This window comes from Pecten maximus, chromosome 6 (genome assembly GCF_902652985.1).
Source record: "Pecten maximus chromosome 6, xPecMax1.1, whole genome shotgun sequence".
Taxonomy (NCBI): domain Eukaryota; kingdom Metazoa; phylum Mollusca; class Bivalvia; order Pectinida; family Pectinidae; genus Pecten; species Pecten maximus.
Genome location: NC_047020.1, coordinates 32,605,460 through 32,677,548, shown reverse-complemented (window position 1 = coordinate 32,677,548; position 72,089 = coordinate 32,605,460). Strand labels below are relative to the sequence as shown.

General features: G+C 39.6%; 2 protein-coding genes and 1 long non-coding RNA gene across 3 annotated transcripts; all 3 read right to left on the bottom strand.

The window, feature by feature from the left end:
• Positions 1–23,242: 23,242 nt before the first annotated feature.
• LOC117329562 lies at positions 23,243–24,795 on the bottom strand. Its single transcript, XR_004533233.1, has 2 exons — positions 23,794–24,795; positions 23,243–23,601 (listed from the first exon to the last, which is right to left on the bottom strand). It is a non-coding gene; the product is annotated as an uncharacterized LOC117329562 (long non-coding RNA).
• A 4-nt stretch (positions 24,796–24,799) lies between these two features.
• On the bottom strand, positions 24,800–55,860 carry LOC117329561. Its single transcript, XM_033887559.1, has 16 exons — positions 55,746–55,860; positions 54,849–55,035; positions 53,080–53,213; positions 52,301–52,451; positions 41,726–41,923; positions 39,420–39,554; positions 38,336–38,427; positions 37,125–37,324; positions 35,008–35,127; positions 32,987–33,175; positions 32,240–32,385; positions 31,151–31,291; positions 30,348–30,521; positions 29,538–29,708; positions 28,444–28,520; positions 24,800–26,565 (listed from the first exon to the last, which is right to left on the bottom strand). Exons 1-16 carry the CDS (start codon positions 55,843–55,845, stop codon positions 26,306–26,308), a joined length of 2,475 nt encoding a protein of 824 aa, XP_033743450.1. The 5' UTR covers positions 55,846–55,860; the 3' UTR covers positions 24,800–26,305.
• A 795-nt stretch (positions 55,861–56,655) lies between these two features.
• LOC117330145 lies at positions 56,656–58,960 on the bottom strand. The gene is made up of 3 exons (XM_033888364.1): positions 58,910–58,960; positions 57,253–58,321; positions 56,656–56,807 (listed from the first exon to the last, which is right to left on the bottom strand). Exons 2-3 carry the CDS (start codon positions 58,277–58,279, stop codon positions 56,656–56,658), a joined length of 1,179 nt encoding a protein of 392 aa, XP_033744255.1. The 5' UTR covers positions 58,280–58,321; positions 58,910–58,960.
• Between the last annotated feature and the right edge of the window lie 13,129 nt (positions 58,961–72,089).

Genomic DNA, 72,089 nt, shown 5'->3' with positions numbered 1-72,089 from the left:
ATATCTAACAGTATCTTCAGTAATACCAAATATATTTCACTCGTGGGGCTAATGTTTTGATGTTTTTCAATCGTGCTGCGCACTCGTGAAAAATCCGTTCTGCGCACTCGTGAAAATATCAAAATATTAGCCCCACGAGTGAAATATATTTGGTATTACTGAATACACTGTTAGACATCCTATATGTAGTGTGTTTGGGTAAAAGTAAAAGCGCATACCTATGGTTAGAGACATACAGACAGCCTCAGTCAGCTAACCTATATATTGGTGTTGGCAAGTGTCTGTACGTTCTATAGAACTTTCTCATATGAGGTCTAGAGAAATGCTAACGGAAGAAAACTTAAAATAGAAAAGAAGGAGCAATCAGAAAAGAAATGAATAGATAACAATTGAAATTTGCGTGAAGTAGAAAGTACATTTTGTATGTGTGGTAGAAAGCATGTGTGGTAGAAAGCATGTGTAGTAGAAAGCATGTATGGTAGAAAGTATGTATGGTAGAAAGTATGTATGGTAGAAAGTATGTGTGTTAGAAAGTATGTGTGTTAGAAAGCATGTATGGTAGAAAGGATGTGTGTTAGAAAGTATGTGTGTTAGAAAGTATGTGTGTTAGAAAGCATGTATGGTAGAAAGTATGTGCGTTAGAAAGTATGTGTGTTAGAAAGCATGTGTGATCTACAGAAATCTCCACGACTCTGTAGAGGGTACATATACGTAATATTAATCGTCTCCCACGAACGTATGTAACGTGGCATAATAGGCATTAGTCTTGGTTTTTCCAAATATCCCATAATTATATAATATTGGATTAAAAACAAACCACCCAAGGTTCTTTCCTCGTTCTTACACTGTTCGTATATAGATCCATTATTTACTAGTACCAATACGTATCACTAGTGAAAAATATCCCTTTTATAGAATGAATAAATTTCGATATTTCACTGGTAAAAATTGTAATGGAAAACATTTCGTAATTTCTTTTCTGAAACATTGTTCTGAAATTATCATGACATTTCAAAGCCACTTAATATATCTCCATTTAATATGGTTTAAATTTGTTATTCATTACTGATCATATAAGTATAAAGGTCTATATATAGATCAATGCCTTTAGGGCCTGCTGACTTCCTCACCCTTGCTGGTGTATACAGGCATAAACAGACATATACCGACTCCCCTATTAAACAGAAAATTAATCTGTATTAATTAATATCCGGATACTTAAACACTTAATGACGTAAAGACATAAAAGATGTATCGAAGCTTAATCTAATGCCGTCTTTCATATCGTATTACATCCCAGTTAATGTAATCAAGAGCTCTCAATCTATATCGTGTATTTATGTAATTTATGTAAACCCAAGAGAATATTTGATTAAGAATTTTCTTTGAATTAAGAAGTTTCCTTAAACTGGGCCCCGTTTTCCCCTTCAATCAACGTCATTTGTTCATATCTAGCCTTGACTGCTTATCTGTGTTTATTTGTATGTAACAAAATCGACTGTTTGTTTTCTGCCACAATAATAGCTTTATTGTTGAGTATGTAGGATGGAACATTTATTAAGATGTTATGACATATTGTAGAGAAAACTGGTGTAGGGTTCTCACCAGCCTTCTCTAGAAGACTAATGAATGCTCCCGTATCCCAAAACCCATACAATACAGTGACGAGTACTCACGTTTAGTGGCTGTATGTGTGCATTGCAGGGTTCAGGATCAAAGAGACCGCTCTCTGACACCCCGCGGGATTTTATACTAGCTCACGTGCGGAATGAGCTCCAACCAAGGGAGATAACTCCCCCGATTTTCACTACACTCCTCCCTGTTTTATGAAGGCCCCCTCCTGGACTCTGTACACTCCCTGGGAAGAATTGGTGGGTGTCCTAGCATTCATGGATCCAATGGCATGGAGGGCTCCAGATTCTAGGGTTGATGATCTTCCGAGGGACGACGAGGGTGTGGGCCTCCTTAAGCTAGATCTAATCCTATGTCTGTTGTCTAACTCCCATGACTGGAAACGGTGCACTTTGGAACCGTTACTCACATGGGAGATTCTTTCAGAATAGCCGAGATCCTAATTTCTGAAATTCTATTTTTGTTTTACTAATAGCAGCTATGTATATAACTGCTGTGTTAGACGACGGTCAGAGGGTTTTTATCCTCAGACTTCCTAACTAACATTTAACTCTGAGTATATATTTAAATACCCAAACTTAAGGGAGTTGGGGTTGTTCCGAAGGCCCCAGCCTGAGAAAACCCAGGGGTTCCTTGAACAACCATTTACTGTTTTATGTGGAGGGATTTTATTGAGGGTTAATGCAACTTACTTCATGAAATTATAGGAGGGTCTCTCAGGTAAGCTATATACCTGTCTCCACAGATTCCTCCCTCTCCACCTGAATACTCAAGGGGGGAGCCTGCGGTGACCTTGAGAACTTGTGCTGGAGGTATAGAACCTCACACCTTATCAATCTGTTGGTGTTGTGGCAGCGTGCACACCCTCAGAGGCTCTCGGACTCACAAATTGAGGAGAGATCTCTGTGTGACTGCACGCCCCCCTTGAGGGACTTAAAGTTCCATCAGCACCAGAGTGCCTTGAACTCTAAACCCTCCTTCCGAGAATTAGAAAATTCCGATATTTCATCAAGTATATAAATATCAATTGGGATGCTGCCTGCTGAGGTTCCACTGGAACCCCGCGGTGCACATTACTGGTTACATAGACTTTTAAGACTTGCCCCCTTGAGGTTCTACAAATAATTTGGAACCCTAGGAGGCATTTCTCTATTTTGGATATTTAGGGGCTCCACCGTCACCTCCAGCTCCTATAAAGCGGTGGCAAGGTGGATATCGGGTTTGGTGTTTTAGTGGGGCCCCGGGTTGGTGAAGGGGCATCCCCCCCCCCCCCCCCCCCCCCCCCCCGGACGTTTCAGGGGGAATGTTGTCGCCCTCAAAGTCTGTCTTCTCCGGCTCTGCCAGGGGAGCACGGACGGGCCCTGGGGGCGAGGAAGTCTCCGACTCCAATTGAGGAGTCGGATTTGCATACGTTTTGGACTCCTCCGTCCCTGTGGACGGTGGAGTCCCTGAGGGAGAAGTCCCACCCACCAGCCCATCTTCCCGGTGGTGCAATTCCAGGATGTCCATTTATAATCCTGCAACGGAATGGACTGAGAGTTGCATTGTATGGATCGGAATAGTAGCATTTCCTATCTATATACTCCTATTCACCACCTGCATTTGTGCCTACACACACCACCTGTATTCGCTTGCCTAACTTACCTTCCCCCCTCCCGTAGTGTAACCTAGGGTAGGAAGTAGTTGTCAAATCTACGGGGTTGTCTGGTTTGTCTCCCCGTACGCGTTACTGGTTTATTCTGGTCCCCCCCTCAAAGTGCTATCGGGAGAGCCAACGGTATTCGAGCGGTTCGAGACTCCGGGGCCTGTTGATGGTTTATTCGGGGACACCACACTTGGCGGTGTGTTACTACCGCTTCCGGGGTGTTCCCCCCCACGACTCGCCATCGGAGCGTCACTGTCCTCCCCTGAACTCGCGTCACATGGGTCTATGTCCTCCTTGTCCGAGGGTACTTCGGTCCGCGAGGAATCATCGTACGCGGCCCCCGGTAGGAGGTTGTGTCTTAGGCGACGTAGCCATATGGGAAATGTATCCCCCGCGTAGAGCTTTAAGCGATCGTGGTGACAATACTTGGCCCCTAGTCCTGTATCAGCCCCTTCCCAATGGACCTTAATGTCCAACTTATGGGGAGTTTTTGTCTCCCTGTATAGGAGAGTGATATAGGGTCCCCATTCTTCCCCTAGACTGCATGAGTAGGTTCCCCCGGGGTCAATCTTCCATGGTTTGACAGACATACTCAGCGGACCCTGGTTCTGTTGGCGCGAAATCCCACGACACTGCGGATAGCGGCCCTTCAGCGCGTTCTCGGGTACTACCGACATGTTTGTAAGAAGCTCTGATCCACCTCCTGGGTTCGGATCATTCTGGGTCTTCCATGACACGTCTCTGTTGGAATGGGCTTCTCCTGGCGGCTCAGTGTGTGGTTCCCTGACAGGAAGGGGTATCTGGGGCTCCACTGTCTCTATTCTCATGACGTTCTTCCCCCTTGCAATTTTGAAGTCACTGACCACCTTCATAATGGCATGATCCACCCCAGAGGATACCGATGTGTTGCCAAATAATGGCCCCACTGCACTGGAGTTGGGCTGGACCATGACCGGCTGCCGGGTGGTCTCGTTCCAGCTGACATCACAAAATCCTATGGAGTTTGGAGGGATAGTGGTGGTCTGAGTCGCCGACACCTTAGTGGTATTCTGTTTGTTCTCCCTATACGGGGTGAAGGGAATTATCTGGTCCGCCATCAGGAGCCTCCCGGAGTTCATATCCAGAACGCAGTTATTTTTGGCTAAGAAGTCTACCCCCAGCAACATGTCGTCGGTAATCGGTGCTTCACATACCGTCCAGGGGGTTACTATGTCTCCCACGCCGATGAGTAGATCTTTTATTTCCCACACATTCTCCACGTAGCCGGTGAACCCTCGGAGCTGTACGCGCTTTCCAAGTATTAACGGCCCGTTCAGGTGGTCCAACAATCCTCTCCGGACTAACGTCATGGTGGCGGCTGTATCTACGACTGCTCTTATGGACGTTCCATTCAAAGTTACTGGTATAGTGAGGCTGCTGCCTTCAGAGACCACCGACTTTATTTCCCTATGGGGGGATGGATCCCGGAACCCATTGTTTGATGGTGACGGAGAGCGGGACCGCGTAGGAAAGCTTTTCTGGCGGTCTGGGGACATGGAATTGTTTACCGGGACGCGGCTGTCCTCCGTGTTGCCCTGGCTCCTACCATTACTCCATCCTGGTGGCGTAGAGTTACGTCCTCGGTCCCACGTCTTCCGGTCAGCATGAGGGGAACGATCCCGGTCCCTAGGCAGAAATTGACGACTGTCATTATCCGTTGACCGTTGGAAGCGCCGCGGGGAACTGTCGTACCCGGGAGATCGAGGTCTTCGGTCGGGATTTCGATTCCCTTCGCGATACGGAGGATACCAACGTGGATCCCCCGCCGGCGGGTAATACGGAGATGCCACCTCACCTCCACCCTGATTATGGTATGGAGGTGGGGGCCGATGCTGGTAGTACGGTGAGTTAGCTGTCCCACCACGCGTAAGCGACCGTTTGAGATCATTTACCTCATCGCGTAGCATTTTAATAATCTCCTGCTGTGTCTCACCGTCCCCGGGTTTGGTGCCTTCAGCGAACTCCACCTGTCTACTCGGAAAATGTGATGAGCGTGTGCCAAATAACGCGCGCTGGTTCGCTACCGAGGCCTTTATATATTTAAGGGCCTTATGAACCGTCTTGGGATTCTTTTCCATTGCTTTTTGAGCCGCCACCTTCTCCCGGCATCCTTTTAAGAAGGATTCTGTCGCGATTTGATCTTGGGTGGTCTCATCAGCATAAGCATACCCATCATTGGTAAGCGTTTGGATACGCTGAGCGTACTCAGCAAGGGTCTCCGTTTCTTCCTGCTTGGCATACTGGAGCTCGCGCCTAGCTACTACAGGTACATCCTTGTCACTGAATCTCTCCTTCATCTTCTTTTTTAGCCGATGAAAGGAGAGCGCGCCGGGTAGTTTATCTGCATATTCTAGCGCGTCCCCGCTTAGACAATCAAAGAACCGGTTAATTGTCTTACGCTCTGACCATGCGTTGTCGGCTACTATGCGGTCAAATTTTAGGATGAAGGGTTCCCATCTATCCTTACCAGTAAATGTTGGCATCTTGTGGCGCTGCGGGCTTTTACTGCGATGTCGGTGGTGGCGGTGTCCATCTCTCCGATGTCGGTTGAAGTTGTCACTGGATGACTCCACATTAGGCTCCTCCTGACTCGAGAGATCTAAGTCAGATGGTTCACTGTCCGATGAGTCGGCACGGCGGTTTTCCACTCGGGCACGACGCGGATTGCGGGCACGCCTATTGTCAGCGGCCCCTCGATCGGTTGAGCCGCGCCGAGAACCGTGGTCGTCCCGATTATGCCTATCATATGTGTGCCTCCCCCCCCCCCCCCCCCCCCCCCTGGGTCTCTATGGTATATTGACCGACTGTCTACTGAACCTCTACGGGTATACTTAACAGCTGTATTCCCCACGTGGGTCTCTGTTCCCATATTGGGAGGAGGTTTACTATCCCCTGAGTTATCCGGTTTAACACGGTTTGGTATACTGAGGCCATCTATGTACCCTAATAAGGGAGTTTCTACATTGGGCCTACATTCAGGGGCTGTGGGCAAGTCATGTATCTGTGGGTGTGGTATGGGTGTAGACCCCCCATAATTATTTGGTGGTAAATTGGTAGTAATGTTACCACCATAACCACCCAGGTCCCTGGAACATAAAGGGTCTAAGTCAGCAAATGTCTGGACTCCAGCAGATACTGGGTGCCGGCCTGTTACCTGGGGACCTGGTTGAAATCCATAACCTTGACATGGTAGATTGTCCCCAACATAGGATCTGGTAATGCCCATAGATACCGGTGGCTGATCCACAGAACTGTTCATGTTGTTCTGAGGTTCTGGAAAACCCCAAGATGTTTTAATTTCTTGTTGTTGAGGCGATATCTGTATCCCCCATGTATTGGCTTTAGATTGGGGAGGGTATGAGGTAACTTGATCCCTTATGTATCGACCATTCCTAGGTAGTACATTTATGATGCTGTCCAGATAAGGGTTACCTTGTGGAAGGGTCCCCGACATGACCAACCCCCCTGGTGCCTCCCGTTGTTGGGTGGGTTCCCCCCATACTGGCGGAAAGTCAGGAACTGTGGGTTCTAAGGGCTGGGGGTCCAGTGGTACCTGGTCATGGGTGTACTGCGCCCCACTAGGGGTGGTTAGCTGAATTGTTCCCGGTTGTACCACCTTACCAGGAATTGACCTGGTAACAGCGGACTCCTCCTTCAAGAGTTCCGCTGTCCCCCTGTCTACCATAAATTTATCTAATTTTCCCCATAATTCTGTAAACTTGAGGTTGATGTCCCTCATTGTATCGTCCTGTTTATCCAGGCGACTTTCTAAGTTTTTACTAGGGGAGTGTGACCCTCTGGAGGGCGTGGGTGAATGGGGGGGGGGGGGGGGGGGGGGGGGGGGTGAAGTTGGCCTCAGGTTCATACCTGTAATCCTTCCCTGGCATACCCAATCTAGCCAAGTGTCTTTACTAATTCTTAATTCCTTTAGGGAAGAAAATGTTAATTCTTCCCTCCCCCTGATTTCTATTATTTTCCCTGCATAGACTTCCCCTATACCTGGAAGGGAACAGAGTTCCTCCTCTGTTGCTTCCCTTAAATTAATACAAGGCATGGTTATCACAGGAAAAATAAAGAAGGCAACACAGATGGTGTAAATAAAGAACACAACACAGTTTTTGTATGCAAAAGGGGTGGTGTAAATAAAGAACACAACACAGTTTTTACATGTGTTTGTAAGCTACTGTTGTGTGGTGCTATGTAAAATAACACCAATAATACATGTAATTATATCTAATCTACGCTATCCTAATACTAACTTAACACTAATTTCCTATAACTAAAAATAAGTTTCCTAACACTAACTACTCTAACCTAAAATACGTGCGATTATAACACACCTCCTCCGTACGCCGCCAAAATATAATGGGCGGCCCACAGCACAGGTGCGTAGCCGTATAAAAATAACTACTTAAACTAATTTCTAATTAAAAAAAACCTATGTTACTGTATAATTGTACACTCGGCCTTTGTATGCCGCCGATATGGGCGGCCCACACGATCAAGTGTACCAGCAAAAACACGAAAAAAAAACAAAAATGTTTGTTGGAACGACAATTAAATCGTTCCAACCTACCCTAACCTACAAATAGTTAGCGAAAAAAAACCCTAATAGTCCGACAGAGTGTCGTTCTGCTCCGTAGGCAACATGTGCAGGTCAAAACAAAATGGCGCTGACACGTGCTGTCCGGAACAGGACGACACTAAGTTGACCAAACATGTAGAAAAAAATAGAATTTGGCGTGAAATTCTCACACACTCTGACACCAGTGTAGAGAAAACTGGTGTAGGGTTCTCACCAGCCTTCTCTAGAAGACTAATGAATGCTCCCGTATCCCAAAACCCATACAATACAGTGACGAGTACTCACGTTTAGTGGCTGTATGTGTGCATTGCAGGGTTCAGGATCAAAGAGACCGCTCTCTGACACCCCGCGGGATTTTATACTAGCTCACGTGCGGAATGAGCTCCAACCAAGGGAGATAACTCCCCCGATTTTCACTACAATATCCTAATGACTTTCTCAGAGTGCCAACTAGTCTAGGTCTTTCTGTAGGCACTCCGAATCTGACTTAGAACTTATAATTACTGTTAGATACATAATGGTATCGTCAACAAAAAGCTGAACAGTAGATCTAAAGTTGGTGTTATTGGGGATGTCATTTATATAGAGAAAGAAAAGGCATGGGGCGATGACAGAGCCTTGAGGCACCCCAAATATTAGTTTGAAGGGTTTAGATTTTTGGCCACTCACAAGTACACACTGTTCTCTGTCTTTCTATCCAGGTGTTGACTATCGTTTACTCCGTAGTATCTAAGCTCGTGACAAAGGAGAGATATGATACTCCTTCGCTGATTGGTCAATAACTTCTAAATAGAATATGAAAAAATGGCGGCCGAGAAGGCCATCTCCTGTGAATCGCGACTTTAACCTCGAAGTATTTGCATGACACATAACTGTGAACGTCCCACTTTAAGGTTGGATAACAGGTTTTTATATTTGTGACGGAGCTGTGAAGCCGTTTTTACTACCAGCCATGTGAATAAAGGTGTGCCATTAGCGTGGTAGCATATAAACGTACGGACCAGAAAATATCTACCTAGCATTTTTCAGGCAAAACTTGACATTCTTGACATCGTACTACACAATTGTGGAGTTTCAGTACCATGTATTTGGTATCGACGGATAGATAAAGGTTTCATATTTGAAACGACCACACATGATTAAAATCCGAGGGTATTTAGTGGAGAAAATGAACTCTGACGGAAAATAGGTTCATTCCCTTGTCAATGATATGTAGTCGTGGGACGGGTCATACTCGGGAGAGGCTATTTTATGTCTGACAATTATTTTTTTGTGAAGTACAATGTAGGTCCGCGCCTACCCCCTGTGGGCGGCATGTGCCTATCTTAACACCCCTGTTTCTCAAGACAATGTCTAATATAGAGGGTATAAAGATCACCTATGAATCACGTATATCATGGATTTGAAAGGGACAATAACTATTTACGATGTGAATGCATAAAATACTGCAAAGTTCCTGCTCTATCTTCTTAGTACCAATTTCCGGTGTATGGATATTATTTACTATATTTAGGCTATTCCGTCTAATGTGATTACATATGTGTATAAATAACAACCAATCATTGTCGTGCCTCAAAATGGTGACGCATGCGCAAACGAAGACTAGTTGCTATAGTCGGACCAAGTGGTTGAGCAAAGTCGACTAAACATGCGCATTGTAACTTGTTCTTTCTCTACACATGCGCATTACATGTACACGTGCAACCAAAGTGAATTCGCTTCTACAATAGTTAGATGACGGTATGGTTGCGGTCGATGTTTCCAACTTTTCAGTGGTACATTATTCCTTAGCTTTATGTTGTAGATCCCATCTGATATGTTGGATTTCCACACCCGAATCAGTTAATATGAAAACGGCGGGAAATGCCAGGATTGATTCGATTATGAAGCCCTCTACATATCCTATAAATCGAGGGGCGTTATTCTAAAGAATGCTAATCAAGCTCCCCAAAGATCCCTGTGGCGCATGTACATAATAGCAATATGTTTTAGACTTCTCGATGCCACAGGAAGTTGGCACGAATTTTTAACCCACGATCGATATATACATGCGTGATACGGTAATACATGTATATATGGACCTAAGTTAGGATTTCGTGCCAAAACCATGTGCTCGATGCCAGGCTCATTAGACGCAGTTATGCCGAAAGTTAAAAAAAATAACCCAAGATGTCAATTATTCTTAACTGGCTATCGGCGCTTACTTTTGCAAAGATTTTTTATGTTGCATTCTTAAGCTAGTCTTCTCTGGTATACAGATTCAAGCACCGCGTATTGTGATATCTGTTTGGAAATTTTCTTCTGCTTGTATTGGCCGTGTCAAAGAGGAAGTAATGGGTTATGGATTCTCCTCGGTTTATTATCGGCAGTTGCCGCATTCCAAATATTCCCCAAGATATCTATATACAACATTTATCAAAAACTATACCCAAAGGGTACACGTGTATATTGTATATGTAATTGTGCCTGTCAGAGGGTCTTGGAACAAAGGTTATTTTCCCTGTCAGGCGCGCTTGAAACAAATTATCATTCTCATTATGTAGACCGTGAGTTTGTGAATTAATGCCAAAGCCCCATGACTCCTCCTGTTTAGACTCCAAACTACAGGGGTTTATTGGTACGAGATATTTCTAATCACAATTAAGAAAATTAGTGCAACTGTAACACATAGAAAGCTATACTATAACGAAGAATTCCGGACTTGAGCAAGTTTACTACATATATAATTATGCAATAGCGAATCCCGGACATGAATAAGAACTTACCTGATTTATTTCAGTATCATTCAGGTAAAATAGAACTCTGTGTGTATACATATTATATATGTCCATCTGAATTTGGTTAGATTTTATTTATATATTCATTTTCAAATCTTGTGTTGTGTTACTATCTAGATCTGTGATGAATCACGATCCGTACTGATTGTATGTAATACTTTGTAGTGTGTACAGGTACATGTTGTACCTGTGTATATTGTATATGTGCCTGCACTTCCGTATGTAAATCTACCCAGATTCTGCGTAATGAATCGTGATTGGATACCACGAAACCCGGATATTGTAACAATGTCCAACATTACATTTTCACCAATTACGTCACACACAGAAAGTCTGCCACAATGCCGTAGTCAGCCAGTCTTTTACGTAGTTTGAAAATTACTGAAGTTGATTCGTTCTTTGTATGTACCACTGAGCGAGAACCGGCCAATGAATCACTTTTTATGTAGAGTAAGTACTGTAACAGAGACACTATAATAGATTACATTCCTAATATGTTATGAAAACAAAGTCAAATGTTCGACGAATTGTGATGGATTTGAAAAAAAAATAGAAATGCATGTAGCACCCTAAATAATACACGCTCCCATATTACAAAACGACGCCATCATTGGATATGTTACAAGCTGTGTGTATTTGGAACTATATTGGTGTAATTAGCTGATAGCGCTTTTCCGGACGTTTAAGGGGAAACGAAACGGTCAGGAAATAATGAACCGATTGTCATGAAAATTTACATGAGTGATCTTTTCGCCACCATTTGCTTTGTTGAAAAAAAAATCTATACATCTAAATGCTAATTTTCTCAATATCTAGACTTTTTGGAGTAAACATACAATTTTTCAAAATTGTGATTATTTCAAACTAAGGATGAAAAAATGCCACAGTTCTCTGTAAATGTTTAGTACTTACAGGGGTTATAATAATGCAGTCAGAGTTTAAGTAGGAATTTCATTTTTGGGACATTTTTTATTCCACCAAAATATGGATATTCGAACATTTTTTCTGTAAGACTATTTAGTAATGAATTGAATCATATTCTTGCAGTGATAGATTATGATAAATATTATATTACGGAAGAGTAAAAACACGACCTTATCATGAAAATAAAAATAAAAATACATATTATTATTTTTTTTTCATCTCATCACCTGAAGATGAGCTATCCCCTTTATATTCTATCACGTCACTCTTTCAAGGTGTCGCAGACCAACACATGACTCCTGACTATATATTATTCAGTGCTCAAAGGGGGATAACTCTTACTTACAAACCTGGTACTTGATGTATGCAAGTTAGAAACGTTGTTACATGATACAGGCCCCTGTGGTAGTAAAATATACCGTCGGAGGCATAAATCATGTTGTAGCCCCACAGTCACAGATCGTGTTTTATACACAGGCAATATTCCTTCACGTGAAATTTTTTGCATGTGAAATTCACGTGATTTTTTTCACATGAAATTCACATGATTTTTTTCATGTGAATTCACGTGAAAATTAACGTGAAAAATGTTCACGTGAAATTCATGTGAATTTCATGTGAATTTCACGTGAAGGAATATTGCCTGTGTATGTTGACAAGTACAGTACATGGCAAGTGAGCATATTCATATACAGCGTCTAGTTGGTTAATTATCTTAAATGTGCTTGTCTTGAACGGCTACATTTTATTCGTAAAGCTTAACACAAGAGCATTTAAAACAAAGTTTGTGATATATTTGATGTCTATAAATGTAGCGGATTTCAAACTACGGACGTAAAAGTGTATCAATTTATGATCAGGACATAGGAACTCCAATAACACTATAACATCATGGCCACCCACAATTTACAGGTCCATTTCTACTTACATTTAATGGTCGCTGACCATACTAAGGTCAAATCTTCCCGCTTTCAAATGTCTTGATATCAATCATATTCAAATCAAAACATATATGCTACCATGTCATTTATATGATTTTTCATTTTTCTTCTTCCTAAATTACCTGTCCGTCTTTTGTTCATATATTAGTATGTCGCATGGTAATCTATGTCTATAGAATATATGTCCATTGATTGTCCAATCGATTTTGTTGGTGTGGAACACGTAATGTATGAATTATGGGGTTTTCAGTATTTTGTTACTTGTATTTAATAGATAAATCAGTTTAGTATAATTCATGGTAAGATACATGACCGTCAGTTCGTCATACGTAATCAATCATTACTCGTTGCTATTTATAGCCCCGCAGTAACACAGGCCTGGTAGTGGGCGGAGTTTGTAGACGGATATTGCGTGTACACGCGTAGCTAATATTATAGTGATGTATTTGCCACTACGGAGGTTGTGTTGGCTCAGCCGTGTGGTTACTTCGCTTGTAACTTTCAAAGTTTGATCAACGTTCAAATCCGTGAGGAGTGATTCTCATAATAACCACCGGCGCAATCCAACTTTTGCCTTCACCGCCGCTTTATTTTATTAACTATATATATCTGTGATCGCTGGGCGATAGTGTTGTAATTTACAAATGCACACTTGTTTTCACCGAATGGGTTCGAATCCAGTCTGGGGCATCATGTTTTTTTTAATCGTTTAAAACATATTTGTTATTTCTATAAAAAAAACCTTCTACCTGACCACAATATAAATATAGTTTCCAGCTGTACAGTCCCCTAGCTGTGGTTGTATATTTTATGGGAGTGGTCATGTTGTACAGTCCCCTGTGGTTGTATAGTTTATGGGAGTGGTCATGTTGTACAGTCCCCTGTGGTTGTATAGTTTATGGGAGTGGTCATGTTGTACAGTCCCCTGTGGTTGTATAGTTTATGGGAGTGGTCATGTCATACAGTCCCCCGTGGTTGTATAGTTTACGGGAGTGGTCATGTTGTACAATCCCCTGTGGTTGTATAGTTTATGGGAGTGGTCATGTTGTACAGTCTCCTGTGGTTGTATAGTTTATGGGAGTGGTCATGTTGTACAGTCTCCTGTGGTTGTATAGTTTATGGGAGTGGTCATGTTGTACAGTCTCCTGTGGTTGTATAGTTTATGGGAGTGGTCATGTTGTACAGTCCCCTGTGGTTGTACAGACCCCTGTGGTTGTACAGTTTATGGGAGTGGTCATGTCATACAGTCCCCTGTGGTTGTATAGTTTATGGGAGTGGTCATGTTGTACAGTCCCCTGTGGTTGTATAGTTTATGGGAGTGGTCATGTCATACAGTCCCCTGTGGTTGTATAGTTTATGGGAGTGGTCATGTTGTACAGTCCCCTGTGGTTGTATAGTTTATGGGAGTGGTCATGTTGTACAGTCCCCTGTGGTTGTATAGTTTATGGGAGTGGTCATGTTGTACAGTCCCCTGTGGTTGTATAGTTTATGGGAGTGGTCATGTTGTACAGTCCCCTGTGGTTGTACAGACTCCTGTGGTTGTATAGTTTATGGGAGTGGTCATGTCATACAGTCCCCTGTGGTTGTATAGTTTATGGGAGTGGTCATGTTGTACAGTCCCCTGTGGTTGTATAGTTTATGGGAGTGGTCATGTTGTACAGTCCCCTGTGGTTGTATAGTTTATGGGAGTGGTCATGTTGTACAGTCCCCTGTGGTTGTATAGTTTATGGGAGTGGTCATGTTGTACAGTCCCCTGTGGTTGTACAGACTCCTGTGGTTGTATAGTTTATGGGAGTGGTCATGTTGTACAGTCCCCTGTGGTTGTATAGTTTATGGGAGTGGTCATGTTATACAGTCCCCTGTGGTTGTATAGTTTATGGGAGTGGTCATATTGTACAGTCCCCTGTGGTTGTATAGTTTATGGGAGTGGTCATGTTGTATAGTCTCCTGTGATTGTATAGTTTATGGGAGTGGTCATGTTGTACAGTCCTCTGTGGTTGTATAGTTTATGGGAGTGGTCATGTTGTACAGTCCCCTGTGGTTGTATAGTTTATGGGAGTGGTCATGTTGTACAGTCCCCTGTGGTTGTACAGTCCCCTGTGGTTGTATAGTTTATGGGAGTGGTCATGTTGTACAGTCCCCTGTGGTTGTATAGTTTATGGGAGTGGTCATGTTGTACAGTCCCCTGTGGTTGTATAGTTTATGGGAGTGGTCATGTTGTACAGACCCCTGTGGTTATAAACTTGTAAAATTGTGCTGTGTACACTAGGGTGTTTTGAAATTACAGATTTAACTAAAACTCATTTCCCTGTGGCAGTAACATGTTCTACACCTCTCGATGACATAGGGACTTGGCATGATCTTTAACCCATGATCTATATATATGCATTACACTACATAAATATACATGCTTAAATATGTTTATAAGTTCACATGTTGTTCACAAGACAAATCGGATTAGGTTGTTGATTTCTTGATAAAGACTGACTTCTCTAATAAAAACATTATACGTGTTTATGAACCGTGGGTTGAGGATCCTTGCGAAGTCCTCGTGCTGCTGCTGCCAGGCATACTCATTACAGACACAGTTATGAGGAAACTTTAGAAATATTAAAAAAAATGTTATTCCTCGATTGGCTACCGGCACTTTTTCCTGCAAAGAATTCTGTAGTTGAATTCCCTCACTAGCTTAAATCTTCTCTGAAAAGAGTATCATTTGAGTTAATTACTACCAGATATAGGTATACTGTCTAGATTTGAGTATCATTACTACCAGATATAGGTATACTGTCTAGATTTGAGTATCACCAGTAACTACCAGATATAGGTATACTGTCTAGATTTGAGTATCATTACTACCAGATATAGGTATAATGTCTAGATTTGAGTATCATTTCTACCAGATATAGGTACAGTTGAGTGTAGACTAAAGGTTACACAAAGTGCACTCCGTTTGGACTCGGAGTGCACTCCGTTTGGACTCCAGGTAAACTTGGAGTGCACTCGGAGTGCACTCCAAGTTTACCTGGAGTCCTATCAGGCCCCAATCCCACCTGGGTCCACATGTATCACATGTACCTGTAACCAAGTACATATATACATAATGTTTATAGATAGATGTATACTCTTATACATTTTGACTCCTTAAACATGTAACAATAAGATACGTGTTACTGTTTTATCTTTGTATATATCATCTTATTATTTTGTTGGTTCATTTTTCGTTGGTTAGCTAACAGCATCTAATATAATTGATTTTTTTCAATTAGTTAATCCTATATAAAATGAATAGATCTGGCACTTCGTTGAAAAATGTATGATAGCATTCCTTTGATTTGAAAAGTTTTAAAAAGCCACATCAATTAGTAGAAAATTGACAATATATAAACAAAAATGTATTTGGCAAGTTGTTTGTGGTCTCTCAAAATGTAGAGTTTGATTGTGTACTGGACATAACTTGTACTCGAAGTACTAAGGACTGTTTTTAAATGAACATTAATGTTCGGTTATTAATATATTTCAAATACTTTTCTTACAACAGTTTATATTTATCTTAACATACAACAAATTAGAGTTTTTTTATCACCTTGGTAGCATATTCCGGATCTAATGTCTAATTTTGATTTACAGTTTAACATCAAACTTACGTTTCTATTTGGTTAACCAACTTTTTTTTAGTTATATTGCCTGCCTCATTAAATCCAGGTCATACATGGAGTTCTTTTAACAGATATATCAGATACATCCTCCCCCCCCCCCCCCCCCCCCCCCCCATAACTTTATGATTTTATAACTGGCTTGAACAACCATTGAACATTCATGACCTGTATCTGTTACATAAAATGTATGAGTGACACATATCATGATAGATATTGACTGAATGGGAATAGAAAAGATGTAGTTCCAACAGGTCAGTTTTACAGGTAAATGGTATATAGGTTGCCGTGTCCAACTGCCCTGAGGCAAATTTTACCTCAGGCTCTATAATCTTATTTCCTGGATGAGAACAATGTGTACTAATTACGGGTATAAGGCTATAGGTTGGTTTTGGGAAATGGTGAATTTACATTCATTATACCATTTTGAATTACACTGATTTTTTTTTTATTTTGATCTCTTTCTTTTCAATCAATTTTTTAAAGCAATGTCTTTATATTTTTAATATAATAAGATAAGAACTGCATCATTTCTTAATTTGATTTGCATTAAACATTGTACCTCTACATACCGGACACCTGCATAAACCAGCCAATACGTTTGGTCTCAATGAATTACGGTTTAGACAGGTTACAATGTAATAAGAAACAGCTTATTTTTACTTTCTAATTTCAGCAGAGACTTGTATATCACAGACTTGTGATATACAAGTCTCTGATTTCAGTAAAGAATGACTTCATTTCAATAGAGTTTGTCTTCTTAAACCTGTTGACCAATTTGTAAATGGTTTTACAACTTATCTTGACATTTCCACCTTAATTACACTGGTATTTCGTTTATACATGTAATTTTGGTCTGATTAAGGCCTCTCAAATGGAGAGCTACAATCCTTTCCTTCAAGTCAGGAGATAATATTACTGTTCTGTTAATTGGCCTGAAGTTATAACACTGTGACCCTGCTTTGCACAGCTTCATCATTTGAAGCCATACAGTGACAGTATTGACACAGGTATTTCTGTGAACCCAAGACAGTACCTGTAGCTGGCTCCAAAAACTCACCTGGCACAGTATCAGGGGTGTCATGCCAGAGTCAGTCATGCATGGCCAATAATAATAGCAATTAGACAGATACTGTCATTTATTATGGGTAGTCCAGAACTACATACTTGTGTGTACGTTATGTCAGAATATTAATTTTAACTAGTTAATGCTCATACATATGTACAGTTGTAAATGTATATTTTTCTAATGATACATTTAAATATATAACCTATATAAACTAAAATGATTGTTTATTTTATAATTACTTGCATATAGGTCTCTGCCTGAATTGAGTACATATATGTAGAGAATGTCTTATATAAAAAACAAATTTAATTCATTAAATACTGTAAACTTTCAATATTTTGAATAATCAATAACATAATATATACACATTATCTAAACTTCCTTTACAGTCATGATATAAGTACAGTAATAAATATTCTAATTGAAATAATTTTCAATTCCTTAATAAAATGAAATACAATTTACTTACATCTTAATGAAATATGAAATAATAAGCAATTTACTTTCATAGAAACTTGATTATAGCATAAATTGTATAACTGTCTTTTATGGATCTTAATGGATATAAATTTAACATGTAGGCATTATTACCATGTCTTAACAAGAAAATAAATATTCCTAGTAGACTAAGCAAATGTTAATAGTAATATTCACAGAACAAAAGTAATTTATAAATATCTATTTATTTATATGTAAATTATATTAAAAGCATCAAAGTATTAATACATGTATATATGATATAGTCTGATTATAGAACTGGGGTAGGCATGGTGTCTTATAGGACTCCAGGTAGACTTGGAGTCCACTTGGAGTGCACTCCAAGTTTACCTGGAGTCCAAACGGAGTGCACTCCAAGTCAAAATGGAGTGCACTCCGAGTGCACTTGGGTGTAACCTTTAGTCTATATACACTCAACTGTATACTGTCTAGATTTGAGTATCATCAGTAACTACCAGATACAGGTATACTGTCTAGATTTGAGTATCATCAGTAACTACCAGATACAGGTATACTGTCTAGATTTGAGTATCATTACTACCAGATATAGGTATACTGTCTAGATTTGAGTATCATTTACTACCAGATATAGGTATACTGTCTAGATTTGAGTATCATTACTACCAGATATAGGTATACTGTCTAGATTTGAGTATCATCATTTACTACCAGATATAGGTATACTGTCTAGATTTGAGTATCATTTACTACCAGATATAGGTATACTGTCTAGATTTGAGTATCATTACTACCAGATATAGGTATACTGTTTAGATTTGAGTATCATTTACTACCAGATATAGGTATACTGTCTAGATTTGAGTATCATTACTACCAGATATAGGTATACTGTCTAGATTTGAGTATCATCAGTAACTACCAGATATAGGTATACTGTCTAGATTTGAGTATCATCAGTTACTACCAGATATAGGTATACTGTCTAGATTTGAGTATCATCAGTAACTACCAGATACAGGTATACTGTCTAGATTTGAGTATCATTACTACCAGATATAGGTATACTGTCTAGATTTGAGTATCATTACTACCAGATATAGGTATACTGTCTAGATTTGAGTATCATTACTACCAGATATAGGTATACTGTCTAGATTTGAGTATCATTACTACCAGATATAGGTATACTGTCTAGATTTGAGTATCATTACTACCAGATATAGGTATACTGTCTAGATTTGATTATCATTACTACCAGATATATATATATATATAGGTATACTGTCTAGATTTGATTATCATTACTACCAGATATAGGTATACTGTCTAGATTTGATTATCATTACTACCAGATATAGGTATACTGTCTAGATTTGAATATCATTACTACCAGATATAGGCATGTACTGTGTAGATTTGAATATCATTAGCAAAACATAAACTATGAAATAAAAACAATTGGTGTTTTCCCTGAATTACAATTTTTAATGAAATAAAAATATAGAGTAATTGCATAATACTAATAGTGTATACAGTTAAACACATATAAATACATATCATTTTGTTCTACAAGTATATATATATAAGATAACTGAAGTCAATCCTTGCAGAGGATAATAGCAAAAATAATGATGTCATCAATAATAACACACACGACCATCAACAAATAGTCATAATTAGACACATAAACATCGTACATTTAACATTGATACAAATGATTTATATGTTCAAACTAGGTTTTAAGATTTTTATAAACATCTGCTCTATTGACTCTCTTTAAGTGATGAAATCCTCTGTTTGCAGTTTGTAGAATGGGAGTACATTTGTATTTGAAATTCATCTTTGAACATTGGTGTTTATGTTTGGTCACATTCTGGAAACGAAATTCATCGTTTTTTTATATGTAACGTTACTTACATTTATGTGTATTTTCAGTTCGCATCATGTTTGTCCTACATAAAAATTACATCATGAGTATTAACGCATAGATTACAATCTTTGAATGGCATGTTATATTTGATCCATTAGCAAAGTAAAACGAAAGTTGGGAAAAATAAAAACTGGCAACAACCAAACAACCTTCTCCTGACTGACCAATACAACTGCTTTAAGCAATCAACAACAATTTTGAGGCCAACACAAGGCAATGACAAACAACCTATAGGCCAGCTCTAGGCTGGCCAACAACCTACATGTAGCTCATTTGGCACTTTGACCCAAAACATAGGCCACTCTAGGCTTTGACAACAACATATAGGCCAGATCTAGGTTACTGTCTAATAACATATAGCCAGCTCTAGGAATGCCTAAACTATAGGCCAGCTCTAGGCTACTGACCAATAATATAGGCATGTCTAGGCAATGACCAAAACATATAGGTCCAGCTGAGTAGCATACTACCAATATAGGCCAGCTTGGCAATGACACACAACTATAGCCAGCTCTAGCATTGACCAATAACATATAGGCCAGCTCTAGGCACTGACCAATAACTATAGGCACTCTAGGCAATGACCAATCTGATATGCACTCTAGCAATGATAACACTATATAGGCCAGCTTTAGGTCACTGTCTAATAACCTATAGGCACTCTAGGATCTGACCAACATACTACAATATAGTAAATCTAGATGGTCATTCTCACTACCATATATGACATCTAACACATCCATAAGGGGTACGTCAGGGTGACTTAACATATAGGCCAGCTCTAGGCAATGACCAACAACCTATAGGCCAGCTCTAGGCAATGACCAATAACATATAGGCCAGCTCTAGGCAATGACTAACAACCTATAGGCCAGCTCTAGGCACTGACCAATAACCTATAGGCCAGCTCTAGGCAATGACCAACAACATATAGGCCAGCTCTAGGCAATGACCAACAACATATAGGCCAGCTCTAGGCAATGACCAATAAGATATAGGTCAGTTCTAGGCAATGACCAACAACATATAGGCCAGCTCTAGGCAATGACCAACAACCTATAGGCCAGCTCTAGGCACCTATAGGCCAGCTCTAGGCGACACAACCTATACCAGCTCTAGGCACTGACCAATAACATAAGCCAGCTCTAGGCACTGACCAACATAGCCCTTAGACGACCTACATAGGCCACCTAGCAACCAACAACTATAGGCCAGCTCTAGCACTACCAAACATATAGGCCAGCTCTAGGCATGACCAAAACATATAGGCCAGCTCTAGTATGACCATAACATATAGGCCAGCTCTAGCGACCAATACAACATCTAGGCCCATCTAGATAGGACCAGTCAAGCATAGGCCACACTTAGGCACTGCAACCAACACTATAGGCCAGCTCTAGGCACTGACCAATAACATATAGGCCAGCTCTAGGCAATGACCAACAGCATATAGGCCAGCTCTAGGCACTGACCAATAACATATAGGCCAGCTCTAGGCAATGACCAATAACATATAGGCCAGCTCTAGGCACTGACCAACAACATATAGGCCAGCTCTAGGCAATGACCAACAACCTATAGGCCAGCTCTAGGCAATGACCAACAACATATAGGCCAGCTCTAGGCACTGACCAATAACATATAGGCCAGCTCTAGGCAATGACCAACAACATATAGGCCAGCTCTAGGCAATGACTAACACTATATAGGCCAGCTTTAGGCACTGTCTAATAACCTATAGGCCAGCTCTAGGCATGCACTGACCAACAACATATCAATCTAATTAAAATCTAGATGGTCATTCTCACTACATTACATGAACATCTAACAACATCCCATAAGGGGTCACGTCAGGGTGACCTTTTGGATTAGCCAATCAAATGGCTACTTCCAGAATCTTGGAAGTGAATTTTATATGTCAGAATTAGCATGACTTAGAGTGTGTAGTCTGTCAATTTGTTTCAAGTCATTTCGTCCCAAAAAGCATACAGCTATATACTGTGCCGAAATGGTTTGCTTCAGATGCATGCTGTGACGAAATGTTTTGCTTCAATGACATCGAAAAAATGCCAATTCGTCCTGAAAGTGATATACACACATCCCAAAGGTCATCAGAACGTGACCCCATATTGGATGTTGTTAGATGTTCATGCAACGTAGTGAGAATGACCATCTAGATTTTAATTAGATTGACAACATATAGGCCAGCTCTAGGCACTGAACAACAACATATAGACCAGCTCTAGGCAATGACCAACAACATGTAGGCCAGTGCTAGGCACTGACTAACAAATTGTAGGCCAGCGCTAGGCGCTGACCAACAACATATATAGGCCAGCTCTAGGCACTGACCAACAACATCTAGGCCAGCACTAGGCACTGACCAACAACATATCAGCCAGTTCTAGGCAATGACCAATAAGATATAGGTCAGTTCTAGGCAATGACCAACAACATATAGGCCAGCTCTAGGCAATGACCAACAACCTATAGGCCAGCTCTAGGCACTGACCAATAACATATAGGCCAGCTCTAGGCAATGACCAATAACATATAGGCCAGCTCTAGGCACTGACCAATAACATATAGGCCAGCTCTAGGCACTGACCAACAACCTATAGGCCAGCTCTAGGCACTGACCAATAACATATAGGCCAGCTCTAGGCACTGACCAACAACCTATAGGCCAGCTCTAGGCACTGACCAATAACATATAGGCCAGCTCTAGGTACTAACCAATAACATATAGGCCAGCTCTAGGCACTGACCAATAACATATAGGCCAGCTCTAGGCACTGACCAATAACATAAAGGCCAGCTCTAGGCAATGACCAACAACATATAGGCCAGCTCTAGGTACTGACCAATAACATATAGGCCAGCTCTAGGCACTGACCAATAACATATAGGCCAGCTCTAGGTACTGACCAATAACATATAGGCCAGCTCTAGGCAATGACCAAAAACATATAGGCCAGCTCTAGGCAATGACCAACAACATATAGGCCAGCTCTAGGCAATGACCAACAACCTATAGGCCAGCTCTAGGCACTGACCAATAACATATAGGCCAGCTCTAGGCAATGACCAACAACCTATAGGCCAGTTCTAGGCAATGACCAATAACATATAGGCCAGCTCTAGGCAATGACTAACACTATATAGGCCAGCTTTAGGCACTGTCTAATAACCTATAGGCCAGCTCTAGGCACTGGCCAACAACATATCAATCTAATTAAAATCTAGATGGTCATTCTCACTACATTACATGAACATCTAACAACATCCCATAAGGGGTCACGTCAGGGTGACCTTTTGGATTAGCCAATCAAATGGCTACTTCCAGAATCTTGGAAGTGAATTTTATATGTCAGAATTAGCATGACTTAGAGTGTGTAGTCTGTCAATTTGTTTCAAGTCATTTCGTCCCAAAAAGCATACAGCTATATACTGTGCCGAAATGGTTTGCTTCAGATGCATGCTGTGACGAAATGTTTTGCTTCAATGACATCGAAAAAATGCCAATTCGTCCTGAAAGTGATATACACACATCCCAAAGGTCATCAGAACGTGACCCCATATTGGATGTTGTTAGATGTTCATGCAACGTAGTGAGAATGACCATCTAGATTTTAATTAGATTGACAACATATAGGCCAGCTCTAGGCACTGAACAACAACATATAGACCAGCTCTAGGCAATGACCAACAACATGTAGGCCAGTGCTAGGCACTGACTAACAAATTGTAGGCCAGCGCTAGGCACTGAACAATAACATATATACAGTAGGCCAGCACTAGGCACTGACGTACAACATCTAGGCCAGCACTAGGCACTGACCAACAACATATCAGCCAGTTCTAGGCAATGACCAATAAGATATAGGTCAGTTCTAGGCAATGACCAACAACATATAGGCCAGCTCTAGGCAATGACCAACAACCTATAGGCCAGCTCTAGGCACTGACCAATAACATATAGGCCAGCTCTAGGTACTGACCAACAACCTATAGGCCAGCTCTAGGCACTGACCAATAACATATAGGCCAGCTCTAGGCACTGACCAATAACATATAGGCCAGCTCTAGGCACTGACCAATAACATATAGGCCAGCTCTAGGTACTAACCAATAACATATAGGCCAGCTCTAGGCACTGACCAATAACATATAGGCCAGCTCTAGGCACTGACCAATAACATATAGGCCAGCTCTAGGTACTGACCAATAACATATAGGCCAGCTCTAGGCAATGACCAACAACATATAGGCCAGCTCTAGGTACTGACCAATAACATATAGGCCAGCTCTAGGCGCTGACCAATAACCTATAGGCCAGCTCTAGGTACTGACCAATAACATATAGGCCAGCTCTAGGCAATGACCAACAACATATAGGCCAGCTCTAGGCAATGACCAACAACATATAGGCCAGCTCTAGGTACTGACCAATAACATATAGGCCAGCTCTAGGCACTGACCAATAACATATAGGCCAGCTCTAGGTACTGACCAATAACATATAGGCCAGCTCTAGGCAATGACCAACAACCTATAGGCCAGCTCTAGGCACTGACCAATAACATATAGGCCAGCTCTAGGCAATGACCAACAACCTATAGGCCAGCTCTAGGCACTGACCAATAACATATAGGCCAGCTCTAGGCAATGACCAACAACATATAGGCCAGCTCTAGGCAATGACTAACACTATATAGGCCAGCTTTAGGCACTGTCTAATAACCTATAGGCCAGCTCTAGGCACTGGCCAACAACATATCAATCTAATTAAAATCTAGATGGTCATTCTCACTACATTACATGAACATCTAACAACATCCCATAAGGGGTCACGTCAGGGTGACCTTTTGGATTAGCCAATCAAATGGCTACTTCCAGAATCTTGGAAGTGAATTTTATATGTCAGAATTAGCATGACTTAGAGTGTGTAGTCTGTCAATTTGTTTCAAGTCATTTCGTCCCAAAAAGCATACAGCTATATACTGTGCCGAAATGGTTTGCTTCAGATGCATGCTGTGACGAAATGTTTTGCTTCAATGACATCGAAAAAATGCCAATTCGTCCTGAAAGTGATATACACACATCCCAAAGGTCATCAGAACGTGACCCCTTATTGGATGTTGTTAGATGTTCATGCAACGTAGTGAGAATGACCATCTAGATTTTAATTAGATTGACAACATATAGGCCAGCTCTAGGCACTGAACAACAACATATAGACCAGCTCTAGGCAATGACCAACAACATGTAGGCCAGTGCTAGGCACTGACTAACAAATTGTAGGCCAGCGCTAGGCACTGAACAATAACATATAGGCCAGCTCTAGGCACTGAACAATAACATATATACAGTAGGCCAGCACTAGGCACTGACCAACAACATCTAGGCCAGCACTAGGCACTGACCAACAACATATCAGCCAGTTCTAGGCAATGACCAATAAGATATAGGTCAGTTCTAGGCAATGACCAACAACCTGCAGGCTAGTTCTTAGCTAAAATAATAGCCTAAATACATTTTCAAGTTAACATATAGGCTTGCTCTAGACAATTCCCAACAACATTTAGACCCGCTTTTGGCAACAAACAACTTATAATCCCATGTTAGGCCATAGATGACCACCTTTAGGACCATGTGGGGATTATAGTAGAAGCTCGCAGATTCTCTCTGTATTGCACATGTAATTATCACTTCTGCCTTTTACATTGTTTGTTCTTCTTTCACTCCATCATTGTATATATAATGTACAGTTCTAAATAATTTTTATTCCAACATAAATTAAGCTATATGTATAGCAACAATATAACTTAAGCATAAGTTACAATTTTTAAGGAATTCACATATCAAGAATGTGTTATGTAGCAAAAACATAATAATTCAAGAATACAATACAAGATATTATCAATCTATTGAAATAACATACATGTAAAGCCTATGGCTTGATTATCACTTAAAAAAACCTGGCCCAGCCTCAACAAATATCTCTTTCCTGGTTCTGGTTCAACATTTATGTACTTTAATTCAATTTGGCTAAAACTTTCAAGTTGTTTTTAATAGATCTAATATCTTGTATGTCTTTTGTACAATCTTTTGAGATTTCAGATCCGTGCGATTTCCTGTGCGTCGCTGTCACCACCATATTGTTTTGCATGGCTGAGCTCTGTTCGATTACTCTTGGATCTTATCATGACTATTCATACTCTCACAAGGAATATCTAAGTGCTGGACAGATTTTGCCAGTGGCAATGCGATTGGCTAATCGAAAGGCTGACCGGACATGTTCAGATGTTCAGGCGTAGTACGTAGTAAACGTAGCAAAGCAACATCTGATTTTAATCAGATTGCTTCATATTCTTTTAAAATCCAATATGAAAAATTATGATATTTATTTGATAATGGATCTTAGCATCACTGACAAGTCCCAGATGGACAAAACAGCAGTATGGTGCAATCCAATTCATTTTGGCTCTGCTGTATCTAACTCAATATAATATACCTTTACTGTAAGGCTGTAGTGTAATGTTGTTTCCTCATCTTGTGTTCCACGATGTGACCAAGGTTACTTTGCAGGAATCTCTTTGATTTGTGAAACATCTACTTTACACTAGAGAGATATGAGTCAGTCCTCTAACAAGTGGGAAGTTTCACAGCGATGATCCCATCATGTCCATCCCTCATGTACACATACCAACCAGGTAAACCATAGCCAGGGTAGTCTTTCTGTGTGTCTGAATCTCCGGGCAAATGCAATGGAAAGAATGATCTTGGACCTTTGCCAAGACATGGTAGAACACAGAGGAGTTCCGAGTCTTTACTGAAGTAGAATAAATTCTCTTTGTACTCCTTAGCCCCTTCGTACTGCTGTGTCCATGATACCAAGTATCCACCTGTAGAAAATACACATTGTACTACAACTGTTTAAACTTGAAACAGGAGAATGGGCTTTAAATCAACCTCTTTCTCTTCATGTGGTTTTCTGAACAAGAATACCTTTTTAATGTAAGATGTCAACTTTATTCATTTTATAATCACTCCATAACAAGTTATTTCTGATTTTATTCACTTTGGTTGGCCTAAATAGCAGACAAGAAGTTTTACAGTGAAAGAGTACTGTGGTTTATGGTTTATTTTGTTTAACGCCCTATTAACAGCCAAGGTCATTTAAGGATGTGCCAGGTTTGGAGGTGGAGGAAAGCCGGAGTACCCGGAGAAAAGCCACCGGCCTACGGTCAGTACCTGGCAACTACCCCACATAGGTTTCGAACTTAGAGGTGGAGGGCTAGTGTTAAAGTGTCCGGACACCTTAGCTACTCGGCCACCGCAGCCCCATGAAAGAGTACTCAGAGAAAATAAACCCCATATGGCAGGGAAGGTGACCCTTCATCTAATTGTCTAGATATACAACTGTACCAATCAAAATCTGATGTCTGTCTGATGTCTGTCCGATGTTTCATTGATTTGAGGTCATCATCCGTCTGCCATTACAGAAGTACAGACCAGATTTATGTGAAAATTTACTGTTTAAGTTAAATGCTTAATTTTTTGGGTATTTTTTTCTGTCTGTGTTGGAGAAAATGTCATATCCCCCTTGAGGAACACAGGCGCTTGCATAGAAAATGAGAATGTGGAGATGACCCCCAAATGTGTACCTGGTGACAGTCGATTATATAAAAGCATGAACTTTCAACTCCGTATGTGAATGAGGAATCTGGACAGGCTGAGGGAGCAGTTTGAAAAATGGGGTCCTGAGGGATGAATTTTTCAATTTCATGAATCATTGTGTTTTTAATGTAACAATTTGTATTGAGTGACACGGCAGGTGAAAGAAAAATGTTTCTAGATGATGGTAGTATATAGTATGTGCCTTGTCAGTTTGAATAAATGTGTTTATTTAGTCGATTGAAGTGTGATGAGGTGCTGTTTCGCTCGTGTCGGAGTTGCTAACCTTGTACTTTACAGACTACACATACCACTTTCAAATAAAAAAAAATCACATTTTCTATACAAGCACCTGTGTTGAGGAACTGTTGTGAACAGTCTTTATACAGTGCATGTAGTTGTTTCATGCCTTAAAAATCCGTCAACAGTCAAAACTCTTCCTGGAGTTCAATGCAATTAACTGTTTCCTAGGGCTGCATGACAGACTGATAATCAAGGCAGAAAACAACAGTTTTATTACCCTAAATAACCTAAAGATATAGAGGATATTGAATGGTTTCCCGTTGATTATAACATATATTTCACAAGTATGACAGAATATTGATATTTTCACGCATGTGAAGTATAGTGAATGCTAGCAGACGTTGTAAATATAGACACTTCATGCTGGGGCACATTCAAATGTTCAATATGTCAGCCAACATATTTGACAGTTGGCCAGCTTATCATGATTTTCTAGTTATTATCCCGGCAAACAGGTGAGGTCAGGTAACAATAGAAAATACTGGCTTATGTTTTTCTATAATTTTTGTTTTCAATTGAATTACTGATAAAGTGATGGTAGTGACAACAAAATGCATAGGTTCAAAACATTAGACTTACTCTAATAAAAAAAGCAGATCAAGACATTTTAATTAAATATTCATTTTTAGCAGAGCTAATATACAACCTAATTATACAATTCCAATTTAACATTTTCTTTCATGTATATATACTAGGCCTTGAGAATGACTAAATGTTTGGCCTCTGCATATAACACATCAGAATATCCTGGTAGAAATCTATGTTAAAGACAAATTTTGTTAAATTTCACTGAAAATACTTACCTCTCTTCCCTATAAAACAGTGTTCTATTGGTAATCCTGGGATTGGTAAGACTTCTGTGATAACAACCTCTGTGGATCTGGAGTTTCAACAAAGTCAAAGTTTTTGAATATGCAAAATTTTGAAATAGAATGATATGGCTACTGTTGAAATATATATACTTCATGTCAGTTCTACTTCCTGTGTCAGATCTACTTGCCATGTCTATTAACTGTCTTTTTTTACTTCCTGTGTCTATCTACTCCCTGTCTATCTATTTCCAATGTTTAATTTCTTCCTACATCTAGCTACTTCCTGTCTATCTTCTTCCTGTGTCTATTTACTTCCTGTTTCTGATCAACTTCCTGTGTCTGATCTACTTCCTGTGTCTGATCTACTTCCTGTTTCTGATCAACTTCCTGTGTCTGATCTACTTCCTGTTTCTGATCTACTTCCTGTGTCAGATCTACAATGTCCTTCCTGTTTCTGATCAACCTTCTGTGTCTGATCTACTTCCTGTGTCTGATCTACTTCCTGTTTCTGATCAACTTCCTGTGTCTGATCTACTTCCTTTGTCTGATCTCCTTCTTGTGTCTGATCTACTTCCTGTTTCTGATCTACTTCCTGTGTCAGATCTACAATGTCCTTCCTGTTTCTGATCAACCTTCTGTGTCTGATCTACTTCCTGTGTCTGATCTACTTCCTGTTTCTGATCAACTTCCTGTGTCCGATCTACTTCCTTTGTCTGATCTCCTTCTTGTGTCTGATTTACTTCCTGTTTCTGATATACTTCTTTTGTCTGATCTTCTTCCTGTGTCTGATCTACTTCCTGTGTCTGATCTACTTCCTGTGTCTGATCTACTTCCTGAACTTATCTACTTCCTGTGTCTGATCTCCTTCTTGTGTCTGATCTACTTTCCATGTATATCTTTTTCAAGTGTCTCTCTACTTCCTGTGTTTATTTACTATTTGTGTCTGATCTACTTCCTGTCTACATGTATCTACTTCCTGTCCCTAGATACTTCCTGTCCTGTATATATTAAGCTTTGAACTTAAAACTTGTCAGCTTTCATTTTTCCTTGCAGATAGATGTACACACTTTCAATGAAACACATACCTCTTATCATTCTGTAGTATATGCAAGGTTACTAAGTTGACGTCCAGCCCAAGGACGACCTCTTGGAAGGAGTGACCATTTTCTGTCCTGGCACGAGTGGTCAAAACTTTTAAGTTCGCTTTGGTAGCTTTGATCTCGAAGCCATCCTCTGTGATCTTTAGTCTTTCCATCCTGTCAGCAAAAAATAACACTCATTAAATAAACGTTTCAGAGTAGGCCAAAGGCTAATGAGGGAGATGCATGTAAAACATTATAAGGATGTGAAAATCAGACATGTACATTTGCCATAAAGTAGTGATGATACAATAAATAGAGAATACATGGAGAGTGTCTTAAAATATAAGCTATATTTTGACGAGAGTTAAGAAAGACAAAAGTGGCGAGCCTTGGCGATGCGAGTTTGAATATTACATATGCCACTCTTTTTCTAAATTACAAGGTTTTCCCGGGGTTTCTTTGCTGTTTTTCTATTAGGAAGACGTAGATCTTATAACTAAACAGTACAAGGTAGAATAGAAATAATCAACTTTGACTCGTGTACTGTTGCAGGATATACAACTCAGATGCAGATATTTTGCAATTTTAATTAATAACTCAGGCCTGCGGCCTTTGTTATTAATTTGATTGCAAAATATCGGAGTCAGAGTTGTATATCCAGCAGCAATACACGAATCATTGTTATTTATTTCTTAAATATACAATCAAACCTGCTCTACAACTGCCTGTATATAACGACCGCCTGTCTATAATGACCAATGTATTAAAATCAACATGCAATCCTTGCTTGTAGCACAATAAACATTAGCTCACATATCACAGCTAGCTCTGACTGGTACACTCTCAAGGGATGGAGTATTGACAAATCTAACAGCATCTCTGTCTCTCAGGGTCACCATGACAACAGAAGACTCTGTGGATATGATGTTTTGCAGCTCAGGAAGAGTTTCATCGACCTTGATTTTACTGTCATTCCAACACCACAACCTGTAGTAGCAAAGCATAAATTAATCTCAGCAAAATTGAAAGAGAAATTATAGTAGAATAGTACGAATGGACTGAAATGTGTGCGTTTCTCGGCTCATCTCCTGTAAGTTTGATAGACTGGTTATCTCCCTTAGTTCTCTGCTCTCCACCAGGGCTGTGCTTAGCTTGGAGGGGGGCAGTAATTTAGTGGAAATGCGAGCGCCAGCCAAATTATTTTTGGGCGAGGGGTCTGTGGGCCAAAATTTCGAAAAATGAAATGAAATGAAATGGGTTATACTCTATAACCAGTGACATATGATAGCAAATTTAAAATGCAGATCACCCCGATACACACGGAAAAAAAGGGTTTCAGCTTCCAGAGTAAATATTCCATGTGGTCGATAAACTTTTTAAAATGACAGAAAACAGTGTCCAATGTTATCATAACAATGACACAATGTCAAAATAACATGAATGATAAAATATGTATGTTCTATGTATTTTATGTACTCATATTATGCAAAAGGATGAATAAAAAGATTTCAAAACTGAAAAAAAACCACCTTTTACCTCATTAAATGAGAGAAAAAAAACCCAGAAAAATCCAACTTTCTTCTACAATAGTGTGATGTCAATAGAGTAATATATACCTGCTCCGGTTGGTGATGATCAACAGGCTACTGCCAATGACGTAAGGAACACGATCCCCCATTCCATCGCCTTCCATTTGGATCTCCTCCAAAACTTTGCCTTTCTGTCCACATATTCTTACACATCGACTATCATTATGACTGTAAAAGTCAATACAGTTAACATATACCATGCAGATTTATACATCTGTTAAAGCCCAATAATTGCTTTGGTTGAGTTTTAGTTCAGAAATGTCCAAAGCAGTGATATCAAGTATGAAGTAATGTTTAACATAAATGTATGTTTGTATATCAATGGTTTATTTACAGATATAACAAAGAACTTCAGAGATACATGAAATCCATGACGTCTGGTTATGAAGTACATGGTATGTTGGTGTTGAGACTTAATGTTTATTGACACTGTCACTCTTAAGACTAAGACACGTTCTCAACAATCATTGCATCATCAGCACAACTGAGATATCCCGGCAGTTGGATGTGCTATGTCAGGCTGATGACTATCGTAGGAAAGGTACCAGAAAACAGATGTGGGCACAACGGCCTACCACTCTGGCACCAGCCTTACTTTGTTTGGTTTGTTTTTGTTTAACGTCCTATTAACAGTCAGGGGTCATTTAAGGACGTGCCAGGTTTTGGAGGTGGAGGAAAGCCGGAATACCCGAAGAAAAACCACCGGCCTACAGTCAGTACCTGGCAACTGCCCCACGTAGGTTTCAAACTCGTAACTCAGTAGTGGAGGGCTAGTGTTAAAGTGTCGGGATACCTTAGCCACTCGGCCACCGCGGCCCCGTCCTACACCAGCCTTACACTGACAATGCCAACCTGATATCGGAGTCCATACTGAAGAATATGCAATCCACTGAATGTAACATTAGGAGCAACATGTCGAGAACTGATTTCAAACTTAATAATCTGTTGGAAAGGTTTAAAGATATACGTCATATATTTGGAATGGGACTGGACTGATGAACATTGGTACGACTATAACTCATAACCCAAAAAATGGCTGGGGCATAAAAAGTCAAATTAGCATTGGGCAACACAGTTGTCCTCCTTTCCATATCTTATACAGTACAACACACTTACTAATCACGTGACCCATAGTAGTAAAATATTTCGGCCCCGACCAGTTTGTGGTTTTTGTTGTTTGGAATATTTGGAAATCGTGTATCTCTGGAATCGATCCTGATCTCTGGTTGTAGGAAAGTCTCTCTACTGCTACAGTCGACGAACTGCAAGTAATTTATAATGTTACAGATAACATATCAGATCAAATCTGTGTTTTTCAACATAAAACATCAATCATGATTTAATTAAAATTCAAAATCTGAGGTGTCATTTTGTATCAATTTAAAACTCATCAAATCTCATATCTCACCTCTAGGATAGATTTTATCAATAATTAGTAGTCACCACATACCCGGTACATTAAATCAGCACGCAACATCAACATGTGATTTATTTAGTATGTGATGTAAAATAATGTACAAAACATAGGTAGGTCTGTCGCTAGGTTACTGATATACAAACTTGTACAAAGACTTGACTAGTTTCATGAAATTTGGATGTGTGAAAGATGTCATTGTGGTTACATATCATCATGTAGGGATGGATCCTTATGCACCACTTATTGCAAAGGGAGATAATCAACCTCTACAACTTATTGCAAAGCGAGATAATCAACCTCTTCCACTTATTGCAAAGGGAGATAATCAAAACAAAAAAGTTGAAATAAAATCAAGATAGCATCGACAGGTAAAAGCCAATTGGGGAAAACCCTGTAAAGATACTTGTTAATAATTTTTTTCCAGAAGTGTTGAATCTGTTCCTTACCACTGAAATAGTCTCCTCGCAGAATGAAAAACTCAAAGCCAGTGTCTTTCCATATGAAATGTTTTTGTTGTCCCAATATAGTTCTGGTGAAATATCATTCTTTCTTGACAGCAGAATTTTCATCAGTAAAGCTTTGGCATTCTTTTTTCGTTCCTCAGGAAGGTCCAACTCCACTCTATCAATAATCCACTGTGAAAACAAAAGTAAAAAAGGATATCATATTTTTTTCATCAACTGTTGAAGTCAAAGGAGACAACTTCAGTCAACAAAACATCAAAAAGTACAGAGGATTCCGCAGTTCAGGTTCCGACATTAGTGAGGATTCCGCAGTTCAGGTTCCGAGATTAGTTTATCATATCTTACGGTTTATAAGGCCATTCAAGCTATAATTCATGGTCTCACCCTCAACTGTTGTTAGAGGGAAATTATGAACCTATAATGGCTTTTCAATTTGTGTTAATTAGAAACTAATGACCCATGAAATCTTTACATACATGTACAAGTATTAGGGAACCTGACAGGGCTTATTTGTGAACTACTTTCAGCTTATTAATTACTTTCTTGAAATTGACGATTCTGTAAAACAAGAGGCCAAGAGGGCCTATATCACTCACCTGGATTTCATGAGATATAAAGGGGGTTGTCAGTTCCTTCCTTTATAAAATTTTGAATCCCTATCCAAAAGGATGCTACCAAGCAAATATGAGTGATATCCCTTGCTTAGTTTCAGAGAAGTTGTTTATATCAACTCAGCCAAATTGACCCCTTTTGGCCCCACCCCTCAGCCCCCAGCGAGGTCGGCCCCACTATTTGCACAATTTTGATTCCAAATCCCAAAAGGATGCTCAGAGTCAAATATGAGCAATATTTATTGCTTGGTTTCATTTGAGAAGTTGTTCATATCAATTTAGCCAAATTGATCCCTCTTGGCCCCGCCTCTCAGGCCCCCTATGAGCGATATCCAATGCTCGGTTTCAGAGAAGAAGTCGTTTATATCAATATAGCCCAATTGACCACATTTTGCCCCGCCCCTCAGGCCCCAGGGAGGTCGGCCCCACAATTTGTACAATTTTCAATCCCAAACTTAAAGGGATACTCACAGTCAAATATGAGCAATATTGATTGCTTTATTTCGGCGGAGAAGTTGTTCATATCAATTTAGCCAAATTGACCCCTCTTGGCCTCGCCCCTCAGGCCCCTGGTGGGGGTTCAGCCGACCCATTTGTACAATTTTGAATCCCCATCTCAATAGTGATGCTACCAGGCAAATATGAGCAATATCCATTGCTTGGTTTCAGAGAAGAAGTCCTTTATATCAATATAGCCAATTGACCACATTTGGCCCTGCCCCTCAGTCCCCTGGGGGGTCAGCTCCATCATATGTACAATTTTTAATCCCCACCCAATAGTGATACTACCAGGCAAATATGAGTGATATCCATTGCTCGGTTTCAGAGAAGAAGTCCTTTATATCAATATAGTCCAATTGACCACATTTGGTCCCGCCCCTCAGGCCCCTGGGGGGTCAACCCCACCATTTGTACAATTTTGAATCTCCACCCCATATTCATGCTACCAGGCAAATAGGAGCAATATCCTTTGCTTGGTTTCAGAGAAGAAGTCGTTTATATCAATATTGCCAAATTGACCCCTTTTGGCCCCACCTCTCAGACCCCTTGGATGGCAGCCTCATCATTTGTACAATTTTGAGTCCCCACCCCATAGGGATGCTTCTGACAAAATTTTATCAAATTTTGACGTATGGCTATGAAGAAGAAGTCAATTGTTGATGGACAGACGGACAACGGACGCAACGATACGGCATAAGCTCACCTTGGTCCTTTGGACCAGGTGAGCTAAGCAGGATTGGGGCTTACATTTGTATTTGTGGGCAGGGGGCTTAATTGTGGGCAAGTCCTTATTTGTTTATATGGGCTTATTTGTGGATAAATATGGTACAAATAATAGTCCCTAACGGTACCTCCCTTGTAATTTGTGACTGACTACACAATAACACTTACATTATATTCTATCTTTGTCTTTGTATCCAGACAATGCTTCAACACTTTCAGACAGTCTTTCTGCCATTGTTCTGACTTCTTGCACTTGAGTGCATTCCTCTTGATTGTTAGGATCATTTTCTATATATAAAAGATACCATTATATTATGAATTCACTCACTGACAGGTAAATACAGTATTATATAAAAGGTTATCTGACACAACCAATAAAGATATTGCTGGTGATATTTTGATAACAGCCCTGTGTTTTCTTCCTCAGAATTAAATGTCCAGTGTAGCATGTATACACTATGATGTCAAGTACATGTATATACAAGATGGTAACAATAAGTTCAGATTGGCTAATTTAGAGACCAGGGAAGACACCTTCGAGATTGACTGATCTAGAGACCAGGGAAGACACCTTCCAGGTTGACTAATTAAGAAACGAGGGAAGACACCTTCAAGATTGACTGATTTAGAGACCAGGGAAGACACCTTCAAGATTGACTGATTTAGAGACCAGGGAAGACACCTTCGAGGTTGACAGATCTAGAGACTAGGAAAGACACCTTCGAGGTTGACAGATCTAGAGACCTGGAAAGACACCTTCGAGGTTGACTGATTTAGAGACCAGGGAAGACACCTTTGAGATTGACTTATTTAGAGACCAGGGAAGACACCTTCAAGATTGACTGATTTAGAGACCAGGGAAGACACCTTCGAGGTTGACAGATCTAGAGACTAGGAAAGACACCTTCGAGGTTGACAGATCTAGAGACCTGGAAAGACACCTTCGAGGTTGACTGATTTAGAGACCAGGGAAGACACCTTTGAGATTGACTTATTTAGAGACCAGGAAAGACACCTTCGAGGTTGACAGATTAAGAGACCTGGAAAGACACCTACGAGATTGACTGATTTAGAGACCAGGGAAGAAACCTTTGAGATTGACTGATTTAGAGACCTGGGAAGACACCTTCGAGATTGACTGATTTAGGGACCAGGGAAGACACCATCGAGATTGACTGATCTAGAGACCTGGAAAGAAACATTCGAGATTGGCTAATTTAGAGACCAGGGAAGACACCTTTGAGATTGACTTATTTAGAGACCAGGGAAGACACATTCGAGATTGACTGATTTAGAGACCAGGGAAGACACCTTCGAGATTGACTGAATTAGAGACCAGGGAAGACACCTTCGAGATTGACTGAATTAGAGACCAGGGAAGACACCTTCGAGATTGACTGTTTAGAGACCAGGGAGGACACCTTCGAGATTGACTGATTTAGAGACCTTTGGAGACACCTTCAAGATTGACTGACCTAGAGACCAGGAAAGAAACATTCGAGATTGACTGATTTAGAGACCAGGGAAGACACCTTCGAGATTGACTGATTTAGAGACCTTTGAAGACACATTCGAGGTGGACTGATTTAGAGACCAGGGAAGACACCTTTAAGATTGACTGATTTAGAGACCTGGGAAGACATCTCACTCTACCCATCTTGAAAGCAAATGATGATGGAGACTCATAAAAAAACATGTGAGAGACTTGAGGACTGCTCTTGATGACATGTGACAAGTCGTATGTTGATCAGTGAGACAGCCACAAGTTACTGGGTTACACACAAGCTTATGCACGAGAAATCTGCATCAAAATGACCTCACTGTTCTTGGTGCAATTAAACGACCATTGAGCCCCACCACAGGCCGGAGATTTTCATTATTCCTTATCAAACCAGAGGAGACAACTTCGAGATTGCCTGAAGGTGTGGATCTTACTACTCAAATCCTCAAAGCAAATGCCAAAACAGACAGTATCTTGAAGAACACTTTTTTAGGGAGAAAAAAAAATTGGTCGAAAGGAGTATAAACCCATATTTATTGTATCTGACTATGATATTATGTCAGATGGCATGATATACAGTGGAACTTTGTTAACTCTAACTTGGAAAACTCAAATACCCCACTTCACTCAAAAACATTATGATTAGGTATATACTGTACAAACATAAATATTATAATGTTTAATAATGTATCAAAATTCTTGGTTATCTCAAGTACTCATATTCCCCGTGACATCAAAATAACGAGATTCAACAGTACTTTAAAGAATTGACACTTAAACTTACTTCATATACCAACTGCCAAAATATCTTCAGCAAACTAAGCTTAGCAGTTTGACCTTTAGACCAGAATAAAGTGACAGTTTCTTGTTTATTTCTGTGGTGTGAGCTGCCAGATCTCTTCAAAGAGGAAAGAAGCATCATTTGCACTGTAGTGCCATCTTCGTGTCGATACACCTCCAGAGGACAAGGTATATGTGCGTTATCTGTCACCAAAAAAGAAATATGTTACAGTACAAGTACATGAAATTAAGCTCAAGATTAGCATTTACAAGAAATTAAATGTTACTGAAAAATTTATTCTGGACATAACCCTACACCGCTTTGGTGAAATCTGCATTGATGTGTTTGTGCTTTCACATATTAACAAACTAAGTTATTGAGAAGGTGAAGCACAGCAAGTGAAAATTTCTCTCTGTTATTGAGGAAATAAAAAGACAAAAAATATTTACCAAAACTGTCATTATGTAGTAGATTTATCATTTGCGAAACTGTCATCATTTGCAGATTTATCATTTGCCAAACTGTCATCATTTGTAGATTTATCTGTTGCCTAACTGTTGTTTTCTGTAGATATTTTATCATTTGCCTAACTGTTGTTATCTGTAGATATTTTATCATTTGCCTAACTGTTGTTATCTGTAGATTTCCAGATTTATCATTTGCCTAACTGTAGTTATCTGTAGATTTCCAGATTTATCATTTGCCTAACTGTTGTTATCTGTAGATTTATCATTTGCCTAACTGTTGTTATCTGTAGATTTCCAAATTTATCATTTGCCTAACTGTTGTTATCTGTATATTTCCAGATTTATCATTTGCCTAACTGTTGTTATCTGTATATTTCCAGATTTATCATTTGCCAAACTGTTGTTATCTGTAGATATTTTATCATTTGCCTAACTGTTGTTATCTGTAGATTTCCAGATTTATCATTTGCCTAACTGTTGTTATCTGTATATTTCCAGATTTATCATTTACCTAACTGTTGTTATCTGTAGATTATCATTTGCCTAACTGTTGTTATCTGTAGATTATCATTTGCCTAACTGTAGTTATCTGTATATTTATCATTTGCCTAACTGTCATTATTTCCAGATTTAGTATGTGCCTGTCATTATCTTTAGATTTATCAATTGTCTATTAATCTATATGTCAATTACTTGTAAAATCTTATAGTGATTAATCATTTAATAAAACTAATTTAACACACTTACCAAATTCCTTATGACCCTCATGAATGTCAGAGAATCTGTCCAATGAAGTCCAGGGTTCAGTCCTTCCTGGGGTCTGAGGGAAACACAGCTTTCTACATACCAAAATAAAAAAAATATGAAATTAAAAAAAAGGTCTCCAATTCAGGTAATTGGGGCACGATGAGACAAGAGTCCCAGAGGGCCTGCATCGCTCACCTGGATTTCAGTAATTATGGCAAAATACTCTGATATAAGTTTTACAATGCATTTCAAATGTTTTCCTACTTTTGAACAGCTTCTCTGAACAATGATTCAAACTCATTAGCCAAATAATGCTCAAAACCTCATTTCATCAAAATCAATTCAGGCATTCAGGACTAGTAGGGATTAAATGGCTTTATTTCTATTTCCCTTATTGGGCCCGCCCCTCAGGCCACTGTGGAGCCACACCCTCCGTTTATACAATGTTAGATCTCCTTTGCTTAATAATGCTCCAGACCAAATTTCATCAAAATCCACTCAGGCATTCAGGACTATGAGGATTTAATTGAAATGTTGATAGACGACAGACGGACACTGTGTCATGGCATAAAGCCAATTGGGCCAGCTGAAAGTTGTTAACAATAATGGGATAACAAAGGCAATAACTCTGTAACCTTATAATTGCTGAATAATATTTGTTTTCAAAGATGTCCAAGATCTTGTCGATATATGGCTTTATTACAAAGTTTCAGCAAACTTGGTTGATATTTACTCCAGTTATCATGCTCACACGGTCCAAAAAAAATATTATAAAAAGGGCAATACCTCTTTTAAGTTATTGGTGAATAATTCCGGTTTTAGAACTCAAGACCCAAGATCTTATTCACACGTATGACTGTCTACAAAATATAACTTTGGGGACACCATTAACCATTGCAAAAACTATTCATATGAATGGTCACTTTTGTAAAATTTCATTCAGCTAATTATCCGAGGGTAATCTACCAGCGCAGGTAATCTTGAAATATCTTTTACTAAATACATCCCCTTTACTCTCCAAAGTGGTATCCCCCAAAGTGGTTATTACACAGAAAGTTAGTGTTAAAGAGGGAAGGTACATTACCCTGTGTAGGGGTCCAAGTTTATACTCCGCATTGGTGGTAGCAACAATTTCATGTTTCCAGTCAAATAACCTTGGGAATTCAACCGAAGGTCAAGATTGTCACAGCAAAGGTCTGCCTCTGTTGGTGGAATCTCACTGGGAAGGGTATAAAAAAGTATCTCAAATATACACTTAACAGTAAAACTTGTTTATTACAAATTCAAAGGTGACAAAGCAACTATTTTTAACAATTAAACGCTTGTTAGATTGTATATATCAAACAATATTTACATTTAGCACGGTAGTCTTCCATTGCCTCAGTATTAATCTGGGCTACAACTATGAGAGGATAGATGCAGTCAAGATCACATGACCTGCTTGTAATGCCATTTTGATCAACATTATGGAAAAGGGTCACTACATGTGCTACAAATGAATCAAACGCAGCAAGGATAATGATCGAGAACATGCTACTATGACATCATTTTGGCGCTATGTTGATCATCATCACATAAAGGCTTTGTATAGTGTGTCAGATTGTTTGCAATTCAATTACAGAAATTGATTTAATAATGCTATTTTTTAAACAAACATACAAGGAAATGGATGAAAATAAAGGACATATATTTAAGAAGGCAGAGCTTAACATAAGTAAATGTAAATATCACATTTAAACATTTTTTAGATTGTATTTATTGTCAATATAAATTCAATCTGAGTAACAGACCAAAATTTATGGGTGCACCCTAATGGGCATCATTCTATTTATCTGTTACCCAGACTGCATTTATATTGACAATAAAAAAATCATTATAGGGTTTTAAAATGTATCCGTATGAGCTGTGATTTGTTTTAATGGGAATATATTCCAAGATGATGATCTACACTTATAGAATTGGAGGCAAAAGAATTTCGGGTGTATTATCTGCAGTATTCAGGGCAAATTATACACACATATTTATACATTACATTAACTATCGTTTCTTTCTTATGACAATAAAATTATGTATTTGTGAATCATAAGAATCATAACCTCAACCTCATTAACACACAAAAGCTATTCTAAGGAGTACCAATTGGAAGTATCATCTTTCTATAAAAGGACATGAATCTTAATTTCATTTCATATCCTTAATGTTTATAATACATCACTATCAGACAAGGAGAGGCAGTGGAATAAAATTTCTCTATGAAAGAGAGGCAAGTGGCTGCTGTAGGTTCCCTTGAATTACCTGGAGGGATCACAGACCCTAAGGGGCTGAAGTTTGACCAGAACAGTTCTAAAATTTGGAAACTGGAGCTGTGAATTTCCAAAAAATTAGCTAAAGACAGAAGTGATCACACACCATAAGAGGCTGGAGATGGACCTCAGGTCTACAACAATGAGTACTGGTAATTCAGGTTCCTAGAGATTACCTTGAGGGATCACAGACCCTTAGGGGTTTAGATTACCTGGAGGGATCACAGACTTTAAGGGGCTTAGATTACCTGGAGGGATTACAGACTTTAAGGGGCTTAGATTACCTGGAGGGATTACAGACTTAAAGGGGATTAGATTACCTGGAGGGATTACAGACTTTAAGGGGCTTAGATTACCTGGAGGGTTCACAGACTTTAAGGGGCTTAGATTACCTGGAGGGATTACAGAACCTTAGGGGTTTAGATTACCTGGAGGGATTACAGACTTTAAGGGGCTTAGATTACCTGGAGGGATTACAGACTTAAAGGGGATTAGATTACCTGGAGGGATTACAGACTTTAAGGGGCTTAGATTACCTGGAGGGTTCACAGACTTTAAGGGGCTTAGATTACCTGGAGGGATCACAGACTTTAAGGGGATTAGATTACCTGGAGGGTTCACAGACTTTAAGGGGATTAGATTACCTGGAGGGATTACAGACTTTAAGGGGCTTAGATTACCTGGACGGTTCACAGACTTTAAGGGGCTTAGATTACCTGGGGGATCACAGACCCTTAGGGGCTTAGATTACCTGGAAGGATCACAGACTTTAAGGGGCTTAGATTACCTGGAGGGTTCACAGACTTTAAGGGGCTTAGATTACCTGGAGGGATCACAGACCCTTAGGGGTTTAGATTACCTGGAAGGATCACAGACTTTAAGGGGCTTAGATTACCTGTAGGGATCACAGACTTTAAGGGGCTTAGATTACCTGGAGAGATCACAGACTTTAAGGGGCTTAGATTACCTGGAGGGATCACAGACTTTAAGGGGCTTAGATTACCTGGAGGGATCACAAACCCTAAGGGGCTGATGATGCGAAAATAAACAATGGGGAGACATGGAATGCAGGTTTCCCCTGAATTACCTGGTTGGATCACAGACCCTAAGGGGCTGTAGATGGGACCTCCATAGAACATGGAGAGGCTGGGGTGATCCAGATTTTGTAACCATAGCTGATAGATTATGCCAGAAGTTTTGGCGCTTTCTACGGCTGCCTGAACTGGATGACACGCTCGAGATCATTCTCAGACCTGGTGCATCATAGTTTCCATTTTCAGTTTCTCTGTAATACAACAATTATATATAATGAACGACCCAAGTCAATACTATACATACCGTATGATTTTTAGACACAAGATCCAGTTTCATAATAATATACATTATATTCATGTACTGGTATATAATTATGTTAACATAATGTTTACGCAGCAAAATGTCACATATCTGAATTGCAAGCAGAATACAGAATTTGTTTGGTTATGAAGGGGTTAAGACATGGGTTTTCTTAACACAGGTAAACTTACTGAGTTGGAGGACAAAAGGGCAGCAGTGTGAATAATTGAAAGTCTGGATACAAATACAATATCTTAATAAACCACACAATTCTAACAAAGTTAAAACTGTTCAGTGCCAAACTGTAGCTCTGTATATTACTCCCTGTATATATAATACTGGCTGACCCTGATCTTTACCCTGATAATAACGTCCAGCGTACCTCTGTATGTACATTACTCCCTGTATATAAGATACTGGCTGACCCTGATCTTTACCCAGACAATAACGTCCTGCGTACCTCTGTATGTACATTGTACATTACTCCCTGTATATAAGATACTGGCTGACCCTGATCTTTACCCTGACAATAACGTCCAGCGTACCTCTGTATGTACATTACTCACCTGTATATAAGATACTGGCTGACCCTGATCTTTACCTTGACAATAACGTCCAACGTACCTCTGTATGTACATTACTCACCTGTATATAAGACACTGGCTGACCCTGATCTTTACCCTGACAATAACGTCTAGGGTACCTCTGTATGTACATTATTCCCTGTATATAAGATACTGGCTGACCCTGATCTTTACCCAGACAATAACGTCCAGCGTACCTCTGTATGTACATTACTCCCTGTATATAAGACACTGGCTGACCCTGATCTTTACCCTGACAATAACGTCCAGCGTACCTCTGTATGTACATTACTCCCTGTATATAAGATACTGGCTGACCCTGATCTTTACCCTGACAATAACGTCCAGCGTACCTCTGTATGTACATTACTCCCTGTATATAAGATACTGGCTGACCCTGATCTTTACCCTGACAATAACGTCCAGCGTACCTCTGTATGTACATTATTCCCTGTATATAAGATTAACGTCCAGCGTACCTCTGTATGTACATTACTCCCTGTATAAGATACTGGCTGACCCTGATCTTTACCCAGACAATAACGTCTAGGGTACCTCTGTATGTACATTACTCCCTGTATAAGATACTGGCTGACCCTGATCTTTACCCAGACAATAATGTCTAGGGTACCTCTGTATGTACATTACTCCCTGTATAAGATACTGGCTGACCCTGATCTTAACCCTGACAATAACGTCTAGGGTACCTCTGTATGTACATTACTCCCTGTATAAGATACTGGCTGACCCTGATCTTTACCCAGACAATAACGTCCAGCGTACCTCTGTATGTACATTACTCCCTGTATAAGATACTGGCTGACCCTGATCTTTACCCTGACAATAACGTCCAGCGTACCTCTGTATGTACATTACTCCCTGTATATAAGATACTGGCTGACCCTGATCTTTACCTTGACAATAACGTCCAACGTACCTCTGTATGTACATTACTCACCTGTATATAAGACACTGGCTGACCCTGATCTTTACCCTGACAATAACGTCTAGGGTACCTCTGTATGTACATTATTCCCTGTATATAAGATACTGGCTGACCCTGATCTTTACCCAGACAATAACGTCCAGCGTACCTCTGTATGTACATTACTCCCTGTATATAAGATACTGGCTGACCCTGATCTTTACCCTGACAATAACGTCCAGCGTACCTCTGTATGTACATTACTCCCTGTATATAAGATACTGGCTGACCCTGATCTTTACCTTGACAATAACGTCCAACGTACCTCTGTATGTACATTACTCACCTGTATATAAGACACTGGCTGACCCTGATCTTTACCCTGACAATAACGTCTAGGGTACCTCTGTATGTACATTATTCCCTGTATATAAGATACTGGCTGACCCTGATCTTTACCCAGACAATAACGTCCAGCGTACCTCTGTATGTACATTACTCCCTGTATATAAGACACTGGCTGACCCTGATCTTTACCCTGACAATAACGTCCAGCGTACCTCTGTATGTACATTACTCCCTGTATATAAGATACTGGCTGACCCTGATCTTTACCCTGACAATAACGTCCAGCGTACCTCTGTATGTACATTACTCCCTGTATATAAGATACTGGTTGACCCTGATCTTTACCCTGACAATAACGTCCAGCGTACCTCTGTATGTACATTATTCCCTGTATATAAGATTAACGTCCAGCGTACCTCTGTATGTACATTACTCCCTGTATAAGATACTGGCTGACCCTGATCTTTACCCAGACAATAACGTCTAGGGTACCTCTGTATGTACATTACTCCCTGTATAAGATACTGGCTGACCCTGATCTTTACCTTGACAATAACGTCTAGGGTACCTCTGTATGTACATTACTCCCTGTATAAGATACTGGCTGACCCTGATCTTTACCCAGACAATAACGTCCAGCGTACCTCTGTATGTACATTACTCCCTGTATAAGATACTGGCTGACCCTGATCTTTACCCTGACAATAACGTCCAGCGTACCTCTGTATGTACATTACTCCCTGTATATAAGATACTGGCTGACCCTGATCTTTACCTTGACAATAACGTCCAACGTACCTCTGTATGTACATTACTCACCTGTATATAAGACACTGGCTGACCCTGATCTTTACCCTGACAATAACGTCTAGGGTACCTCTGTATGTACATTATTCCCTGTATATAAGATACTGGCTGACCCTGATCTTTACCCAGACAATAACGTCCAGCGTACCTCTGTATGTACATTACTCCCTGTATATAAGACACTGGCTGACCCTGATCTTTACCTTGACAATAACGTCCAGCGTACCTCTGTATGTATATTACTCACCTGTATATAAGATACTGGCTGACCCTGATCTTTACCTTGACAATAACATCCAGCGTACCTCTGTATGTACATTACTCCCTGTATATAAGATACTGGCTGACCCTGATCTTTACCTTGACAATAACGTCCAGCGTACCTCTGTATGTACATTACTCACCTGTATATAAGACACTGGCTGACCCTGATCTTTACCCTGACAATAACGTCTAGGGTACCTCTGTATGTACATTATTCCCTGTATATAAGATACTGGCTGACCCTGATCTTTACCCAGACAATAACGTCCAGCGTACCTCTGTATGTACATTACTCCCTGTATATAAGACACTGGCTGACCCTGATCTTTACCCTGACAATAACGTCCAGCGTACCTCTGTATGTACATTACTCCCTGTATATAAGATACTGGCTGACCCTGATCTTTACCCTGACAATAACGTCCAGCGTACCTCTGTATGTACATTACTCCCTGTATATAAGATACTGGCTGACCCTGATCTTTACCCTGACAATAACGTCCAGCGTACCTCTGTATGTACATTATTCCCTGTATATAAGATTAACGTCCAGCGTACCTCTATATGTACATTACTCCCTGTATAAGATACTGGCTGACCCTGATCTTTACCCTGACAATAACGTCTAGGGTACCTCTGTATGCACATTACTCCCTGTATAAGATACTGGCTGACCCTGATCTTTACCCAGACAATAACGTCTAGGGTACCTCTGTATGTACATTACTCCCTGTATAAGATACTGGCTGACCCTGATCTTTACCCTGACAATAACGTCTAGGGTACCTCTGTATGTACATTACTCCCTGTATAAGATACTGGCTGACCCTGATCTTTACCCAGACAATAACGTCCAGCGTACCTCTGTATGTACATTACTCCCTGTATAAGATACTGGCTGACCCTGATCTTTACCCTGACAATAACGTCTAGGGTACCTCTGTATGTACACTACTCCCTGTATAAGATACTGGCTGACCCTGATCTTTACCTTGACAATAACGTCCAGCGTACCTCTGTATGTACATTACTCCCTGTATATAAGATAATGGCTGACCCTGATCTTTACCTTGACAATAACGTCCAACGTACCTCTGCATGTATATTACTCACCTGTATATAAGATACTGGCTGACCCTGATCTTTACCCGGACAATAACGTCCAGCGAACCTCTGTATGTACATTACTCCCTGTATAAGATACTGGCTGACCCTGATCTTTACCCGGACAATAACGTCCAGCGTACCTCTGTATGTACATTACTCCCTGTATATAAGATAATGGCTGACCCTGATCTTTACCTTGACAATAACGTCCAGCGTACCTCTGTATGTATATTACTCACCTGTATATAAGATACTGGCTGACCCTGATCTTTACCTTGACAATAACATCCAGCGTACCTCTGTATGTACATTACTCCCTGTATATAAGATACTGGCTGACCCTGATCTTTACCCGGACAATAACGTCCAGCGTACCTCTGTATGTACATTACTCCCTGTATAAGATACTGGCTGACCCTGATCTTTACCCTGACAATAACGTCTAGGGTACCTCTGTATGTACATTATTCCCTGTATATAAGATACTGGCTGACCCTGATCTTTACCCAGACAATAACGTCCAGCGTACCTCTGTATGTACATTACTCCCTGTATATAAGACACTGGCTGACCCTGATCTTTACCCTGACAATAACGTCCAGCGTACCTCTGTATGTACATTACTCCCTGTATATAAGATACTGGCTGACCCTGATCTTTACCCTGACAATAACGTCCAGCGTACCTCTGTATGTACATTACTCCCTGTATATAAGATACTGGCTGACCCTGATCTTTACCCTGACAATAACGTCCAGCGTACCTCTGTATGTACATTATTCCCTGTATATAAGATTAACGTCCAGCGTACCTCTGTATGTACATTACTCCCTGTATAAGATACTGGCTGACCCTGATCTTTACCCAGACAATAACGTCTAGGGTACCTCTGTATGTACATTACTCCCTGTATAAGATACTGGCTGACCCTGATCTTTACCTTGACAATAACGTCTAGGGTACCTCTGTATGTACATTACTCCCTGTATAAGATACTGGCTGACCCTGATCTTTACCCAGACAATAACGTCCAGCGTACCTCTGTATGTACATTACTCCCTGTATAAGATACTGGCTGACCCTGATCTTTACCCTGACAATAACGTCCAGCGTACCTCTGTATGTACATTACTCCCTGTATATAAGATACTGGCTGACCCTGATCTTTACCTTGACAATAAAGTCCAACGTACCTCTGTATGTACATTACTCACCTGTATATAAGACACTGGCTGACCCTGATCTTTACCCTGACAATAACGTCTAGGGTACCTCTGTATGTACATTATTCCCTGTATATAAGATACTGGCTGACCCTGATCTTTACCCAGACAATAACGTCCAGCGTACCTCTGTATGTACATTACTCCCTGTATATAAGATACTGGCTGACCCTGATCTTTACCTTGACAATAACATCCAGCGTACCTCTGTATGTACATTACTCCCTGTATATAAGATACTGGCTGACCCTGATCTTTACCTTGACAATAACGTCCAGCGTACCTCTGTATGTACATTACTCACCTGTATATAAGACACTGGCTGACCCTGATCTTTACCCTGACAATAACGTCTAGGGTACCTCTGTATGTACATTATTCCCTGTATATAAGATACTGGCTGACCCTGATCTTTACCCAGACAATAACGTCCAGCGTACCTCTGTATGTACATTACTCCCTGTATATAAGACACTGGCTGACCCTGATCTTTACCCTGACAATAACGTCCAGCGTACCTCTGTATGTACATTACTCCCTGTATATAAGATACTGGCTGACCCTGATCTTTACCCTGACAATAACGTCCAGCGTACCTCTGTATGTACATTACTCCCTGTATATAAGATACTGGCTGACCCTGATCTTTACCCTGACAATAACGTCCAGCGTACCTCTGTATGTACATTATTCCCTGTATATAAGATTAACGTCCAGCGTACCTCTGTATGTACATTACTCCCTGTATAAGATACTGGCTGACCCTGATCTTTACCCTGACAATAACGTCTAGGGTACCTCTGTATGCACATTACTCCCTGTATAAGATACTGGCTGACCCTGATCTTTACCCAGACAATAACGTCTAGGGTACCTCTGTATGTACATTACTCCCTGTATAAGATACTGGCTGACCCTGATCTTTACCCTGACAATAACGTCTAGGGTACCTCTGTATGTACATTACTCCCTGTATAAGATACTGGCTGACCCTGATCTTTACCCAGACAATAACGTCCAGCGTACCTCTGTATGTACATTACTCCCTGTATAAGATACTGGCTGACCCTGATCTTTACCCTGACAATAACGTCTAGGGTACCTCTGTATGTACACTACTCCCTGTATAAGATACTGGCTGACCCTGATCTTTACCTTGACAATAACGTCCAGCGTACCTCTGTATGTACATTACTCCCTGTATATAAGATAATGGCTGACCCTGATCTTTACCTTGACAATAACGTCCAACGTACCTCTGCATGTATATTACTCACCTGTATATAAGATACTGGCTGACCCTGATCTTTACCCGGACAATAACGTCCAGCGAACCTCTGTATGTACATTACTCCCTGTATAAGATACTGGCTGACCCTGATCTTTACCCGGACAATAACGTCCAGCGTACCTCTGTATGTACATTACTCCCTGTATATAAGATAATGGCTGACCCTGATCTTTACCTTGACAATAACGTCCAGCGTACCTCTGTATGTATATTACTCACCTGTATATAAGATACTGGCTGACCCTGATCTTTACCTTGACAATAACATCCAGCGTACCTCTGTATGTACATTACTCCCTGTATATAAGATACTGGCTGACCCTGATCTTTACCCGGACAATAACGTCCAGCGTACCTCTGTATGTACATTACTCCCTGTATAAGATACTGGCTGACCCTGATCTTTACCCTGACAATAACGTCCAGCGTACCTCTGTATGTACATTACTCCCTGTATATAAGATAATGGCTGACCCTGATCTTTACCTTGACAATAACGTCCAGCGTACCTCTGTATGTATATTACTCACCTGTATATAAGATACTGGCTGACCCTGATCTTTACCTTGACAATAACATCCAGCGTACCTCTGTATGTACATTACTCCCTGTATATAAGATACTGGCTGACCCTGATCTTTACCTTGACAATAACGTCCAGCGTACCTCTGTATGTACATTACTCACCTGTATATAAGACACTGGCTGACCCTGATCTTTACCCTGACAATAACGTCTAGGGTACCTCTGTATGTACATTATTCCCTGTATATAAGATACTGGCTGACCCTGATCTTTACCCAGACAATAACGTCCAGCGTACCTCTGTATGTACATTACTCCCTGTATATAAGACACTGGCTGACCCTGATCTTTACCCTGACAATAACGTCCAGCGTACCTCTGTATGTACATTACTCCCTGTATATAAGATACTGGCTGACCCTGATCTTTACCCTGACAATAACGTCCAGCGTACCTCTGTATGTACATTACTCCCTGTATATAAGATACTGGCTGACCCTGATCTTTACCCTGACAATAACGTCCAGCGTACCTCTGTATGTACATTATTCCCTGTATATAAGATTAACGTCCAGCGTACCTCTGTATGTACATTACTCCCTGTATAAGATACTGGCTGACCCTGATCTTTACCCTGACAATAACGTCTAGGGTACCTCTGTATGTACATTACTCCCTGTATAAGATACTGGCTGACCCTGATCTTTACCCAGACAATAACGTCTAGGGTACCTCTGTATGTACATTACTCCCTGTATAAGATACTGGCTGACCCTGATCTTTACCCTGACAATAACGTCTAGGGTACCTCTGTATGTACATTACTCCCTGTATAAGATACTGGCTGACCCTGATCTTTACCCAGACAATAACGTCCAGCGTACCTCTGTATGTACATTACTCCCTGTATAAGATACTGGCTGACCCTGATCTTTACCCTGACAATAACGTCTAGGGTACCTCTGTATGTACACTACTCCCTGTATAAGATACTGGCTGACCCTGATCTTTACCTTGACAATAACGTCCAGCGTACCTCTGTATGTACATTACTCCCTGTATATAAGATAATGGCTGACCCTGATCTTTACCTTGACAATAACGTCCAACGTACCTCTGTATGTATATTACTCACCTGTATATAAGATACTGGCTGACCCTGATCTTTACCCGGACAATAACGTCCAGCGTACCTCTGTATGTACATTACTCCCTGTATAAGATACTGGCTGACCCTGATCTTTACCCGGACAATAACGTCCAGCGTACCTCTGTATGTACATTACTCCCTGTATATAAGATAATGGCTGACCCTGATCTTTACCTTGACAATAACGTCCAGCGTACCTCTGTATGTATATTACTCACCTGTATATAAGATACTGGCTGACCCTGATCTTTACCTTGACAATAACATCCAGCGTACCTCTGTATGTACATTACTCCCTGTATATAAGATACTGGCTGACCCTGATCTTTACCCTGACAATAACGTCCAGCGTACCTCTGTATGTACATTACTCCCTGTATATAAGATACTGGCTGACCCTGATCTTTACCAAGACAATAACGTCCAGCGTACCTCTGTATGTACACTACTCCCTGTATATAAGATACTGACTGACCCTGATCTTTACCAAGACAATAACGTCCAGCGTACCTCTGTATGTACATTACTCCCTGTATATAAGATACTGGCTGACCCTGATCTTTACCCGGACAATAACGTCCAGCGTACCTCTGTATGTACATTACTCCCTGTATAAGATACTGGCTGACCCTGATCTTTACCTTGACAATAACGTCCAGCGTACCTCTGTATGTACATTACTCCCTGTATATAAGATACTGGCTGACCCTGATCTTTACCCTGACAATAACGTCCAGCGTACCTCTGTATGTACATTATTCCCTGTATATAAGATTAACGTCCAGCGTACCTCTGTATGTACATTACTCCCTGTATAAGATACTGGCTGACCCTGATCTTTACCCTGACAATAACGTCTAGGGTACCTCTGTATGTACATTACTCCCTGTATAAGATACTGGCTGACCCTGATCTTTACCCAGACAATAACGTCTAGGGTACCTCTGTATGTACATTACTCCCTGTATAAGATACTGGCTGACCCTGATCTTTACCCTGACAATAACGTCTAGGGTACCTCTGTATGTACATTACTCCCTGTATAAGATACTGGCTGACCCTGATCTTTACCCAGACAATAACGTCCAGCGTACCTCTGTATGTACATTACTCCCTGTATAAGATACTGGCTGACCCTGATCTTTACCCTGACAATAACGTCTAGGGTACCTCTGTATGTACACTACTCCCTGTATAAGATACTGGCTGACCCTGATCTTTACCTTGACAATAACGTCCAGCGTACCTCTGTATGTACATTACTCCCTGTATATAAGATAATGGCTGACCCTGATCTTTACCTTGACAATAACGTCCAACGTACCTCTGTATGTATATTACTCACCTGTATATAAGATACTGGCTGACCCTGATCTTTACCCGGACAATAACGTCCAGCGTACCTCTGTATGTACATTACTCCCTGTATAAGATACTGGCTGACCCTGATCTTTACCCGGACAATAACGTCCAGCGTACCTCTGTATGTACATTACTCCCTGTATATAAGATAATGGCTGACCCTGATCTTTACCTTGACAATAACGTCCAGCGTACCTCTGTATGTATATTACTCACCTGTATATAAGATACTGGCTGACCCTGATCTTTACCTTGACAATAACATCCAGCGTACCTCTGTATGTACATTACTCCCTGTATATAAGATACTGGCTGACCCTGATCTTTACCCTGACAATAACGTCCAGCGTACCTCTGTATGTACATTACTCCCTGTATATAAGATACTGGCTGACCCTGATCTTTACCAAGACAATAACGTCCAGCGTACCTCTGTATGTACACTACTCCCTGTATATAAGATACTGACTGACCCTGATCTTTACCAAGACAATAACGTCCAGCGTACCTCTGTATGTACATTACTCCCTGTATATAAGATACTGGCTGACCCTGATCTTTACCCGGACAATAACGTCCAGCGTACCTCTGTATGTACATTACTCCCTGTATAAGATACTGGCTGACCCTGATCTTTACCCTGACAATAACGTCCAGCGTACCTCTGTATGTACATTACTCACCTGTATATAAGATACTGGCTGACCCTGATCTTTACCAAGACAATAACGCCCAACGTACCTCTGAATGAATGTCCTGTACGTATTATCTGCGTCAGATTCCTGCCCCGCCAAAGCTTGTAACATACTTATATAGTACAGGTAGCTAGGGCAAACCTGGACCATCGCGTCCAGTCTACTCCTGGCCTCCACAAAACTGGAAGGCTCTGTATCTGTAGGAATAAGTTTTTAAAATGTCATCTAAGCATGGCATCATGCATGAGAAAACAATAACTGTGATACCACCAAAATTATCCTACACGAAAAGGCCATCTGTCTAAATCCTGTCTTTGAATTTCACCTGTTTCCAAATTGTTTCCCAAGTATTATAAGATATTGTGAACATATTTCGCATATTATATTATTTGTTACTGTATGCATCATCATTAATTCTAAATTATCACTATTTAGATAACATCAGTATATTGTGTTAACTGTGTGTAGTTGACAATAATCGAGTTTATAGTTGACAGCAGGAAGGCACTTCTCATAGTGATACATGAATTATTTAAAGCTCTAAAAGTAAGACGACGTAAATTTGATAACCTCAGATCAATGGAATATGTAATATAGAGTCTAGAAATGGTCTGTATGTAGAGCTTCTCAGCTAGAAACACTTTCCATCTCATAAACTCATCAGGGATTGATTCGGGCCCTATATTCCTTTTTCATACCATTATTGTCTCAATGACAAAAAAAACTTAAATTCAAACTGCCCATTATGACATGATGACTAAATTAGTATTAAGGAATGGCACAAAGATTTTTATTAGTCCAGTTTATAGTCAGAATATAACATACCACTGCCTGGTCTAGAGTGAAAACACAACATGGAGATGGCGGCCATATTGACTGCTCCCTGATTGAAAGTTTCCGAAGTCACAACATACTTCCAATGATCAGCAGCTGTTCTGGCCTTGCTCATGGTCATCATACTATTATATCAAATGTGCAAATGAGATATTAGTTTTATTATTCTTTTACATTTTCTTTGAAATCAATGTTAAATAATTATACGTGTATACCATTCCTGTCGTAGTTGTACCAAGAGAAATATATATAATATATGTACAATTTGTATTCATGTATGTAAGTACATTGCTATCCAGGTATTCATATCATCTAATAGACGACTTCCACAATGATCATGTCAGGGTATCTGGCCGACCATCACTGTGCCATTGAAATGTTCCTTTTTAAGAACGTTGATGTGGTGCAGTAGTATAAGCTGCGGGTATTTCTGGCTAGGCGATTGGGTGCCGTAGATCATGAGTTCAAGGCCCGGTCAGGGCACGAGTCAAAAATTTGTCTTCCTTCGTCATTTGTGTTACTACAATGTATGTTATATAATTATATATTTATTAGTTTAATGTATCATATACACTATGTGTTGGTGATCCGAAGATAAAGATTTGAATTTCCTGTCACAGTTGTACTGAGAAATATATATATATATATATATATATATATATGGGGCAAAGAAGTAATTTAAACAGTGTGAACAATAAGGCTTGTTAAATTTTCGAGGCAATCCGCCCCTTTATCAAAACACAAAAAATTAAAAATACAATCACATAATATATAAAGGGGCGGATTGCCTCGAAAATTTAACAAGCCTTATTGTTCACACTGTTTGAATTACTTCTTTGCCCCATATAATCATTACAAGTAATTCGTATCCTCCATACATTTATGTGAGGATCCTGGGTGTTATCTGGATTATACTGTTTATATTACTTCTTTGACCTATACATTTATATATACATGTACTTACATCATTCATGTACATAATAGCATAGACACACAAATGATGAAGGAAGACAATTTTATGACTTGTGCTCGGACCGGGAATCGACTAGCCAGAAATACACACAGCTTATACCACAGCACTGCATCCTCAAACTTATATTGCCTCGAAAATTTGACAATTTACTTGTCTGTACTGTCATTATTACTACATGATCAAATATATATTTACATAATTATGAAAAATGTTCAACACAGTACAACTACAACAAGAAATTCAAATATATGTCCAATGTACAAACGTTTATACACGTATAAAGAAATGAGGGCTATTCCAAGACATTTATATGACAGGGGGAAGGTACTTTGAAATTAGGGCACCCACCTATAGAAGTGATTTAAAATTTTGAAAAGCCTCCCACATATCCACTTTTTGAGAATGGTAAAAGAGCAATTTTAATGTAAAATATGGTACAAACACATCACAAACAGCCAACAACAGAATCGATTTATTTCAAACCCTACCAACCCATAGATGTGATTTTGATTTAAGCCTACGCCATCACATGTAATTCATTTAAGTTGCCTTCACCTTGTCCCAAATATGTTTTCCTGGAACAGCCTTGAGTATATGTATGCATGATAAGTTTAAGACATTGAAAATGACATGTGGTACAGAATCATTGCTCAGTTTGCCAAAAGTAAACCAACTGAGTGTAGCCAATGGCCTACCATCCGTCTCTATTCTCCCTGACATACAGTAATTAAGTTATAGTTAACTTTTACTAACATTTACCATACTAGACATAACATGACAAACTCACCCTTGGTCATACACGCTGGCCAGTAACATCAGTGTCTGTCCAAACACCTCTTTGTCATGTTTTGCTGCCTTGCCTTTCTCCAGGGCAATATCAGATGCCATTCTGTAGAACCGACACGCCACCTCTGGTTCCCCTAACTGGGCATGCATGCGTGCTATTTCTATCATACACATGGCACGAAAGCGACCTTAGAGTAAATAAAAATCACGATGTGACAGGGTCAATTTTATAGAATAATTTATAAGTTTTTTTGTTAATGTTATAATTGTTTTCAGATATTTATGTATTAATTTGTTGTCGTTAAAATATGTTACAGGGTGTTGATGTGTTTTTTTCATTTATGTATTTTGTGTAATGTGTTTCTATTTTTTGTGTAAGTTAACTTAAGTGTTATGCCCAGTGAATGATGTCAAATGTTGGTAAATGTTCTACCTTATCTTTTGCATTATAATTATTCATGAATTGCATTTTAAATGGATGGTTGGTGTACCTTGAAATAGTGAGTTATGGCCCTTGGAGAATTAGAGAAAACTGTGTCGAATTAGAGAAAACTGTGTCGAATTACAGAAGGAATTTAACTCTAGATCAATTGAACAGCACATGATGAGTTCTTATTTTCGTTTATCATCTAACCTTAGCTACAATTAGATATCCATGTTGATGCAAAATAAAAACAAAAGCTAAGAATCACTGATGCTTCAGTTCAGGTAGAACAAATTTTGTAAGGAACGTATCAAATTCTTTCAACAGGGTTAGAATAATTTGAATATTCCATCAGTTATTTTATTTTCCAAATCTCAAGATATTTCAGATTTACTGTAACAGTATTTTTATGGATTAGATATACTCTTAATTTATTACTTCTTTTTTTGTTTGGTGGATTATATTCAGACTTACTGCGTTTATCCCCCTCAATGAGTTTGGTAAAGAGTGTTGATGCTTGATGAAGATCTCCTCGAGCCCAGAATACATATGGAATGATCTTGTCGAAGAACATGTCAGACACATCACGAAACCTATAAAATAAATAAAACAAATAACATGCTGTCAAACTCTGCTCAGTCCGTAAGCATGCCTGGTATCAAAATTTTAATGTTACAAAGAAAATATCAAAAGTCTTAATTCAAAAAAGATGAGAAAAAGATGTTTGAAATTTAAAATGTTGATATATATTTTCTTACCAGATTTTTAAATGATAATACAAATACATTTAAGACAAGACACACACTTTCATTAAAGAGTTCACTCACATACATGTGCTGCATGTGTAAAATATTTACCTTAATGACTCCATTTGGATTTATTTCTATACCTATAGTTATACACACTTATTTGCCATTTTCACTGTATAGCAGTACTGTGTGGGAAGATAACCCTACATACATTTACATGTAGGTACTAAGTCTAAGGCTATGAAGTTGAAGAGGAACCCTAATAAACAAATCTGAGGTTAGCTTATCGCATGTTTATTGTATAATGTTTAATGTTGTTGTATATATGCAGTCGATAATCGAGCTGCACATGTGTTTTTCAGGAAATCTTGAATTCAGCTGCGATGTCAAGTAACCTGGAATATACTTAGTGGTATATGTTAATACTGGGCTTTTGGGGGCCATTAATGGGCCCCATGCATTCCCAATTGAAATTATTTCATTACAAAAAACCAAATTCCTTAAAATTTGCTGTTTACTCCTGCATTATCTTTCCCAATTCACCAATTTTCTTCCCAAAGACAAAAAGGCCCCATCCCAAACCAGTGAGAAAAAGCCCTGGTATATGGATCACGTTTTCTGTGAAAGAATTTTGCTTACCTGACATTTAGAGCCCCTTTCACTCTCCTCATGGCTATTTTAGTAGCCGCCAAGATTTGCTCTGACTCTGATATGCACTCATCACTGTCTCCAACATTTCTATCAATCAATACAGCAGGCATCATGAGATCCACAAGTGTGGCTAAACCTTTCAACAAACAAAAAATTGTCAACTGTAACAAAATTATTGTTAACTTTCAAGTTGTACGTAACAAGCAAAATATCTTAAATCTTCAACATCTATTGCATCTAACAAAAGAAAGCGAATTTTCAATTTGTGTTAACACGAAAATTGCAAATGTTCTTGTAAATTACAAAAAAAATTGCAAAATCTTCTATGTGCGATATACATGTATATATTAAATATTCAACTAGCAAGATAAAACTTGCTGAATTTAACCTTTAATATTTACAGAGGAACAACAAATCTTTGACTTAAGAAATAATGAAGTGGGCGAAGTCTTTCAAGGCCAAAATTAACATTGTTAGTGTTTATATGTTTAATTGAACTTAAATTGACCTAGGCATGGGGTAATCATCATATTTAACAGTATTAAAGCACACTACAATGTTATCTTGATCTGTATACGTACATCCAAGGAATCTTTGCTGGAAGACAAATTGGTAGCTGTCATGATCATCCTGCCAACAACAGGGATTTGTAACAAATGTGAATGGCAAGATGGAGGAAGTTTTACTGCAGGCATATTGAGATTGCAAATAAGAGGACAAATACTGTGGATAAAACACGTTATTCCATATATTTCTAGTAGGTAAAAGACATTTGTATACTGGCTCACACCCCCAATCATCACTGTCAGCATAGATGGCAAAGAACAGTATAGGCTTCTTCATTTCAAATGGCTGCCATTTAGAAAATTCGTTCTGTAACCATGACACTTGAAATTTTCGGAAAGTGAATTCTTTGTTAGTATGTTGCACCATGTTCTTAAGTCCTTTTGGAAGCTGTACATTCACTTTTCTTCTGCGTGTGCAATTTAAACAAAGTTCAACTAAAGAAGGAACTGCCTTCTCTATGCAGGCAAGACTTTCTTCCACCAATTCGTGGGTTTCACCAATGATGTCTGGCTCAATGTCAATTTCCATCACCGATAAGATTTCCCCTGCATGCAAAACATAAGAATTCTTAGACTTTCGTCTTTTACGTTTCTGCTTTTTGCTAGGAGCATGTTTTTTTTCCTGAGGTGGCTGACTGACAGCTATACTGTCTTCTTTACTGCTACCACTATCTTTGGTTGAAATTTCTTCTATATCAAGGGAGGTAAGCCCTTGATTGATCTGGGCTACACTATCTGAATCAGATGATATTGTTTCTTCTGCAGAAAAATACAAACAGTCATCATCTGAACTAGAAACACACAGTTCTGGACCAGGTGATGTTGTGCTTTGAATTACCACATCACTTTCATCCTCATCCGCTGATGATACAGAAAAATTTACCTCCTCATCAACATTTGAATGCTTTTTTGATCGTCTTCTCTTCCTTTTCACGGGATTTACCTCCTGTTGATTTGAAAATTCCCATGAAACCATTCTGCTATAAGATGGACGTGTTAATCTTTGGTTGATGAGAGATTCCAACCCTGATCCCTCCTCCATTATGAATCAGTATTGAATTAATTTGTGTGTCCTTAAGACATCCTGAAAAAATATAAAAATGTATATAAATACATTTTGAATTGTAGCACATCACAAACTAGATTATTGGAGCAATATATATATATATGTTAGAGGATTACAGATGATAAATTGGCAGATATATGATTGTCAACGACAAGGCCACTGTTAGATCGTAGATGAATAAAACCAACGAGATACAGGAGAAAAAATACATGTGATTGCATATATACAATGTACATTATACCTCTTCATACAACACGTACCACTAGTCTTAATATCGCCAACAGATATATACATTTAGATCTACGTATATATATAAAGCACATCACTTACAACACTTGTTTCATACCGATTGGTTATAGCATGACTCTGACGTCATATGATCAGTGAGATGCGATAATTACTTAATGTTACATCAGATTTTACATACACAGCAAAATTGTTTCCAGCTAAATCACCAACTTTCATATTGCATGTATATTGTTATGAAATCAAATTTTAAATAATACTCTCGTTTGGTTACGATATGACGCCTCATAGCATTTATTTTGTGTTGTACGTACGATATGTATGGTGGGATTGTCATATAGCCATAAATCTATAATTTACCAAAACGCCACTTCAGCAAAACACCAAGTTGTCACGAGTTCCTAAGCCAACCTGTCATCTTATGTTTTTACTTCCGGTATATCAATTAGCACGAGTGATCTCCCCTGACCCAAATACCGGTATTAATATTACCTAAATTTCTAGATCTAAGGCTAATCATAAATATAGATATTCTTTATCACTTTCAAAATTAGTTTATTGCTTTAAAATTGAGTAAAAATGTCGATATTCATGTCGTGCACAAATCTCCCTTATTTTAGGCAAAACTCCCTTAAAATAATCATCAATCTCCCTTATTGGTATCCTGAAAGTATGGCATGTATGAATCAGAGACGTATATACCTGAGATACAAGTCTCTGGGCTTATTTATGCGACTTTTTAGGTGAATAACTGTTGTAATCAAATATTTACCGGATTTCAGGTATATTTGTATATTATGTTATTTGAATAAGAAAAACTACATATACAATATATCTTCAGTGTTAATTCAACTTCAGTCTTAGGCTAATGTCTACATCCTTCAATTAACAATCGTTAATATGTAATACAAATTTTTGCATATATCATAGATCTATACCACGTTAAAAATAACTACTTCAGTAAGGTAACAGATGTTAGGACAACATTCCTGAGCGGTAATATCGAATGAATGATTGGAGTATACCATAGTGTAGTCAGGGGATAGACGGCTATAATATCGGTAAACCTAAAATCTGATGTGAGAGAAAACAAAATAAGCTAAAAGCTGAGATCTAGAACGTGCTGCAAAAACGGAATTTCAAGTACTTCCCTAAGTTACAGAGCTCTCTCCTGTTACGCACTAGTATACATGTATCTGGTGGGAAAGTTTAGAAGCTGATCGGTGCCGGTAATATACATTTTGATGAACTTTTTTCGATTATCTTTGTAGAATGGACATATTGAAACAAAATGAAACTCATCCTCTACCTGGTCTTGGTCACAATAACGACAGATTTTATTCCCCCCACGGAATATTACGATACTTACCTTCTTCTACATAAAGCTGGTGAGATAAAAAAAAAAAAAAAAAAAAAAAAAGCGTATTTTCGAAATCTGGAACGGACTTTGTCGAGTAAAATTGTAACGTAAAACTATCAATAAGGAATTTATACAAAAAGCGTTTTCACGACATTCAACAAATTCATTTAATGTTTGAATAAAATTATTTATCAGACGCTGCTTAATATAATGCAAAAACACCCTTTCGTTATTAATATCATGAGAAAACCAAGCCCCAGCAAAGCCAGAAGACAGCAATAGATTACAGGTTCAGTGATTACAATTATACATTTCGTCATAACATTGACTTCAGAACACATTATCAGATTGAATTAATTTCAACCAATATTTGATAACTACCATGCAGTGTTACATGAAGTTGCATTAATGACAATCAAAATGATCTGGCAGAGAATGCATCTCCTCCATGTGTGCGGAGCAAAACTGTTCGTGGAAGATCTTAGCCTTGGCTCTGGGTTCAGTCACCTTGAGGCCGTCTTTAGTCTGTCTCACTGGCTTTAATGTACTGTACCAACTGAGATTGAAGGAAACTTAACATCGAACGGCAATGAGCTTCTCGGACGACAACTGAGGAATTTGTGAATAGGTGATTTTATTCTTTGTTTTCAACCAAACTATCTGTGGCTCCGACTGAAACACTTGAAATATGTCTATCTATGTTTTCTTGTTGCACGGCGTCTCCCTGACGCCCTTCTTCATATGAACCTGGCTGTTGGTGTCTCCCTGACACCCTTCCTCATAGGAACCTTGCTGTTGGTGTCTCCTAGACACAGTCGATCCTCATATTACTTTGGCCGTGAAGAACGTGTCAAGCCCCTGTGATCTGATTCTATGAATGCATAACATATTACACAAAACAACATTGCGAAATTTAAAAATGACATTATCTGTTGTTGTTGTTGTTGTCGTCGTCGGCGTCGTCGTTGTTGTTGCTAAATATTATGCTTTGCATACGGTATATCAGTGGCGTAGGAAGTCGTCAAAAAGTGGGGGGGCAAAATTTTTTTAACCTTAAATTTTACGCACTAAACAAATCGTATGCCATCTCCGCAAAATTAGCCAATAATTATCATTTCAACATCCCATGATAATTTGGATAATTTATGTAGTACAAAATAAGTTATTTACGCTTCTCCTTTAAATTATCCAATAGGATAAAGATAACGAAAACACATGAATGTATTTCACAGCGACAGAGGTACCGCATAAAGATAACGAAAACACATGAATGTATTTCACAGCGACAGAGGTACCGCATGATTTTAATGAAATCAAACACATATATAATACATATGTATACAGAAGGCAATATTTAATGCCTGCTCAACGAGATGTACATACTCAAGATCAATTACATACTTTTTAACATCACCCTAACCCACAAAAAAAAAAAAAAAAAAAATTTGCACGTGTACACACCGCTACCTGTGTCGCCTGAATGACCAACCCAGGTACGACCACGTGTAGGCCGATATTTGCACCACTCGCACGTGCAAATATACACACAACGCCACCTATTGGCGTAAACATACCAAGGAGAAAATAATTTCATCCTAATACCGTAAACGGATAAAATTATATTTCTCCTTTAAATTATCCAATAGGATAAAGATAACGAAAACACATGAATGTATTTCACAGCGACAGAGGTACCGCATGAAGAATAAAGAACGGGCAAGAGTCCGATATTGAGAAGCCCCGAAGAAACATGACCTAAATAAAAAATAAAAAAGTTCCTAGGAAAAACGTTTACAGATTTAAATGCCTAGAAACATTCAACCGCTCGCGAAAATTGTCTTCAATATAGCCATCTTTGGCTGTTTCCGACTTCCATCGTCCATGCCGTTTGAATAATCTATCCGGTATCCCCGCATTAGCTGCGGCTGATGCTCCTCCAGCACGAAGACTATGCAAACCAAACTTCTTAATATCCGGAACCACTGAAGAAAACGTTTCCATAAAAATCTCCCTGAACCTCGAATATGTCATGGGCTTATTTAACTTTCTTAACACATATGTATCTGTATTCAACCTAGTGAGATTCCTGAACACAAACTCCTCGGAATCATCCACTATAGATGCTAACTTCAAATATAATTCGAAATTACCCACCGGACACAATCGGGAACCACATATCCTACTCACAATGATCCACGAACCATCACGATATACATCAGTCTTGGAGTGCTCCACGAAAATCTCCATGTGGGATGCGCGTATCTGTATGTCTGATCTCCTTAACGCGAGTACCTCTGCGCTCCTCATGAAACCTGCATAAGACAATAAACACATAGTAATAGTTCTCTGATTATACAGATTGTTTTTATCAAAAACTTTATCATAAACATTCTGAAGAATTGAAATAGTAACTGCCTGTTTCTTCTTTACCGGTTTAGCTAATAACCTTTTCGCTCCCTCAAACACATTCCTCACTAACAGGGACATCGTAGGAGATATTTTCCCCACTATATCGTGCGCCCATTTAACGCCATACATAGCATCTGACAAAGAACCAATATTTGCATTGTTTTTCACCAAAAACGATAAGTATATACACATATGAAATGGCTTTATGGGAAAGATGTTTTCCTCCTCGAAATGATTCTGATTAGCCCAGTTCCGCCAGCGTAAGAATCCGTAGCAATACTTTCTAACCGTACAGCTCTGAAGAAGGTCGGGGACCCCCAAAGCTAATTCTTTAAGATGCTCCGGTACCATAGCGTACTCATCCCGCAAGGCATATGAAACTAATCGTATAAAATAAAAAGAAAATCGAATATTAAAATCGTTATATATATGCATGTATATATCATTAACAGAAACAAATGATATACATTATAAGCAAAACCAATGTGGTGATTAAAAGACATTTTGCTGGATGAAAAACATCAGCAACACAATGCTGGAAACAAACAAAAACTGTATAAACATCAGCAACACAGTGCTGGAAATAGACAACAAATGACGTAACAACATCAGCAACACACTGCTGGAAATCGACAACCACTGTCATATCAACATCAGCAACACAGCTGAAAACCGACAACAAATGCATCAACATCAGCAACACACAGCTAGAAACCGACAACATAAGACGTATCAACATCAGCAACACACTGCTGGAAACCGACAACATAAGACGTGTCAACATCAGCAACACAATGCTTGAAATCGACAACAGATGTCATATCAATATCAGCAACACACAGCTGGAAACTGACAACATATGTCGTAACAACGTCAGCAACACACTGCTGGAAACCGACAACACATGTCGTATCAACATCAGCAACACACAGCTGGAAACCGACAACACATGTGTCGTATCAACATCAGCAACACACAGCTGGAAACCGACAACACATGTCGTATCAACATCAGCAACACACAGCTGGAAACCGACAACAAATGTCATATCAACGTCAGCTGGAAATTTATAATGATGTCATATGAACATCAGTAACACCCTACTAGGAAAAGACAACAAATGTCATAACATCAACAACACAATGCTAGAAACCGACAACAGATATTGTAACAACCTAAACTGACTACGAAATTATGGAATCATCAGCAAACACATTGTTTGAACATAGATAAATAACATACCAACAATAATAAGAAATCAATTTATGAACCGCAAAATAAAAACCAATAATGTAAAAACCAATCAAACTAACCATGAACAACTAATAGCTGACCAAATTTGTACAATGTATACATAACTAATACACGTACATTGTATGTCCATACGTGCGAGATTCTATCGACGAAAATCTAACCGCAAAGCAAGCATTCGGAATTTCAAGTCAACATTCCCAAACATTCCTTTTCCTGAACGAGAGGGAACATAAAATGACTTCCCAGTTTCCAAAAACTTATACTCCTGAATGCCACCCATAAAATGCTTACCATCTGGACAGATACATGGCCAAAATCTCCCAGACTTCCAGAATGGAACAATCAGAGTACCGTAAGCTCCACACATTTGCATATACCTAACAACCCTTGAAATAAAGTATACAGGTGGGTTAAACCACCCATTTTTACCCGACCAATTTGACGAAAATGCATCAATACCCTCGGATCCCGGATTCCAGTACCTGGAATAAAATGGGTATATTTTTGCATTGTGCCAAGAAGCAAACCAGTCCACCTCATAAGGACCCCAGACTTGATTTAAGTCCCGGAATACACAATCAGCCACAGCCCAATCATCGTAATCTACCAACTTACTTATAAAATCGGCTCTCTGGTTTTCCTCTCTCGGAACCCATTCCATTTCTAAAGAAATATGATTCTGAACCATCAAACGGTAGATATCAAGAGCTATGTCCTGTAAATCAGATTTCATGCTACCTTTTTCTACAATCTTCACAACAGCCTGATTGTCCGAGAACCATTTTACTCTAGATCCTCTTAACACATGCGTTAGAGACAATAAAACTCTATAAACAGCTGTTAACTCCCTAAAAGTTGAACTTTGACCTGCTTCATACGGTGACCAAGACCCGTGCGATACCCCTTCCGGTGACTCTACACAATAACCACCGTACCCAGTCCCACTAGCATCTGAATACACAATCCTATTACACTCAGGTGTGTAACGTATTTCTCTTACATTGATACAAACAAGATGATTCAACCAAAACCTCACTTGAGCAAGACATTCTTGATCTAGCGTAATTTTATCATTCCATGACTGTGCCTGTAGCATGCAAATAGATAAACATCTAGTCATCAATTGGGTAATGTTGCCAAGCACAATACCCATCGAAATAATCTGTCCGACAAAACTAGACACTGCTTTCACGTGCACTGCCTTTCCACTGGAAACAAACTTCAACATGTCTGTAATACATGCGCGCGCCTTCTCAATACGGCGCTCGGGTATCCTCAACACTCCTAAAAGAGTATCAATATCGACTCCTAGAAAACATAGACACTGAACCGGATCCCACATAGATTTGTCAACTTTCGGAACAAAACCCGACTCGATCAAGTCACCTTTGACCTTTGCACTCTGTAACACTAACTCTGACCTACAGACATTGTGACATAAACCGTCATCTAAATACATTAATATCTGAAAACCCTGACCTCTCCATTTTCCAATTAACGGTCTAGTTACTTTAGTAAAACAGTAAGGAGCAGTTGATAAGCCAAAAGGCAAAACCAAAAATTTAAAATATACCTTTTCTGAACCAAATATCCACGAAAATCCCAAATATTCGGTATGTGGAGAAAAGATATCTATATGATGATAGGCCGAATGAATATCAAATTTAATAAGCCAGCCCTGTCTCTCAATAAAAATCAACGCCGTTCTAAGATCATCGTATTTGACAGACTGCTTCCACAAATGCATATTAACCTGTCTTAAATCTAAAATCAAACGTTTCTTTCCGTTACTTTGTACTGAAACAGTTAATGGATTTACAACCAAAGGCGCTGATTGACATCTTTCTACTAAATCACGTTTTTCCAAATCTAAAATAGCTTCCTTAACAAAATCTTGGTTTCTAAGTGCGGATACATTGTTAACCATTTCACTACTAACAGGTTCTGAATAAAAAGGTAACTTATAACCGTTATCAATAGTGTCCAATACAAACTGTGAACTTTCTATGGACTTCCAAAACGAAATGTTCCTTTTTAATCGACCCCTCACTTTGATGTCTATTTGACCTTGTTCATATTCGAAATATTCAGAAAATAAACTGTCATCATGGGTATTGATATCATCAGATATAAAATCATACTTATCTTTTACCACCTGTCCATCTTTGATATCCAGCTTATTAGGAATTTCCGGGCCTGGAGATCTTTGGGCAGTCTCTCCGGATATGGCCGAATTCACCACACCCGAAACATCCTCGTGATCCGAAACTCTGTTGGCCACGAAAAAGCTGCTTCCCACTATCAGAGATAGGACGAACATAACTATCTTGTCCTGCCGAGCCCGTAGCAAAACTGGGTCTCCCATAGTTATACCCGTTTGTACGTGTACGTTTAGTGTCCTTTGTCTTTTTCTTCTTATCTTTCAGCCTTTTAACTGCTTTGCTGTCCGCTCTAGCTATTTTCCGGTCGTCATCAGAATCACTCGCTAATGGATTAGCTACATATTCCTTAACCGCTCCCCCACCAGCCTCAGAAGTGTCCGCTATCCGGATTAACTTGTTACGCCTAGTCAGCTTACATGTTAACTCCTCAAGAAGTTCAACCGAGTACTCCGTTTTACCGGAATTAACAGCCCATAGAACCTGTTGAACTTCCTCTAAAATTTCTGAATTAAACTTAAACTGTTCTTTGTTTCCCTCACGCTTCCAAACTGTGTCTTTTTCCTCCTTCAACTTTTGAACTTGCTTAGAAACATCTTGAGTTTTATCAAGTACTGACAGCCTGGAGTCCAAATAACTTCTAAGCTCCCGTTTCTGGTCCTTCAGCTGACTTAAAATGTCGTTGAGGGAAACCTCCGCTGACTTCTCAGTAGAAACTTCTGTGTCGACTTCCATTAAATTAGATAATTTACACTGTACAAACGGAGACAAAATTTGCACGTGTACACACCGCTACCTGTGTCGCCTGAATGACCAACCCAGGTACGACCACGTGTAGGCCGATATTTGCACCACTCGCACGTGCAAATATACACACAACGCCACCTATTGGCGTAAACATACCAAGGAGAAAATAATTTCATCCTAATACCGTAAACGGATAAAATTATATAAATCTGGATATATTATTTATGGCATCAATGAATCACCAGGGCCGGCCAGGATTTTGGAAAGGGCGGGGGTCCAGTAATTTAGTAATAATGCGAGCGCCGTAGGCGCGAGACGATTTTTTTTTTTTTTTTTAACGAGGGGTCTGAGGGGCCGCCCAGCGGGTCCAGGGCAGCGCCCTGATAGGGGGTTCAAGGGGGTCTAAGCCCTCCGCGGAAAATGAAATATAGCACATTTCCAATAATTCGGGATTTTTTTTTTTTTTTTTAACGAGGGGTCTGAGGGGCCGCCCAGCGGGTCCAGGGCAGCGCCCTGATAGGGGGTTCAAGGGGGTCTAAGCCCTCCGCGGAAAATGAAATATAGCACATTTCCAATAATTCGGGATTTTTTTTTTTTTTTTTTAACGAGGGGTCTGAGGGGCCGCCCAGCGGGTCCAGGGCAGCGCCCTGATAGGGGGTTCAAGGGGGTCTAAGCCCTCCGCGGAAAATGAAATATAGCACATTTCCAATAATTCGGGATCAGGCGCGGATCCAGGAGTTTTCGAAAGGGGGGTCCAGTAATTAAGTGATCATGCGAGCGCTGTAGGCGCGAGCCGAATTTTTTCCCCTTTTTGCGAGAGGTCTGGGGGCCGCCAAGCGGGTACCAGGGTGGCAAAGCCCCCCTGTGGATCTGCAATCGAAAGGGGGGCAGTAATTTAGTGATAAAGCGAGCGCCGTAGGCGCGAGCCGATTTTTTTTTTGTATTTCCTCGTACCTGTTGGTAAATAGTATCACTCGATTCACGTTAAAACCGCGCATTCTTATTCATGTTGTGTTTCTGTCTTGTTCTTATTATGAACTCAATTAACTTCACAAATTATCATCAAGTTATTGAATCTATGTGATGAAGTTAAGCAAAATTTCGTATTAAGATATAAATATTGACTTACCAGGCTAGTGCAGACGACCGACACACAGGTCTGAGGATTGATATACTAGTATAAAAGTCGGAATGTTCCGGATGTACAAGATAAAGTTTTTATCGTTGCCTTCAAGAAAACATTATCGGTTCGAAAATATACAGATATTTATCGAAATGAATATATAAATTCGTGTTTTTTCTCCTTTTTTAGATTTTGGATGTCAAAAAGTGGGGGGGCAAAAAGATATGTTTGCCCCCCACTGTAAAAAGTGGGGGGGGGGGGCAATTTCCCCCCCCCCCCCCCCCCCCCCCCCCCCCCGCTTCCTACGCCACTGTATATTGATATATTCAAGGATACAATGGCAAATAAAAATTAGTATTATGTTTGAATACACTCTTCATAATTAGCATCGATAGAAAATGTATGTAGAACTAATTTCTCTGATACATAATACACCAGGAAACTCCAAACCGGGTAACCCAGCGTTATGTAGAGAGCGCCGTACGTATTTGGAGTGGTGCCACCATCTAGTCCACAGGATATAACCATATATGGAGCTTAGTTCTAAATATAGATAAGAATAAATATATATTTCTCCCCGTGAATAGTTTTGCTTTGAACACGTTTAGAGTTTGTATCCCCGTAAAAAAGAAATGTTACGGGATGATAAATGAATCACACCTATAAAGAGTAAACAGTCTGTCAAGGACTCAATCCTAGGGAACGAATCAGCTGTATGATGTCCCTGACATCACTGACGAGTCCAGTAACGGCGTACCAGCTGTATAATGCCACTAACATCACTGACGAGTCAGCTGTATGAAGTCACTGACATCACTGACGAATCCTAAAGGGACGGAACAGCTATATGATGTCCCTAACATCACTGACGAGTCGTTGAGGGAAGAAACTACTGTATAATGGCACTAACATCACTGACGAATCCTAGAGGTACAAAAATGTACAAATCAGCTGTATGATGTCACTGACATACTGACGAGTCCTAGAAGGAGGACACAGCTGTATGATGTCACTGACATCGCTGACGAGTCCTAGAAGGACGAAACAGCTATATGATGTCACTGACATCGCTGACGAGTCCTAGAAGGACGAAACAGCTGTATGATGTCTGTAACATCACTGACCGAGTCCTAGAAGGACGACACATCTATATGGTGTCTGTAACATCACTGACGAGTCCTAGAAGGACGAAACAGCTGTATGATGTCTGTAACATCACTGACCGAGTCCTAGAAGGACGACACAGCTGTATGATGTCAGTAACATCACTGCCGAGTCCTAGAAGGACGAAACAGCTGTATGATGTCAGTAACATCATTGACGAGTCCTAGAAGGACGAAACAGCTGTATGATGTCAGTAACATCGCTGACGAATCCTAGAAGGACGAATCAGCTGTATGATGCAATTTTTGTTATGTTTTTACCTTTTGTACGTATCCAACGCTAAATTTGTTTTGAAAGGTGCTAATATATTGTGTGCCTTTTGTACCATAATTTGAAATGATCATTTAAATTTGGATGAAGGCATTCTAATTAAAACTGCATTGGGTGATATGTGAAATTTGATATGGTGAACACATGTGACCATAAATCCTACGAACCGTTACAATATCATTTTATCCACAGGAACTTGAGAATTAGTTACAGTCTACATGTATTTTTACCTCCCCTAGTGTGTATAGCACATATTGAGGCGTTTTGGGGGGCTAGATTAACCTTTTGAGTGCCAGGGGGCCGATCGGGGCCGATCATATGTGTCTCAGAGTGCCAGGGGGCCGATGGGGCCGATCACATTTGTCTTTGAGTGCCAGGGGGCCGATGGGGCCGATTAGTTGTGTCCCAGAGTGCCAGGGGGCCGATGGGGCCGATTATTTATGTAGTTGGTTTGTCACAACGCATGAGTGTTTGTGATAAAACTGTTTGATTTATTGTCCTTCCTTGTATAGAAATATGACGCTGGTAATTTTGACGTCTTTATCTCTAAAACTGATGACGTAAATGTACGTATTTATGACGAAATTTGTAAAAAAAAAAACGTGACGTCATTAATTATTGCTCCAAAAACCACATGCAGCAATGGCTGTTCCATGGATGGGCCATTCCAGATTTTTTCAGAAATTTGTGTCCCTTGGTATAATACATGCATAAAAAGAAAAGAAATCATGATATTGTTCATTTTTAATATGTTGCGTACATATTAGATAGTAGGTTAAACTATTAGTATACTTCCTTGGTTGAAGATTATTCAGAAAATTAAAATATTCTTTTAGTCATCTCATAATATCCTCAAAACATACGTGTCCCTCGGCCGACTTTCCTAATTAAACCACATATTTATCAAAATAATAAGTGTTTTAAACCTTCTTTCTTAGTCACTTTGATATCTTCAATACACATGCTGTATATTACAAACATTAGTAGACATTCATATTGTCACATATTGTATGTAATGACAAGAATATAACTGTCCCTAAAAAACTTGTCACTACCGTAATACCATCGAAACGTGTTAAAAACACAAGAGTTATTTCCCTTGGGATGTAGTTCTTCACTGGTCTATAAAGTTCAACGCGGCGCTCTTTTCAAAAGGACATGGCGAGCATGCTGCTATGGCGGTGAAAGAAGAAATATTGATTCGTAAGTACTAGCCCTATGACGTACATGTTCTCAATGTCATTACCGTGCATTCTTTATTTAAGCTATATTTACGATCAACGTTTCAAACTTGATCTGATAACATGCCCATGTAGGACAGTTTCAAATGTGCCCTTGAATGATTTGCGTTATGGCTGCCTGAGGGGCCATTCACGGGGGTTTTCTATAAATATATCATCACCGTAATGGTCATCACCGTAATGAACATCAGCATTACGGTAGTGAAATCGACATTACGGTAAGGACATTAGCATAGCGGTAAATGTAGTTATCCACTTAAAACGATTAATTGACGATATGTATCACATCGTTACAAACATATTTATATCGATATTATCGTATCGTGGACTTGTTTTCGATACATACATGTAGGCTTTTTCAATATATGGACTTTACTAAGATATCATTACGGTAATGACACCGCCATTACGGTGATGACATTAGCATTACGGTACATATATGTATTATGTAAAATAATGTCATTAGTCATTACCGTAACAATCATGTCATAACCGTAACATAATGTCACTACCGTACATTGATTTAAAACGTTTCTCCTACTTTCACATCTTAAGGAAATGCAAAGTAAAGATATGCAAAATATTTTATTACTATAAACCGTCATATTCTTGCAAACACAAATTGAATATGAAAGAAGGACTTTGTGACAACGAGATCACAAAATGTCAGAAACAGCACTGGTGAAAAAAATCTCCACTTGATGACCATTATCTCTTCTTTAGTGCTCTTTTATGATTTTTATGTTCATTTGTTTTTCTTCTCCGCATTGTTCTCTATCAAATTCTAACAAAAACTTCTTGCATGTAAACATCCCCTATAGATAAACCAAGAATTAAGTAGTATTACGGTAATGACCCAACATCATAGGTCCCCATCAGATAAACACATTTTATAAAAAACTGCATCGTGTCGAATCACTGCTCGCATCTGAAACTAACAGGGCGAAGAATGAGGATAGAAATAGACCAGTGCTTTAAAGGATTCCTGTCAAAATACGGCCATTTCAACTGTGTCAGAAATTTCCACTTTTTTCTGGAATGACCCGGATAAGGGTGTTTCCACCAGAACCTAACAGAGGCTTTGGATTTCTCGATATTCCGCGCTTATTACACATGCCACCCGGAGATTCTCGGCCTTTTACCTACTTCATGCTTCTTTTTCCTGAGACACTTATGAAGGAAATTATTCGACATACAAACAGGTAATTAGCGTAGATCTATGTCGTTGTGTATTTCTTTGGCACTGTAGGCATACTGTACTGTAAAATTATGTAAAATATTTTGCCAAATCTGGATATTTATCTCATCATTGAACATTGCAATACATTTTTTGCATGATGTTGTACTTTTTGAATTTCAGCTTTTTTCCATAAAAGTTACTTGTAAGACAATGAAGAGCATTTTAACTTATTCAAATGTAGGTACGCACAGAGTCATGTCCGGGGAAACCAGAACCGTCATCAGGCGTCATGCAAGGGCCCGGTCATGGAAGAAGATCAACTTGTTAGAGCTGAAAGCCTTTCTGTCCATATTTTTCAATATAAGCATTATTAGAAAACCGTCGATTCCGCACTACTGGAATTCAACACTTCCAAGTCAACGTTCTGATTGGTTCCATCAGACGATGGCGAGGAACAGATTTCAAAACATATTGAAATTCATTCAGATCGCTGATTGTCAGCGAATGGTTGGAAGAGAGGTAAATACATGTACTATGTTATATATTAGTAAATGTTTATACACCAACCTCTATTCCGACTGTACTGAAGAACAGTATCACAATTTCTATAAAGTCGTTCTTCATTATATATAA

Excerpts from the sequence above, each read along its gene's own strand:
- LOC117330145 (XM_033888364.1), bottom strand. The coding sequence starts at position 58,279 with ATGGAGGAGGGATCAGGGTTGGAATCTCTCATCAACCAAAGATTAACA. Across the intron at positions 56,808-57,252 it reads CCAGCAAAGATTCCTTGGAT|GTTTAGCCACACTTGTGGAT; the intron begins GTACGTATACAG and ends GTTTGTTGAAAG.
- LOC117329561 (XM_033887559.1), bottom strand. The coding sequence starts at position 55,845 with ATGTTCTTCGACAAGATCATTCCATATGTATTCTGGGCTCGAGGAGAT. Across the intron at positions 39,555-41,725 it reads AGGGTCTGTGATCCAACCAG|TGAGATTCCACCAACAGAGG; the intron begins GTAATTCAGGGG and ends TACCCTTCCCAG. Across the intron at positions 37,325-38,335 it reads TGAGGGTCATAAGGAATTTG|ATAACGCACATATACCTTGT; the intron begins GTAAGTGTGTTA and ends TTTTGGTGACAG.